Below are 70,645 nucleotides of genomic sequence, written 5' to 3'. Positions count from 1 at the left end.
GTGCTTTTTCCAATTTAAATGTGAGACTAAAGTCTGAACAGTTTGATACTTTTAAACTAGTGCGCAAGAACTTGTACTGGCACTGCTTTATTTTGACAAGCTTCTGCTGCACTCTGGCTCATCCACTATAACGTCTGAGAGAAACACAGCACAAAGCCAGGATCAGGTTTCTCATGACTCCTTCTATTGTGCCATTTTGCTGGGTCCACAAATAACACCTTTGCTTATATCTCCTCTGCTGCAACCTTTCTGCACCGCCATGCAAGTGTGCTGCATGAAAAGTGACCTAATGTTCTTATTTAAGCTACAAAAACTCTGATTTAAAAGTAGATACTGAAGTCTATATAAAACCCTTTGCTTTTAAAAATCAAAAAACTTTCCGTCCATATGGTAATGTTTGGATCAGCAAAAAGAACCTTGTTGCCTCTGGCAGTCCGCCACTACTGTTTGCTCCCTCCAAAAACACAAATCTTAGCCTTTTCATGCATATTACACCAGCTACATAGAAATTTATAATGTAGGTTAGGCCAAAGATGGGTTTGGAGTTGGCAACTTACACTCAATCTGCACTCAATTTAAGCATAAATTGAGTCCAACTGCGTTTACAAATCATCTTTTATGGAATCCACGTTTGACTTTGACTCGTGAACAATGAGCGTTTTTCCACGACTGCCACAGCAAAGTTCTTTTGATTGTTTGATGCATCACGGCGTGCACCTGGCAGTCCCACAGTTTGTGGGACACGAATGAATCAACGACATACATCCAAGATCGACACGCGGAGCACGCTGTGTTGGCCGATCCACTAGATCTGTAACATATGTAGCAGCCTTTGGATTGAGCGACATCAAAGCCCTGGAGGGTAAAGAAAACAGTGTTGTGAACACGTCCCGGCTCTTATACGTATGCTGCCTTTAAGTCGGCCTGCAGTTAGTGGACATATGAAGTGAGTAGAAGATTTCGTAATTGGACTTGTCGAGTTAATTTTGATTTTAGGTATGTATTTTATGTGCCCCATAGATCCATTAATTCCATATGATTTCTATTTCTTATCAGAGATGTTCCAATACCATTCTTTTCTTCCTTCCTTCCGATACCGACACCTACTTGAGTATTGGCCGATACCGAGTACCCGTCAGATAATATCGCAATAAAAAAAAATGTGCAACCTCCATGATCACCACACTGTTGTTGTTTGTAATTGTCAGTTGATTCTTTGGGGGGTAACTGGTTATGGTGTCTGATCGATGCATTGACTGGCATCGTCACCAAAACCTGGTTTGCATTTTAGGCAGTATCGGAGGCCGGTACCGATACTGGAACTCTTCTTCTTAATGCTTGGACTCATTAAAGAGTTGATTTTGACTTTATGTATGTATTTTGTGTGCACCATTAATTCCACATGATTTCTACTTCTTATCAGAGCTGTTCCAATACCATTCTTTTCCTCCTGATACCGATACCTACTTGAGTATCGGTCAATACCGAGTACCGGTCAGATGCTAGCGTGATAAACAAATTTGTTGTTGTTTGTTATTGTCAATTAATTTTGGGGGGGTAATTGGTTATGGTATTAGATCGATGTATTGATTGGCATCCTGGCTGAAGCCTAATTTGCATTTTAGGCAGTATCGGAGGCCGATACCGATACTGGTTTCTGTACTGGAACAGCTCTACTTCCTGCTAACTTCTTTTCTCTTTTTTTTTGATAATTTTTTTGGCCTTTAATGCTTTTATTAAGTGAGAGTTGGGGACAACACACGGCAAAGGGCTGAGGGTGGAAGTTGAACCCTGGGCTGCCGCATTGAGGACTATCGCGTCTGTACATGTGCCCTCGATTCAACCGGAGCCCAGGAACTCTACTTCTTTTGGGGCAGCAGGTTGAAGCTAGTCTAGATATCCCCACAATGTTTTTCACCCCTCCTAGGATGATATATAATATATATTCTCTTCAACATGTTTTGCGATTACCTAGGGCTCACAGCAGTTGGACATACCCAGAAATCCTCTAGAGAAAGTCACCTAGGAAACTGATCTGAAACTGATCTGACGGCCGAAAACCACCTAAACTTGTTCCTTTTGCCGCAAAAGAAAAGCAACTGAACTCTTCCAAAGGCCAAGCTCCTCACACTACACAGAAGGGTGTAATAAAGAGTTTACGTGACTGAAATCTTAGCCTTGCCTTTTTTGGCTTCTCTACCAAGGCGAGTCATCTTTCAGCTGATCAAACCGCAACTAGACAATATAGTGATTTTCTGCTGAACGACACATTCAGCTTAAAATCTTCATCTCGCAATTTCAGTAGATTCTTTCATTAATCAATCAAAACTGTGCGTTTCTGCTCAGAAAATTTAAATCATAAGCTTCCGAGCCGAGAAAAGAGCACAGTTTGAGAATTCCTCTCTCCCTTTTCTCTCTACAACTACTCGATAAAGTTCAAATCTTTGGTGTTCTCCAGTGATTTCAGTCCAGCCGTTCATTTATCGAGTAATTTATTCATACATTTATTTGAAGCATCGCTCAATAGCATCTGACCCCGGTGCCCCATCAGCCAACTCTCCCTTCCGAGACAGAGCGAAAAGTAGTCCCTCAAGAGTGAGGAAACGCAGGTCAGAGGCAGAGTTTACTTGGGGAGGAGGGAGGAGGGGGGGGGCATTTTGCACAATGCGGTAGCGCTAAGCGGGTAATCATAATGTGATAGTGCTCTAGCTGACGGGGTCATGTATGCTTATGAATGTTAAGGAGGGCTGTTTTAAAGGCCTTGGAAATTACCCCTGATATCAAACGCTGACCTTTCGCAGAGACTGCAACATGCTACGATGATTAGAATTACAATGTGTGCTGTTGCCAAATATCATACTAGGAACATGCTAACACGCTCAATCTGTCTTTAATGCATGTTCTGATAAAAGAAAATGTATGGAATATATACAGTGTGATCGTATACACGCCGTGTGTGTCACTGCTGTGTGTGTGCGAGAAGGAAGCACCCAATTAAATCCACAACTTTTGCTAATAATTGGATATATATGCCCTGTAAAACACCCTGAAACTACATATTCGCTGTCAACATGGGTGTTTACCAGAAGTCACTAAATCATCCATCATTTGACACGCAGAATCAATACTGTAGTGAGGTTACCAATTAAGCTGCATGTGTCTTTGAGGTCTGCTCCACAGATCAGAATCTTATGTTCCTATGTTGCACTTTAAATTAAAATACAAAAAGGTTTATAGATCTATTTATAATGTTCGGCATCAGCTAGTTGTCTTTTTTTTCCCTTCACAATCCTTCAAATGCGATGAATCTGGGACTTGGAAGTTAGAATACACACGACTTTGTCACCAATGAAAACTTTCAGTTAACTCGATGAAGCACACATCCAAGGAGTTCAGCTCTTATCAGAGAGCGGGATAATTGTTGAAACAGGTGTAACTGTCGAAGTGTCAGCGCGCCTCTCTCTGTGTTCTGGTCCCCCAACCAACCTCCGCCTATGACTCCATCTCATAAGTCTTTCAGACAACCTTGGTGTGATTTCTTGACAAAAGCGCACTCGCTCTCAAGGTGCACTCGAGCGCGATATAAAAAGGGACAAAGACAGAGCCTGAGAGAAGATAGGAGAAGAAATGGATTTCTTCTCTAATTATGCAAGAAAAAGAGACTTTGTGAAGATAAAGTTGGGTGACACAAGGGCATATTGAGGGACACGCTCACTTTAGGAAGATTTTTCAAAGTGGGAGGCACAAATGGATGTTTGTGCTATGAGCTATGGCAGCTAATTGGTGCAAACTTAATGAATGCGGGGTGCTGTTCGGAGACAGATGCTTTGTGCAATGTGGCAGATTTCAGTGGCTGCGCGTCTCTCTCCATTGCTGGAACATCAAGAAGAGGAGAACATTTGGCAGGTCACGAAATTATGCGAGGAAAAGGGGAAACCCGAGAAGAAAAAAAATGTAAACAGTTGTTTGTTTATTTTCTCGTTAATTTATGGGTGACTGTGTGTGTGCGTTAGCGGCGTGTGTGTGCGTGTGTGTGGAGTGTGAGAGCTAGCAGTTCTCAAGCGCTTGTCTGTTTGTTTGAGCCATCGCTTTTTGTTTTGGCTTTCTTGCCTCGCCAGCTCTGTGGCTCTCAATTAGCGTGTAAGCCTCAGGGACCTAATTAACCAGTTCAATTAATAAATAATTTTTCTTAAAAATCCCATACAAGCCATTCTGACATTTGTCAGCCACTCAGGAGCTGTGTGCATGTGTGTGTGTGCGTGTGTGAGGGAGAAAAAGGGAGAGAATGATTAGCTTGTTTGCAAGTTCTGCTTATCCCCCAGGTGGCTGATGCAGGGGACAGTGTGTGTGTGTGTGTGTTTGCATGTGTGTGTGGATGGAGAGAGGCTTACTCATAGCGCTGGACCCCACAGCAGAGGAGGGCCCCCGTGACCTTTTATCGAGTGTCCAATCAATAATGTGCGAGCGTCCATCTCTTTGAGTTTCAGCCCAGGCCCGGGCTTCTGAAGGCCTGTGGCCAGCAGCAAAGCAGGATGGGAACAGGCTACACAGTGGGGCAAAAGAGTCCTTGGGGGGCCCGGAGTGGAACAGAACCAACCGCCTCATGTCATTTACTCATAATGATGTCTTCCTTTAGTTGAAAAGGGAGTGTGGGGGGGGATAAGGGGGGAGTTTGGTTGTGTCCCCCTCCTCCACTAGCCACCGCAGATCCAGCCTCCCTTTGTCTGACGGTGAAAGCATCCTCTTTGGTCTGTCACCGGGCACTGTGATTAAGGAAGTGGAAGCAGACCCTGGCTTTTTCCGCATTAGAATCCCATTTAGTGCTTCTTATCATAGCTATCTATCTGGTCACATGTTGGGATGGAGTTGTATTTCATTGTTTCGTGAACTGTAACGTATATTCCCCTGTGGGCACAATGGGACAGATGTGCTTGTTTAATTTGTAGCGTTATCTCCAAACATCGACATTACAGGATCTGGTTGTCACCGCCAAAGAGCCGGCGCTGATGGATCTGACTGTGTACCAGTGTTCATTAAACACACTCCAAACAGCCTTCAAACCGACTCTATTAGCGGCTGCCTCCAGAACAAGAGGCGCCTGAACGCAATTTTTGACCATGAAATGCTCTTTAAGCAGATGAACGGGACTTGAAAGACAAACGGGACTTGAAGTTTCCTTTTTTTTTTCTTGAAAATGCCAGCGAGGAGTCAATCACTGGATATCAAAGCAGCCGGGACACACAAGAAGAAGACTCCAGTGATAATACATGTGCTGCCCACACTCGCTTAAGACTGTTAAAGATGGCCATCAGGAGTATCGGCGCCGACACAAAGAGCAGGCGCCGGCCTTTTTAGCGAGCAGCTAGCTGTCGCTCTGTATTAGCTGCGGGCGTGCGACGACACTTTGCGCTGAATTGAGATCCTGTTTGCTGCGTAGCTTTAGAGAGAGAGTCCAGAGACTTGCGCGAGACACTTGGCTGACCCTCGCTGCCTACAGCCGTCAACATATGGCTGCCTGGTCTGGCTTCGTTGTATACGTAAGCAGCAAATTATTTCTACTCCGTTCTGCTGAGAAAACCCACACAAAATGAAGCCGCTTGACGAAAGGAGGGAATATATTCTGGCAGCCAGATAAGACGAGTTAAATATACCAGCAGACAAATAACTATTTAAGTCTGCGTTCTCATATTAAGCATCATCTGTGGTAGTCATTCCTCATCACAACTGGGCTGCAGAGATTTCAGCCCATCGATCGGCAAAGTAAGTGTGCGAAAGAGAGTATGAGTCAAAAGGGGATCTGAAGGTGGGCTGACAGATGGAAGACACAAGGAGGACCTAAAGATGGAGAGATCACTTTTGTTCCCTGTCAGGTTTGACCGAGGCCTTCTCTGCACAGAGGTGACTGTTGCACTCTCTGGCGCCCTCTAACACCCTCCTGAGATCACTCCACTCAACTCCACTGCCTCCGCTTTGATGCGAAGGGGGGGTTATTGTGTAAATATTTTGCTTGAGCATTTGAGCATCTTAATCTTCCATAAGGTGATCTTTGGAGTGGAGCAACACGGGGTGCTGATGTTCAGAGGAGCTCCCAGTTGTCGAAAGAAAGAGGGAGCGAAAGGAGACAGAGGAGGGAGGGAGAGGAAAAAGAAAGAAGGTCTGTGTACTTGCTAGAGTGCTGGGAGCTAGAGTTCACTACGGGGGCGTAAGTGTGTCAAGAAGAGCGCTTTTCCCCCATCCGCAAGCCCCGGGCCCTCTCCACAACATTAAAAAGCATAAACAGTCAATACTGAATGTAACTCAGAGAAAGAGCAAGAGAGAGAGCGTGGAAAAAAAAAGAAACAAGTGCGAGAACGCAAGGGTTTTTCAAGCGTTACACAACATAGTGAGATCAGAGAAATGGAGGCTGGGCTGTAGTGTATGGTTGCAAAGCTTTCTGATGGAGGAAGGGAGCCTCTCCAAGTGAATCATTCATTGCGGGCGGCAGGGGTGTAAATATGAAGGGGAGGGTTGAAGGAGAGCGGGATCAAGGAAATGCACACCTGGTGCAAGACAGGGGTCAGATTGGCCCTGCACAAAAGGAAACGAAAGGGAAAAAGAGAATGAGTTGTTTGGCATACCTCCGTTTAGACAGCAGCAGCGCTTCTATCGGTGCAAACAGAGCGGAGTAGGTAGAAGGTGCATATGGTGCCGGGCTGTCTGTGCCGATACACATGCTGGAAACACATGCTTTCCATGCCGATGAGAGGGAGGCTCGTCTTATTTAAAAAAAAAAAAAAGGTTTCAAACGTTCAACATTTTAGACTTCCAGTTTGAGATGTGAGGCCTTGTTTATCTGTGGCACATTGTTCTTGCTCATAATCGCTCAAGAGTCTCCATCAGTCGCTGCCTCTCTCTCTCTCTCCCGTCTCTTTGCAAGTTTTTTTTTCAAACGATATCTCCCAAACACTCGACACCTGGCTGGCTGACTTCACAGCTGAAATCAGTGGCGAAGTCTGCGTGTCTCGCAGTCTTTTTTTTTTTAATCATCCTTTTCAGTCGCTCCTCACATGTTCAAGCCTATGCATTCGGAGGAGATCCGCCTCTATAGACGGATCATAAAGACGCTGAGATTACAACTGGAGAGCAGGTGTGGGCCGGCTGGTTTGTTTTGAGGACAAGTGCGAGACATTGTTTGAGCGAATTTATCGTAATGTGTCTTTAATTTATTGGTTATAGTTTTAGAAATAAATGTGGAACTCCAGGAGAAATGATGTACTCTAAGATTAAGAGTTTAAAATGAGTATCCTTGAAATGAAAGTAGAGAGAAAGAAAAAAAAGCATATGGCGCTACCTTTATTTTGAAGGTCTTCCAATTTATTTATAAGTTATAAGCAGAGTCTTCCCCAATAAACAACTCCCTCCTCCACCAAGGACACTCGGACCACTTAGTGTTTTCCTCCTTCAGAGAGTGTTCTCCTGGTTTCTGGCCAAACAAAAGTAACTTCAGTGCAAAGTCTCTTCCCTGCATGAGCGAGGCTCCATATTTTAAACATCGGGAGGAGGGAACAATATCTATGAAAAGTGTGAAATTTGATTTCTACCCCACGGAATAGGCCGTTTCCTTCTGTTGTCAAACAGAATGACTAAACACGCTCATTCACACGCTCCCATGGTAGGACGTTATTAATTTATCACTTCAGAGTTATCAGCGCTCAAGCACACACACACACATATATACACACCCGCACACACGTTTGCTTCTTGATGATTGACAATGTGATAAATTTTATTTGAATATGGCTGACATGAATTATGTAACCAGAGAGACTGGTGGCTTTGTTGCTTCCCTCCAGCTCTTCGCATTTCCTCCAAGATAACATACAGTTGATAATTTACAGTAGAACGCATTCTGAAACTATAAAGGAAGATATAGCGACAATGCCCCAAAGGAGGGAAGAAAAAACGAGTGCTTCAGTGCAGCCAGCTGAGCTGATTGTGAGAACTGCAGAGAAGTGGAGAGGAGAAGGTTCGCCATGTGGCAGAGCTGCAGCGAGGTGAGGTGGTTGACACTTTTGACACTGGAAAGTGATTTTTCTTGAGTTCAGCTCTGATGGTAGCGATGAGGTCTCGGCAGACTGGGTTAGTCCGAAAAGAGAGAAAAATAAACACGAATGAAAGGAAAAAGTGAGCACATCGATGTTGGTATCTGATGTTGATAGCTGAGGCCAAACACTGCCTTTGAAAGGCTTGAGGAAAATGACAATACAGTAGGTTTTTTCCTTGTTGCCGCTCCTCCAGACGGCAAACACAAAAAAATAAAAAAGCTTGTCTGATTGGTCTGAAAAGACTGTCAAATGTCAAGCAGTTATCAAACGGCAGACATGTTTTCTTTTAAAAAGATACCGGCAGAAGGAAAAGCCTAACCTTTCAGCGAGCGAGTGAAAGTCACTCATCCCATCATGTGCAGTACTCCACGCTCGCTCTTTACAAGGCTTACACTTTCCCCTCTGATTCAAATCTATAGTTGTTGACACAAGTTGTCTGCTGCTGAAATAGATGGAGCAGCACGCGGATAATTCAAGGGAATTATTTACTTGGCAGTTTGCAAGACAGAGACAAGAGGACAAACTACAAATCCCACAATACCTCACAAAGGAATTTAACGCAGGAAGTAGAAATTAAGTGGTTTCATAAGCAGGGTCACTTTTCGATCTAAAATTGCTCTTTCAGCAGCACCACTCGCTCTTTTTGCATCATGTTTACATCCGCACGCCGCCCGTGCTGATTTCATTTTCTGATCATGGACCCCGGTCAGACAGAAACAACTTGCTCAACACCGGGCATACACTTGTATCTCGCTGTTCCACTTCCTGTGGCTGATGTTGTTCAACTCCCTCCACGCCGAGCCGCTCTTGTACGGAGAGGGAGCCGGGACGACAATGTCCTTGATTTTCAAAGCGGCGAGACTTGTTAATGCCCTCATTTTCATGTACACCACTGAATCAATCATTACTGCTCTATTGCACTGTTCAAACAAACTTCGGCACAACTTTCACATGAACCTACATTTCTATTCTCATTATTTTTGATTTTATTCCGAAGAGTGTCTCTTTGTGCTTTGCGCTCGCTGCGCAGCGAGGTTAAAGATCAGGCTGGAGCTGGCAAGGATTCAGTGTCTTGCTCAAAGACACTTTAGCAGACTGGGTGCATGATATTGTGGGCCTCGCGCCCAGCTTATACTGCCCTGCAACCCCAACACTGACAGCTGATATGAATCTAAAAGAGTCCGTGTTACACTGAATATTTTTATCTTGCACTTTTGTTCTTCCGTTCTCTGAAACGGAAGCGAGTAATCAATGACTTTAATGTCCAAATAGGAAATTATAAGATCTCTGGCGAAGCTTAAGGTGACCTATGAATGAAGGGAAATAAGAGCCATATGACGTTTTCACAACCGAGTGAAAGGGTTAATTAATAAAGAGGTCCAATACACGATTTAAGTGGAATACATTGGAAATCTTTCATAATAAACAATAATACAGCTTTGTCTCTTGTAGTGTATTTCTTTGGCTTTAGAACAAAATGTATTGTTGGCGTTGAAGAAGGAGTTTTGTGTTGTCACACTCCTCCATCTATGAGTGTTTGAATCCCACCAGGGGGGCCGGAGAGAGAGAGAGCTTTCACAGCCAGATATCACTGAACCTGGCGTTGTTGCGTCTCCAGTATTGATCGAAAACACAGGAAAAAAATACGTTATTTTAATTCTCAGGCACACAAATCCTCATAAGTCCACCTTTAATGCTGAAAACTTGACTCATCTCTGTGTGTGTTTTTTTTGTCGTGTGCAGCCGGTTTCAAAGCGGTCAGCGCTTTTTATTTAAAGCGCAGCAGCTGACAAGGCCACAGACATCACATCTCCACGCACAAACGAAGGTGAGGCCAGGACAAACTCCGTACTTTGGAATTTCTCTGCATTGAAGGGAGGTGATAATGAACATTAATATGTACAGCTGGCTCTTTCTACAACTCTTGCTGTGCCGCCTTTGGTGTCCTGTTGAGAGGGTGTCTAAGCAGTGCACCATCAATAGCGGGGAACAAAGCCAGAGAGAAATATCAAGTCTTTTTCCACAACTGCCTGCTCGCCTTGCTCTGCCTTAAGATTAATCTAATTTGGTCTTTATTGAGAAATGGGTAAGAGCAGTTTTGTTTTATTTATGTGTGTTTTTTCCTCCTCTGCTCCTTTCTCTTTGTTGCTTCTCCTCGGCTGCCTCTGACAAAAGACAGCCAGCCTGCCAAGCCCGGTGTTGCTCTGGGACGGACCTGTCAATCACTCCTGACGGCACCCTGACAACATGTACGTTAAAATTTCAAACGGGACTCAAAGGCGGCGCATGACAGCGGAGCCTTTGAAAGTGGCTGTAGCGCTCGGCGACAGCCAGAGGAGTACGGGTGGAAAACAAACTAGAAAACAACAGTGCGGAGGGAAAAGAGAAAGAGAGAGAGTCAGAGACAGAGAGGGAAAGGAAAAAAAAAACAAAAGTTAAAAGCAAAACAATGAAGAATGTGGGTCTTGATGATGGGAATTGGCATTAGATTCTCCCTTGGTGTATCATTGTTTTTTAATTTGGTTGAAAGTCCCTTGAGTGGAGCTTTCGGTCTTCCAGGGAGGCTGCTGAGGGCCCGTTCTCGCCGCAGTCCAGGGACCAAAGCGCCTCCATCCTGCTCCTCCGAGGCCTCGCTCGGATCAAGTCAACCCCATCCTTCGACACAAAACAACTGAGCGCGAATCTTAATAACATTCTTGATTCCACCTCACATACCTTTGCTTCACGGTTGTGCAATTAATTCCCAGTAGGAAAATGGAAACCGGCGCTTGCCACCGAGATAAGCCTTTGCTGCAGAATTCATAAATCTAAGATCTGTGGCTTCCAATGCCTACAAAAGAAACGGACAACTCAATTTAGATTCTTACTCTGTGAGCCTGAAATCTTTTTTAAAACACTGTGTATCTGCAAGCCTTCCCACAAGCAAACAAACAGCATATGGCGTACAATGTGCAGGCTCGAGGATGTATTTTGCACAGCGGTACAGACAGCAGCACCTCTTGAACGCGGCTAAATGAACAGTGTAAATGGGGTACAAACAAAAAAAGGCCCGGGCTGTGCCAGACCCTATGGGAGAACTGCCATCTCCGCAGTCCTGCAGTTTGTGCACTGATCCTTCAGTCAGCATCCACATCTGCAGTTCAAAAACACACGCTGGCTTGAAACTGCTACAAAGCCAACAGTTCATTGTCCGCCGGAGACTTTGTTTGACCACGCTGCGCGCGCGTGTGTGTCGAGTCTAAGTTTGTTTGCGCTCTAGTGTGTGTGTGCAGAAACGTGTGGTCACTTCTACGAACAAGTGGACAAGCAGCATATGTGCTGGGACGCAGGTCATGTCAGCCTGCAAGTGATGTTTTTTTCACTCCTCCCTGGTTGAAACTATGTCCGAGCACCGATAGGCTTCAGTACAGACAGGAGCCGTGGCACACGCAGAGCTGCGCCACATGAATTAGTGCCATTGTCTAATTCATGTCTGTTTACGTGTGTGTCCAAGCTAAGACACAAATGTATTCCAGCATGCAGACAAACACACGCGCGCACAGGCTGCTCAGAGGTAGTGGTAGAAAGAAGTTAAACACAGGCGTTCTGCAGAGCAATGCTTTGGCTTCTAGTGCCCTCTAGTGCCTGGAGATACCTGGAGAATCAAGTGGAGAAGCTACTGAAACCTGGTCAACAGTGAAGACAAACAGGGTGCTGTGGAATTGTGCTCAAAGAACTTTAAAAAAAAACAGATAATTTTGATAAACTTTTGTCAATAATGTTTAGAAATTAGCTCACAGGAACATAAAAGTGGCTATTTCCTTTTAATCCTAAAGGAAGATCAGATAAAAAGCGTAGAATAAAAGGCTTTTATTTTGGAAAATAAGTCATAAATCTGATAGATTTGAGGCAGATTAAACATTAAAACACTCAATTCAATAGAAGCCATGTTGCCTCTTTAATTATAAATTCTCCTATGTTAATTTCTACAGTTCAAAAGAGCTAAAAGTCTTCTATTTAAGTAACAACTTTCAACATTTGTATGGCTTTAACTATAGGACTATACATTTTATTGGGTTTGTAAAAACATGTTCTCATCTACAAGGACGATAAAGTAAATTGTGCCAGTATTTAAAATGTAAAAAGTTTCTATGCAACACAAGACGTTCTTCTCTCAGAGCCACTGTACGAGGACAATCACATTTCAAATAACATCTCGAGCCCGTTTTATCTGCTGAGTCCCATCAAATTGCTTTATAATGAGATCAATCAGACTAATTTGCATAAATACATCGCTTTTATTTCATATTCAGCCCCTCAAAAAGGGGCCTCTGCTGCAGGGGGAAGTTTAGATTATCACAACATTTCCTTAATAATGTTTCTTTATTGTAAAGAACACAACAGCTGCACGATAAAACAATTAAAACACTTCCCTTGTGTGGTTTAGTTTATGACGAAGACAATAATATCTTTTAATCTGATGGAGTGGATCTTTTTGTGTTAAATGTTTCTACAATGTACAATAGTTAGTTTTATATTCATCTTATTGGAAAGTGATCTAAGACTTAAATTATTTTCTCTGTGTGCGTCCAAATATGCGTTCCGTTACCATGCTCACGTTTGTGTATTATTTATGTTGCTCACAGAAAAGGCTTTTAAAACACTGAGATCCAAGCAACATTATTAAGGTGTCATAAACTACCAACAATTTACATATTAAAGTGTGACTTGTTCCTTCGTGTAACATCACTTTTTTTTTGTCTTCAGTCCCTTCAGTCAGTTGTATTATATTGCACATCATTTTAAACAGAAGCATTTTGATTTCATCAAAATCATTGAGAATATTGTCAATTGTTAGATAAAACAATACTGACAATAATCACATGAAAATTAAGTTAAAATCATACGAGCAAACATATTTAGGGCAGACAGGTCATTGCCTTTAAGCAACTGCATATTCCACGTGAGGACATTAATGCAGTCTTAATTTAGTATAATAAGGAAGCTTTCTTCCCCAAATCATATGCGTATATTTTTTGCGCATGCATGACAGAGCCAGCAGAGGTGGGATTTGAGAGGCACCTCAAAGCTCTGATTATCCTGAGTGTCTCTGCCCAATAATGTTACCTGCTGGGACGGCAGCACTGCTCCTCTAAATAAATTGCAAGTGGCCTTGGGCAATAAGAGGAACCCGCCTTTGATCTGCCTGACTGCCAATGAGGAAAATGTGCAGGCAGTCAATCAAGCTCTTAAGGCTTTGCAACAATGGAGCCGACCCCGGTTTATTATTTATTTTTTAAATTGATGTATTTCATTATCACAAGGTGTCTACTTGCTGGGGTAGCGGGGGGTGGGGGCGCAACATGATCAATAATTGATATGCGGTGTGAAAAAAAAGCTGATTTGCTGCCTCTCCTCTGGTGCACTTGTCACTAGCTGTTGTCAGAACACATTTGCTTTGATGACAAATTTGAAGAAGTGAACAACAGCATCACATCTGATTACAAATTTAGCGAGTGGTGAAAGGCAGGGGCCCCTTTCTCTCGCAGAGGCTCTGTTTGTTCAGGGCGCTCTGGAGGAATGACTACCAGGCACTGAGGTGAGGTACAGTGTTGTAAGCAGAAGAGATGAGACGGGGGTTGAACTTTTTTGTCATGTGTCAGTAAACAGCGTGACTTGTTTGAAAGGCACCTGGATTACAGGGTGAAAAGTTGCTCTTTAAACCTTTAAAGCTTTGGGGCATGGGAGACACGCCACGTCAAAACAGAGAGAGGAGATGAGGAGTGAGAGCAACAAAAAGAAGCCATAACTCCCCCAGGTGCGTCTGCGGAGAGACGAAGGAGTTGTCCTGCTTTGCTCTGAGTTTGGGTCATGCTGTATGGTGGAGCATCTCAAATGGATTTAGTCAAATAAAGGAAGATGCTTGAGCGATTTGAGCAGTCCAGGTTTGCTGAAAGACAGCTTGAACTGACGTGAAGAAAATCCATCATGAAGCAGAGACGTTGTTGGGAATTACTTCTCGGCTGAACTTTTATTTCGGAACACGAGAAACAGGAAGAATTGTTAATTAAATGTGTGATGTTTTATAAGTTATGTCATGACACGTTAAATAATGAGCAGGTCTAGATTGTTGTATTAGTTTGAGAGACCATGAGCAAGCATTAGGCAACAGTAGCAAGGAGACACTTCCTCTTAACAGGCAGAAACCTCGAGCAGAAGCAGAGTTATTCGTAAGCAGCCGTCTGCTGGAACCGGATTGGAACCAAACGTTTGAGACGTTGCGAAATTTGCTCCAGTCCTATGCTGGATCTTCTAGTGATCGCATGCTTCCTTTAGAAGCACTGTTAAAGCTGATGGTATAGGAAGGTTATGACAAAGGTATAATCTTAGATGTACTTGTGTAGATGTTTGTAAGTTCTTCGCAAACGACCTGCAGGCCATCAAAATCAAGCTAAGAGAAAATCTTTATGGTGATTCCATTGCGAAGAGTACTTCTTAATTAGCCTAAATGTTTTTTTATCACATGTACGGAGTGGAGATTTACCGCAAACTTTAAAACTAAATCCTGATGGGGAAACAGTTCGACACAAATTCTCAAAGACAGCAAAACAAACAACATATCAACAACTCCACATAATTGACAGCTGCATCCATTTGCTGGGTCCAAGCCCCCTCCTCCTGCTTCTCCACTCTGTTCTTCCAACACCATTTCCTCTTTTAATTATCCCCCAGCAAAAAACGATGGAGCACATCAGACGCATCGCGGTAAATCCTGGCCCTGGCACAGGCTCATAGTGGCTCCTGCGTCTGGCAATCCCGATAGAGCCTGCGCGCTGGCAGTGACAAGACAGGGAGGATGCCTGGAGATTTTCCGACAGAAAGAATGGAGAGGATGATCTCTCAGCAAAAGAGAGGTCCTCATTCTACTCCCAGCGTGGGAGGCTTTTTTGGCGAGCGCTTTCCGATCATACCACATTTTCAGCACCAGATTAGCCAGTTCTCAGGAGCAAAACTCACATAGACCCCTTGTTTACACCTCAGTGTGACAGTGTTTTTGTAATGACTGTTCAGTAAAAGAGCACATTGGAGGCACTGCAAGCGCGCCTGCTCTCCTATCTCTGCCTACAACATTTTAGGGGTGAGACTTATTGTATGTAGCCGGGTCAGAGAGACCATGGTTTGGATTAGAGAATATGATTTGTTTTGAATTGAAAGAGGTCTCCTCTGACCTGAAATATGTTCTACTGAGTGAATTGCACATTCACATTCTAATGAGGTATCAGCTCCACGAATGAGTTTCTCTTTTGGAAGCCGGATAGATGAAAAAGGTTGCAAGTTAACTAGTGCTGGGGTTGCTATCTGTCAAAGTTTCTCCTGTCTCTGTGGGGTGCACATCAATCACAGAGGTCCCCAACTGACAGTCATTCTTCGGGCTAATGGTGTCGTCATCTCCCACGCGATTTACACGGATTGCACAATGAGATCCTCGGACACAATGGAGCGGCAAATGGAGCCCCCCACTCTGTTCCCTGCTCTCCTTTCCTTTTCTTCCATCATTCTGAGATGAAGAGTAGAATGCTCCACAGCGGGTAGCTTTCTTCTCCTCCAGGGGGAACTGAGAAAGCAGGCAAGGGGCCTCTGTGATGTTACTTTCCCTTCAGGGTGGGGAGGAGATGTCTTGTAGCACAGCTAAAGATGATCATTTGAGAGCCTGTGAAACAAGGTTCCCCTCTGAAAGCCGCAGAGATATGGAGGGAGCCAGGTCCCGACTAATGAGTTAGGGTTAGCTGATGTTCTTCGGTGATGAAAATGAGAACAATAAAGATGGTATTTTTTTTCTTCCTGATTAGACATCGGATTGCACCTCAGTTACATGCTTTTCTCAATGCAAAGGTCGTAGGTCAGGCTGGTAGGGTCCCATTCAAAGACGACTCAGAGACTTGACTGTTGCTCCGGTATCAAACAGACGCTTGAACAAGTGATTTCCAGCCAGAGTATGATTTCCCTGTCATTCTTCTGCCCTCTCGCATCAAGACCGACTACAAAGATTTTACATTTAATAGGCACGATGAAAGAAGTCATTAATCTATGAATGAACATATGAGGCAAACATAAACATTTGTTTCTTATAGGTTCTGATAAAAAACCTTTCCTCCCGGAGTAAACATTTGCTCAAGAAAGTCACAAAACAAAACAACATCCCGTCTGATAATCTGCTACAATTACGCTGCACACTGTGATGAAAGGATATCAATGATCTACTTATGTCATAGAAAAAGAGTGCAGCTTCAAACATGAAAGCTATTGAAGCCTAGGAGAGTTTCAAGTCAATGAATGATCAAAGGAGCGAAAGCTTATCAACGCTGTTCCTTAACACTGAAATAGTGTCATATGGCTCTGGGTGTACTACCGCAGTAGCAGTGTTTTTGCCCAGGAACACAATGGCTATTGTGCTTTGTGAAAACATTTGGCTTTTTACGCAGTTGAAGCTGCAAAAAAAGCACACAAAGTGGAGAGGGGTAACCGGCCCTTTATCCTGATGAAAGGCTAAAGGATGAGACTGACCTTTCTGGCATCATCTGGGCTTTGGGAACACAATATATGGCGGCAACGTTTTCTGGCCTTTTCCCCTTCAGCTCTGGGCTACGCTTACAAGCCAAAGACTCAAGTCCCAACATCTATCATTTCACACAAAGACTCAAACATACAGATGCCCCAAACCCCTACTTTTATATCACAACACACACTAAGCTGTTCTGTCTGTACAACTGCAAACAGACCATCGCGTCTGGCATCAGAGTACCACTGCAGGCCATGGAAGCAGAAACAGATCACTGTAGATTACATCAACACCAAAGCTTGACTCAGTCCACAGTATGAAGACCACTTTCCTTTAACAGGAATTCAAAACATCTTACATTGTGACCTGCACCACTTGGGAAACGCACCAGTCCAAACTTGGACTGAGTGGAAAGTAAATGTTGCAGCTTGCAATGCAAGAAAAACATGAGCTAAAACCATAACATGGTTAAGTATTAGTTTAAATAGTGCCCCCCAAAAATGACCTAACTCACTGTACAATTTACGCTTTGTTGTTCGAGGGGCCACATACCTAAAGGGCCTTTGTGTGACATTTCAAAAGGCTGCATCACAAGGTCATGGCGGAACAAGGGTCATACAAACACAGAATAGCACTTGTGTGGTGTTGGTTTTTTGGGAGGGGAGGGTGTCAATTCTATAGGTAAACTCTAGCAGACTGGAGATAAGTTCCCCGTGGGCCGTCAGACAAAGGGCATCTGAAAAGGTAAAGAGTAGTAGTCCCTGACGTGTCAGAGGCCTCATCATCAGTGGGAGAGTATAAAAGGACCTGTAAGTGTGTCCGAGCTACGGTGCGCTAAACATCCACAAGCCCTGCAACCATGGGAAAGGTATGAGCTCATGTGTAATATGGTGGCAGCTTTGACGGAGAGGTGGCAAAGGAACATGGCGTGGTTTGGAAATGTGTCAAATATTACGGGGCAAAATGAAACGGGACGGGAAGAGCAGAACGGACTGCTAACTCTTGAGGGGATAGTTGTTTAAAACACAAGCCTCAGTGGAGTTCAACATTTATGTTATCTGAATTTGACAGATTTGTTGTATTTGGACGGCAGCAACAATATCTGGCTACTGATATTTGAAAAGTTGTCAGTGTGCTTAGATTGGACAAGCCTAAGTTCAGTTGTTCTTTACATTTCTTAAAGCAATTACTTTGATTTTCATCTTCCAAGCTTTGAAATAACACACAAGTGTACAGAAGACTGTAGAGGCTTGTACACTCGAAGGACTCAAAAAGTAATGGAGTTTGTTCAAGGGAGAGCAGTGTCCCCTACAGTCCGTTCATGAGTATTACAATTTATAAATGTATAGAAGAAGCTGATGATATATGGTTCTGTCCCCCTGTCAAGATAATCTTCTACGAAGGCCGCAACTTCCAGGGCCGCCACTGGGAGTGCAGCAGCGACTGCATGGACACCTTCAGGCACTTCAACTGCTGCAACTCCATCCGTGTCAGCGGTGGTCACTGGGTGGCCTATGAGAAGCCTCACTACATGGGCTACCAGTACATCCTCGGCCCTGGCGAGTACCCTGACCACCACACCTGGATGGGCTTCAACAACTGCGTGCGCTCCTGCCAGATGTTCTCCCCCGTAAGTCAATCAAAAAGACGGATAGGATTTGTAGTCCTCCCCACCCCCCATCGCTAACCTTGTACTTCAAATGCCGCTTTGGAAATGGATGTCAATCATTGGCCTTTTGATGTCATTTACAGATACTCAGGCAGGTCATAGAATAAAAGTGTCTGTTGCAAGGCCCACAAGGAGACCCAGTCAGCCTTAAAAAGGAATATGAGACACTCCCCATAAGACTTGGTGCCTTCATTCTAATTCTGTTAGGTACATTGAGTGTTTCTGGCAGTTTAGGGAGGAAAAAAAATCACATTCTGTCATGCTTGAGAAGAGTTGTTGCTCATTCTCTGTTGTTACTGAAAGAAACCAAATCGTACAAGTACTACCTTGAATTAAAGTTCAGGTTAAAAACGTCTAGCAAAGTGCTCTCTAGGGTTTGCACCCAACAAAAAAGCAGAATAATTATGTTCTGATTTCCTCCACATACAGTATAGAGGATCCTACAGGATGAGGATCTACAACAGGCCCGACATGATGGGACACACCATGGAGTTCATGGATGACTGCCCCAACGTGCACGATCGTTTCCGCTTCCGTGACATTTATTCCTGCAACGTCATGGAGGGTTTCTGGATCTTCTACGAGCACCCCAACTACAGGGGACGTCAGTATTTCCTGCGCCCCGGAGAGTACAGGGCCTGTGGTGACTGGGGCTGCCATAACCCCATGGTGGGCTCATTCAGGAGGATGAGGACTCTCCCTATGTAAACTTCACCCTTGCGCATCTCAAGTGAACATTAAATATTTGACTTTCAAATAACAACGTTGTTTGTGAGCTTATTTGAACAAATCCATGCAACACTTTTGTACATTTGCTTCCTGCTTTTTGTACATCTTCAACTAATAAAAGCCAGCAGCTGCTGAATGATCTTTGTCACCATCAATACTTATCGAAACAAATCAAACCAAACTTATGCTGGCCTGACTATCCTCACAGTCTGCACGTAGGTTTCTGGCATTCATGCCAATAAAGGCAGATGTTGCAACTCTTATTGTAGCTCTTAGAGAAAGTGCAGTAGTACAGTATTTTCCATAGACAGCGAGAGCTTTGACAGAGACAAAGAGGCTGCCGCAGCTTACCAGTCCTATAGTGTTCTGCAGTCTATAGAGCGTGCAGTGCTGACACAACAAAGCTTTGTTTCACATTTGCAAAGCCCTGATCCCAGCAGGGTCTATAAAGAGGTCTGGTACAGCCTGGCATCTGGTCTGGTCTGAACTTAACACAGTTGCAATGGGCAAGGTAAGCGTGCAATTTCAAATCTATATAGACAAAGCAAATCAAATGTGTTTTTTATTGATTATTCGCATCTAAAGGGTGACTAACTCTAAAACGGTAGTTGGACTGAATATGACTAAAAAGACCCATTAAAAAGAATCTGTTCTTGTCACTTAAAAAGTCCTTCACTGACTTTTTACTCAACCTTTTGGGGGTAGAAACTCTTAAATTAAAAGTTACAAAATAGGATTAAGTATTTTTTTGGTTATCAGTTATCAGTTACTGACTGATCCAGGAACTTTAATTCCTATGGAATTAGGCAAAGACGTTTTTCTCTTTATTAAAAATACCACACGCCATACAGTATTTTATTAAACTCCACCTTTGGAACATCATTTGGGATTTTCTTTCATTTTCCCTTAAGCTTATCTATTCCAGAATTTTTCACTTGCAATTACTCTTTACAAGACCTGTGTTGGATAAAGTTAACTTGCATACCTGCCACTGAACACAAAATGGTATGGCTGGGAAAACTGTGCGGACAAAAATTCAAGTAGTTTTTGGTTTAAGGGTCTTCACCACTGGAGCACAGATAGTCATACATATAAGGTATGTTGTCTTTATCTTGGTGATTATGTCCACCCATCCATTATGTGCAGATAATCTTCTACGAAGACAGGAACTTCCAAGGTCGTCACTATGAGTGCAGTAGTGACTGCCCTGAGATGCAAAACCACTTCAGCCGCTGCAACTCGATAAGAGTGGAGAGCGGTTGTTGGGTGGCCTACGAGAAGCCCAATTACGGCGGCTACCAGTACATGCTGCACAAGGGCGAGTATCCCGACTACCAACGCTGGGCTGGCTTCAATGACTGCATCCGCTCCTGCCGTATGGTGCCTCCTGTGAGTTTTATCTGATGCCCTAACCTGTTTGCAACAATGTTTCTGTAGCAGAGCCAGTTTAGAATCATTTAGTTCTCAAGCCTAGTCCTACTGTTTTCAGCATTCAGTGCCAGTACCTGTGGCTATTTTAAAACATCTCTTTTTGACTTGATCTTTGCAAAAACTGTGTCAAAGGAAAGGAAAAGTATGGACTGGGTCACTGGATCAGGACAAGTTTAGTACAAGAAAAAGGGTTTGTCCAACAGTTTCTGTTAAATTGCGTAAGATGCTGCCAATATTTTCATCTATCATTATTTCTTCCCCAGTATAATGGGAACTACAGGATGAAGATCTTCGAGCGGTCTGACTTTGGAGGCCAGAATCTGGAGCTAATGGACGACTGTCCAGATCTGAACGAGCGTTTCCACACCCGTGACATCTCCTCTGTCAATGTCATGGAGGGCTACTGGATGCTGCATGAACACCCGAATTACAGGGGACGCCAGTACTTCTTGCGTCCTGGGGAGTACAGGAGGCACAGCGAGTGGGGAAGCACCAGCCCCACCATCGGATCCCTGAGACGTGTCACTGAGCTCAACTGATTCCCAACTTTTTTTTACCCTTCTTGAACCCCACTGTTAAGCTTTCCACCCTCTTGTTCTCTTAATGCCAGCACTGTTTGAGTTTGGTCTCAACACTGTGGTGTCCACACCTGAAATCATACATTTTAACGATGGGAGTTTTGGTGTGTCTAATGTTGGATTCTGGTTTTGTTGGGTTGCTTTGCATTGTTGGGGAAAGTTTAACCCCAACTCTGTGCTCAAGCAATGCTCACAGTATATAATGATGATCTCTTTTGCTTTGGTCGTCCCATAGCAAAATGGTTTGCCCCGCCGGTCCCCAACCTCCTGTCCTACTGGAATCACAATAAACGAAAACTTGATGAAAGTCAACTAAAGGGAGCCTTTGTTAATTTTCTATTGACTACTACAGCTGTCACTGTTAAAAGATCAGGGGGATATGGCTTTTCATAAATCTGAGGAATATTTTCTCTTTATTATGGTGATTTAACTTTAGATTCATCAGGCCACAGTGTTAGATGTAGAAGTGTAACCACTGAGGTCCTGGTAAGACCAAGAGTTTCTGCAGTTTGCCGGGATATTGTCATTCCACATACACAAAGAGAAATTATCAAGGAAACAGAAGCTTATGCTTTGAAGTTGAATATTAAAGAACAGAAAAAGGGGTATCTGAGGATGGGCATGTAGGAGTCTTTATGAGATCACATGGTTCAGAGTAAGCGCGTTGGGTCCATGAAAGATGCCCATATTAGATCCACATCACAGGGCCAGAGACAAGTCAAAGAGTTGGAGTCAAAGTGGCCTGGTATTAGCCCCAAGCATCAAGCTCTCTCAGAACAAAAAACAAAACCCAGTCCACATCCCTGCTCATGCATTTTTCATCAGCCCAAGATACTGAACCCTTTCAGAAATAAATATCAATTATTGAAATTGTTAATTAGACGCTGCGTAATTGGCGAAGATACACATGAATAAATAACTTTGACCATTAATTATTGATTCAAAAAAATTTGAAGCCCAGCAGGGAGTGCATTTGAGAGTCTCTTAAGATCAAGCGCAACAAGAAGTATGAGTTTTGGCCTTGAGTAATGTCCAATTAAAGGACTGTCAGCTTTGCTGTACAAGTCCAGCTATTTGCCCTCATCATCCTTTTTATATCTGTGGACAACAATACCCAGCAGACAGCACAACATCAACAGGGTGCAGCAAGGGATCTGATCAGCTGGGGTCCAGGGGCAGTGTCAGATAAGAGATGAGAGTAAATGTACAGGCTGACAGGCCGCAGACATAACTGGAAGTTAATGTGAGGTTGTGAAGGGGCATCTGCTTCAAATATTAACCAATTTCAGGAAGTTAGCACTTTGGACTGACATAGAACTACAGTAAAACCAGCCGCTGGTTGATTATGTTTCTAAGTTAATGGTTAGAATCTTGCAAATTTTAGACACAAAACAACAACGAAACAGCCTTACTCAAGGTTGCTGTATTTTCTAATCGTAACATCATTTAAAATCCATCAGTAGCCACAAAGCTGGTACTTAAGTGGTAGACAGAAGTGCGGTGATCATAGACAATATGACAAATTATATTTCTTATTGACATGGCTTTTCTCAACTTAGATCATCAGATTTTTTGATGTTTCGAGAGAAATTTATATTGACTCAGCTTGTTTCTTTTGATCGCTTGGATCATGAGACATTTCAGGAATTATTTAGCTGGGAATTTTAAGAATCTGATCGATCGGGTTGTACTTTCTTGCCAAGATATGATATCTTCAATGCAGAATCGGCCGCTTGACTTTAAAATAAAACAAAGGAATATCTGCCCATAATCTTGCAATGGAGCCCATTTCTACGTAAATAACTGTCGTTAATTCTGCAACCAAGCATTCATTCTGACAATTAAATAGGTTCTGTAACTGTAGCAAACAACTTTGACGCATATATTATTGAAAAATACAATTCCACGACTCTATAAAACACCGTGCATCAAACAGGCATACTCAATGTCCCTGGATTGTTCCTCCTTCTCTACCTCAAGTCATTTATATATTTTCAATCACTTCGCACATAAAAGGACAAAAGAGTGAGATCCGAGTTTTGTCTCCCGCTTCATCTCTGAACCCTTTGGACTTGGTGATGGGGAGCTGATTGAAGGGTAAGTAGTGCGTTTTGGAGAATGAATTCTTTAGATGCTAGAAAAGAGAAAGAAACAGAGAAACCCAGAACAGAAGCCTGTGATTCCATTATTAGTCTCAGTTCTCCTTCTCCCTCTTTTCATTTCTGATGGCTGGATAATTAAACCTCTATAGTATTGTCTTCCATCTTCCTTGCCCCACTTCCAGCAATGCGAATTCCCCTATGGGCAACTTTAAAAAGGCCCTTTTTAGACATCTGTTTTTCAGATCAGTGCGACTTTTTTCCCATTAATTTGTGTTCTTTGTGAAAGTAGAAAAGAAAGTGCCAGGACAGAGATGAAAATATGTGTAAAAATCCTCAACACTTCAACTGTAAAAATCAAAGAAGGTAAGAAAAATACCCAAAATATCTTTTTTTTTCTCCAACATTTTTTTATTCTACTGTAGAGCTATTAAACAACCCATACCAGTCCTTAAGTGTGCATTGCAAGACATCAGATGAGAGCTCAGAGGCTGGAATGTTACAGAGCTTAATTTAAAAGCAGTCGCGCTCTCCCCTCCAGCTTGAAGGAGGCAGCTTGTCAATTACTGTTCCTGCTCTGACAGAGGCTTTGGGCGTCACAGGGAACAAGCAGGAAAGCAGCAAAGCATGGAAAAATGAGCACAACTTGTAAGAATGATCAAATAAATACAATACGGTAAATAAAATGGATGCGTACAAGATGTAAAGTATCTCATCTTATATTGCTGTATAATAAACAGGCAAATTTCTGACACTGTTCTATATAAATGGTCGCCATAGTTTAAAGTTGTATGTAATTTAGTTCTATTACAGGACTTCTTCAAATCTGTAACACACCCAGATATAGTTGAACTAACATTTTTATTATGAAATGACAACCTATAATGATTTAAGTCCATGATTGAAATAACCTAGACCAGCACCTCATCTTTTCAAACTGTACATTCAGAAATAAAAAAGACTTTAACCTGGAAAAACAAAAGAAAATGATATTTCATGAACAAAGAAAGTACCTACAGAGGGTAATAAGTCATTGCAATCATCTTAAATTAATTTATATAATTATAGCTGAATTTTTTGGAGTGAAAAGAATATAATATACAAAACTTAAAGCTACTGTGCGGAACTTTCTGTTTGTGTTGCTTTTGGCGCCTCCTGTGGACAAAGCCGTACCTCGTCTCTTTTTGCTGATTTTGTCCCGTAACCAAAAATCCCATCCTGCTTTCTTTCAACAGTCATGGAAAATGTTATCATAATTAATTTCAGTCTGTTTCATAACCAGCGCAGAAAATCCTCACAGGAGCTTTAATAAATGAAAGACTCTTTAGATTAAGATAAAAATGCCCATCATCAAAGGTGTGTACTCACTTACCTGCTTGGTTATCTTTAAAGGGGCTTTACACAATGAAAGGTTAAAGTAAGCACATTTTGTTACTGGTGAGTGAGAATATTTTCTTCTTTCTCATTTACATTTTAAAAAGGTTTCTATCAATTATTGAAAAATCAAGTCCTGAGATTGCATTTTATATATCGCACTTCAGTGTTCATTTGCATGGTCTGAGCTAATGAGTAATGGTGGAGGTATAATGTGTTTTGATCCTCCTGAAGGAAGTGTAACTTACCTTACTTATATAAAAGTATCATAAGCTGAGGTAGAATTAAAAGACTGTAAACTCTTACTCCATGAATAACAGTTTAGTGTGAACCGGGAGAGCTTTCTGGTTGTGCTGATAAAATGGATCATCCGTGTGTTAAGCGTCTCTCTCCATGCTGTGTGCTCCAGAGGTTTGAAACAGCTACATGAGCCACTACCTCCAACCATAAGCCCAGGGGGGCTGCTGGTGGGCAATGCATTCATTTTGACCATTTTTAAGACCAAGTGAGTCTCTGGTCTAGTTGCTGTCCCTCTGCCCGGCAAGAGACTGTGTAACAGGCAGGTTTTCATGGAGGTACTTCATTGTGCCATGCTCAGAGAAGTCAGCTGCTGTGTGCCCATCACCTCTGAGAACCCACTTGGTGGTGAGCAGCCCCTCAAGGCCGACAGGGCCCCGGGCGTGGATACGAGCTGTGCTGATGCCTACTTCAGCCCCTAGAGACGAAGACAAAGACAGGAGAAGAAAGGCAAGTGAGGGCTTTATGTGCAGTTGTGAGAATAACTATCATATGAACATCAGTGTAGAGTATAAAGTCTTTTGACAATAAGAGCAGCACGTACCCAGTCCAAAGCGGTAGCCGTCAGCAAAGCGTGAGCTTGCGTTCCAGAAAACACAGGCGCTGTCCAGCTGCTGCAGGAACTGCTCTGCTGTTTCCTCTGCAAACGAAAGACAGCGTATTGATGCTACTAGCTCACACAACCATCATTTACATGAGGAATGAGATGCCAGAAAAATGGAGTTGAAATGATGCATTCATTTAGAGACAGAGAGAGAGGAACACCGAGAACTTCCCATAATTAGGGGTATTTGTTGCTGCCATCACAAGCTACCTATCAGTTCTTTCATCTTGGACAGAAGGTCTAAAGCTCCGAATGTCATCAGGAGAAATCCTCAGGAGAGTTTCCATTTGGCTTAAATACTGTATCCAGCTTGTGTACGTGTTTATACGTAGCAAATATGGCATTAGGTAAAAATAACAGCATGATTCACTTATATATTCTTTCTACCTTTAAATCTATCTATCTATCTATCTATCCATCTTTACATCCATCTATCTATCTTTACATCAATCTATCTTTACATCTATCTATCTATCTATCTATCTATCTATCTATCTATCTATCTATCTTTATATCAAGCTTTACATCTATTTTTACATCTGTCTATCTTTACATCTATCTATCGATCTATCGATCTATCGATCTATCGATCTATCTTTACCTCTAACTTTACATCTATCTACCTATCTACCCATCTATCTATCTTTACATCTATCTAACTGTCTATCGATCTATCTTTACATCTAACTTTACATCTATCTACCTATCTATACATCTATCTATCTATACATCTATCTATCTATCTTTACATCTATCGTTACATCTATCTATCTATCTATCTATCTAAACCACTGCGTACAAATCAATGCATTGTGGTACCTTCTGTGGCCACCAGATGGCAGCAGCTCATCCTCCACTGCAGGTGAAAATAATCCTCAATGTAGAGTACACTTTCCCTCGCTCACTCTTCTCTTTCAAAAGGTGATCACTGTTTCTTTGGTCACATAAAGACGTCAGGTGTACAAGCTGTTTGTACCTCTGTTTGTATTTTAATATGCTCGGGATTATTTCTAAGAAAGGTTTTTTTGTTTGTCCGTGTGTCCGTGTTACAAATGAGGCCATTTATGTGGGAAAAAAAGACTCTTAGATGTTTATGTTACACGCTTAGTTCAAAATGAGCTGATTAATTAATGTGTCCGGCAGTGTGTTCAGTCTTCAACACTGTCCACGTGCAATATAGTCACAGCCTTTAAAGCAGGAAATACTTTAGAGACTGTGCAGAATGTTTTCTATCAGCATTAGTAAGAGAGATGCAGCGAGATGGCTCACTTAAAAGACAAAAAAGTGTTTAAACGTGACCCAAAGTTATGACGCGGACAAGTCTTTTAAACTGGGTTTTAGCATCTGCTCTCCTTTTTAAATGGGCTCTGTCCCCCACATTAGAGTCGCACAGGGAGGCTGTGCACTCATCCTGACAACAAAGTGTCACTGCTCATTAGTCACTGCGGCAGGAAGTGAGATGGACGTGGAAACGGAATCAAGGGAGGAGGAGGCAGAACTTGATGAATATGAGACGCAGACATGAACAGGCATGATTGACCGTTGAGGCCGTGGTGTGGTAAGACTGCATCTTTTGGTTTTGTGAACTCTTCCCATTGAAATTGCAAACCCATTAAAAAATACTTGCGCTAAACTATTCGACCACCTACCGTTCTCTGTGACAACAACGTCCGTGTGGGAGCTGCCATACTTGTGAATATGATCCACAGCCTCCTGCATGCTGTCCACCACCTCCATGCAGCACTCCAGGTCCCCGTACTCGGTCCGCAGGGACTTCGCCTCTGACGGGCTGAAGGTCAGGTAGGAGGCAAACCGAGGGCCTGCGTGAATCTTTACCTAGAGACACCACACGTAAAAATACGGTTAATAAGTTGACATTTTTTACTACGTATTTTTATGTTGGATGATTATTGAATTATAACATTATTTCCCACTAAAAAGTAACTATTATACCCCTTTCCCGGCAAAATTAGTGTGTTGACACAGGTTTTTCAGACCCGGGGAGACCCGCTTATAGATGCTGATTGTCTCTTTTCCCATTGCCAGTGAGGTATAAACCTGTCGGTCTCTTTTCTGCTGCGTCACTGTCTGACGTCACAAACGCGCTGGAAACAGGGTTAGTAAACAGTGAAGATGTAACGGTGGTTAGGTCTTTTTTGTATCTATTACTCATTCAGTCTGTGTTTCAAACTCGACACATTTGGAACTATGTTCGAGCGCTGCTCGGACGGAGACGGGCAGAATTTGTAGCTGAGAAGACAAGGAGTCACAGAAGTTACCGACGGAGCATAGCATCGCGCCGGAAAGAGGGCGGAGATTAGCGTGTCGACCCGGGTTCCCATCAATGCCGACCGGAGCTGAGGCGATAATTACCCGGGTCTACTGCAGAGTCATTTGATCTGGGTCTGAATGCCGATTGTAGCCTTTCCCACTAAGCAAAAAAGCCGAGTGTTAGCGGTGTTAAATAAACCTTCTTAATGCATTTGGTGTTTACCCGCTCAGTGCGCAGCATGTCAATGATCTGGTCGAAGAGTGGAGTCCTGAGGATGTCCCTGTGAATCAGCAGGGTTTCCATGGCATTACATGCAGCTGGGTAGTCACACTTTGAGTCTCTGACTGGAACAGAAAAGATTCAGTCGGTTACTGACATATTCATAGTTTGTGGTAATCTTAAATACAAATCCACCAGAACTACAGCAGTCATTTTCTAACATTTGATAAATTAAGGTCTTGTGTTATTCGTAAATATGAACGTCAGCAGGGAGATGTAAATATGCTGACCAATTTTGATGACTTTGTCGATGCTGGCTTCAGCGTCGACATAGACGTGGCAGATTCCCTCGCTGTGACCCATCACCGGGATGCCCTTTGCCGCCCGCTGAATGTCCCGCACCAGCTGGGAGGAACCTCGAGGGATAATCAAGTCGATCATCTTGTCCAGTCGGCACAGATCCTCCACCTCCTCCCGAGTGCTCACCTTATGATAAATATAAGTATATATAAGTTTGTCAGTGGCAGCTAGGAATACATGTTGTTCAGGCTTGATTTTTAGCCAGATTTCTGTATTCCTAGTCTAGAAAATGTCCCATATAAAGGTTTTTGTTGCCTTGTCAGAAATATGCAGGGAGGGTATTTACCAGCTGAACAGCCTCTGTGACTCCGTGCAGGGAGAGGGCCTCCTGGGTGAGCTGGTGGAGGACACGGTTGGTGTTAGCTGCCTCCTTGCCTCCTTTCAGCAGGAGCGCGTTGCCACTTGCTATGGCCAACGCTGAAACCTGGAGAAAAACAAACAGGTCTTTTGACATCTCCATATGTTTGTTTCATTTCAAAATTCTCTAAATACCTTAAAAATACATATAAAAGAATAATTCAACATTAAATTGACAGATCAGTTTGTGTTACTGCTGCCCTGCCTGGATACCTGCGGCAGGCAGTCAGGTCGGGCCTCGAAGATGACCAGCAGGACTCCGATGGGCACAGTGATCTGCTCCAGCTCCAGGTTGTGAGCCACCCTGGTCCTGCGCAGCACGCGGCCCACGCTGTCCTGGGCGGCCACAGCGATCTGGCGCAGGCCTATGGCCAAGCTGTTGAGTTTGGATGGAGACAAGCTCAGACGCTTCAGCATGGCTTGTGGCAAATGGCCTGTAGAAAGAAATGAGGGAGAGGTGACACTCTTCAGATAGGTGATGGGGATTGAGCTCTTGATAGAGGGTTAGCCTGGGTCGCCCTCTGGTGGAGAGATAAGAAACAAGCTGCCCATTTTAAATGTTTTTAATGATCTCTTAGTAAAGTTCATGTTGCAGTATAAAGAGTACAATTAGATTTGACTGTTGATTTTCTCTTACCTGCATTAACAGCCAGGTCCATGTCCATCTTGTTGGCAGCCAGAATCTCCTCCTTCCTTTCAGTCAGCAGCTCTGCTAGACTGCAGATGATCTCACCCCTCTGCAAACACAGTCAATAAAATGCAGGCAGGATTAACTTGCAGCACAATGATCCACAAGGGGTCAGCGTTTCTCTATGTCTGAAATTTAAAACCGTTTATAATCAAACAGACACTTTTGTTACTGTTCAAAACAACATGTCACCTGCTCTGGGTGCAGAGATGCCAGGGTTCTTCCGGAGTTGCGTGCCATTTCTGTCTGCTGCTCCACAGTCGGTCCTGTTGGGGGGCGAGAGACAGGACAGACTTTAATACAACAGCAGTACCTGTTCTGTATTTGGTCGTATTAAGATTTGTTTCTAATAACGAGCATGCCTTCATGTTATAAATGTAGTTAACAAAAAATACAAACATGTCTTAGTGTTATTCTAAGAAACTCGACATCCCCTTAAACTCCTGCCCTCCTAAATGAGGGTAAGATGAAAACAAAACCTCTTTAAAACATTAAAACTAAATATTGTAAGATTCCTGAGGGGATTTAGTGCATGACTGTTCCATGTGTGTTCCTAATAAATAGGCATGTAATATAAAAACAAATATAAAACAAAAGAAGAAGAAGAAGATAAATGGAGCAAGCATTCAGCTCAAGTAAACTCACCAGCAGGTTTGATCTCAGAGAAGAAGGTCCCCACCTTCTTGCCCTCCACAATGTCAGTGATGACATGACCTGTTACTTTGGGGTTGGTGCCGTTTGCAATGACCACCGAGGTGCCGCCTTGCAGAGCCCAGAGCGCAGCCTTCACCTGTACAAAAGGTTCCTTTAAGGCTGTACTTGAAGTCAAGACTTGGCTACTGTATAGTTACATGAAAAGAATCAGAAGTCAACCAAATAAAACATGAAGTTACAAAAAGCGAAAGTTTTTCAAAAGAAAAATGCAAATTGGATAAACAAATCTCATTTATGTTGGGTTTTTTTAAAGAAGAGAAATCAAACAGACTTCACAGTGTCCAGCAGGTTTTCAGTGGTGCTAAGTAATTCTGACAATTTTGGAGTTGTAGGCAGTGGTGGGAGAAACACACATACAGCACACCTTTAATACATGTAAAGTAGCTGTAAAACAATGTTGAACTAAAAGGCATAATATAATACAATTATATAATAATATAATTACACACATCATTATCAAAATGGCCTCGCTAATAGCGCACAGTATGTCTCATATGTTATTGTCTCTAATGTGTTTTTAATTTTCTGTCCTTTTTTTGTTGTTTTATTTATTTTATTTTTTTCTGAAAACATTTATTTATTTTAAAGTTTCCTTCTTGTGGTTTTTGTTTTAGTATCATTTATACCTCTTTAAATAATTTCCTCATTCGACAGAATGTTTACTTTTATTTCATTTATTTGGTCGTACATGCTACTATCTGTGTATTACATTGTTGTCGTTTTTAGTGTTGAAAACTCCAAAATAAATCATATATTTAAGTATAAAAAGTTACAAGTACTTCTGCGGAAATATGGCCGATATAATCACTTATGATGTTAACAGATTGTTAATATTGCAGCATTTGTATTTAAAAGCATTTTACACTTGTAGCCTGGTGAGGGGAAGTTAGTTTTAGCTACTTAAAGCAAGAAGATTTGCACTTTGCACTCTGATAGATGTCTACTTAGGTAAGGTTTTAACTAGTTTGAACATAGTGACTGAAGAGTTTTAACATACCTTTGCTTCCATACCTCCAATCCCAACTCTGGACTTTGTACCATAGGTGATAGACTGCTGATCTCCCGGGTAAAAGATGTCAATAAGCTTTGCATCATCTGTCCCAGGGGGGCTGTTGTACAGTCCTAAGAAATAAACAATGTTTTCTTTTAATACTCACACCTACATGTGTCTCGAAATGGGCACTCTGCTACATGATCCTTAAAACATTGATATGATAGTGATTCTAAGCTCGCCTTCTGAATCTATTCAATCGATTGATATTGACACAATTATGTCCTCACACACATTGTGCAAAGCTATAAGCATCAATTTCAGAGGCAGAATGCTTGTGTTTGTCTCCCTCACATGACTCTCTACTGACCCTGAGAGAGCTGTTTTTTTCCCCCAGTGAGGAGCGCAGACAGATGGTGTTGTTACCTAACAGCTGACCCAGACTGTTGTTGTGGTAACGCACATACCTTCGACGTCAGACAGCGCGATGAGCAGGTCAGCCTTCATCTCTACGGCTAGCCGCGCCGCCAGACTGTCGTTGTCCTTAATGCTGATCACCTAAAGATGCAGAGAATTGCTGATGTGAGCTCCTCGAGACGTAAATGCAGGGGCAGGAAGTCAGCCATCTGCCCTTTAACTCACTGGAGCTTTTTCCTAAGGGCAAGCTGATAAACAGAACCAATATCTAATAGTGTTCTGTGCTACTGTGCTTTCTTCTATGACCACATTGTGACTCTAGGGCAAGTAAATAAAGACTGGCAGAGAGTGAAGTGAATTATCTTCAAGAATCAGAAGAGTTAGTTATTTGTGCAGGAGAGCAGGTGAAGGAGGCGTCTACCTACAGGAGTTAGTCCCGGCAATGCCACATGCCTTAACGGTCGAGGGCAGAGCTGATGAGGTAAGGCAGGGTGGCAGAGGTGTTTCAGCGTGTGTGTGGATTAAAGTAGCTAATTAACAGTGACTGTCTGTGATGTATGAACTCTGTCTCTCCCAGTCCGCTCAGCACCCCTGCTGCCACCGCTACCATCACCGCTACGAGCGTCGCCCCCCCTGCTGTCTGTACCCACATTTACCCCCTGCAGGTCGCTGTTGGGCTCCGGGGGGGGCACCACGGCGTCGTTGGTGTTGATGATGGGCACGATGTTCATGCGCATCAGCTCCTGCAGCGTGCTGTTCAGGTTCTGCCTCTTGTCATCATCGTGGAAATCTAGATTTGTCACGAGGACCTGACGGAGTAAGGAGGTAAGAGTAGAGTGACAGACAAAGACTGAAATAAATTACTCTGTGTAAACATTTCAAAGTGATTATTTTGCTACAAAGTATGTAGGTACCTGTGCAGTGCAGGTGCTGTATTGTGTAAACATGGCCTCATACAGGGCCATCAGGCCGCTTTGTCCAGCTGCAGCACAGGCCCGAGCCTCAAGCACTGGTATAGACTGCAACACAAATGAAATACACGTCTGGTTACATTTAATCTGGTAGCGATTGCATCAATCTTAAACCTCGCCCCAGTGAAACCTTCCTGTTTAATAATGTTTTTCAGTACGCTTTGAAATGTCAGATTGCAACTGCAGTGTATTGTATAATAAAAATAATAATTTATAAGAAAACAGTATCTAAAGTAGGTTGAGAAAGCAGTCAGACAGGGACACACAGGGATATCATGCACTCATGTGCAGCTATAAATGGGGCAAAAAGGTACCGGAGCTCTGCAAGGACGTTTTAGGAAATGTTCTTTAAAGTAATAATCTGAAAGATTTTCATTTAAATAAATGTCTGTTAAGTCTCTATCTATCGCCGAATGAGGTGACACAATGGTGATTGAGCCTATGGCCCACTGATGAAAGCCTTTGCATTTGCAGAATTACGGACAGAAAAATCACAAGCGGCGCCCAGTTGGTGACGCGTTTTCCATCACCCAGCAGTGGTTGGTCTGCCAGAGAGGGTAGGCGGAGCTAAGCGGCTGCTTTTCCGCTCTCTGTGAGTGTTGCGAGTAAACAGTAATCTACTATGGCTGAACAAACAACAAAAAGATCGATGACTACAGATACAACTTCAAAAACAAGTGAAAATCCAAAGAAGAAGAAACAAATTGGACGCTCAGATGAAGGCAAACAATGTAAAAAGGAAAGCGACCGTCAGCGAGGAAAATCAAGAGTTACAACCGGAGCCGACCATGAACGTCACACATGCAACACCGTCTGGATATCTGGGAAGTGTGTTCCCGCAATTACCGGTTATCACCATAGGTGCCGCCAAAGAGAACGAAACTGAGATCTTCGAGATCAGAACTTTAATTTCAATTGACAAAGTATTATTTGTGAATTTGAAGGCAATCTGAAAGAACGGCTGTCTAGCCACAATGGATGCTACTTCCACTATCATACTGAAAAATTACACCCATAATAATTTCTAGCTGAGGGCCCTCTTGAATAGAGAGTACAGGTTGTCATTAGAGTGAGACGAGGGCCACTGGGCTGTTAAAAAAAATTGGGAACATATATATCATCTATAACAAATGTGCCTGACAGACATTATAAAAGGACATTGCAGTGATTATAGCATGGCCTTAGCATAATGTTATGATCATGAAGATACAGTCCAGAGAAAAATACTGAACATTATTCTTCACGATTTAAGACAAAAATATTGGGTGTATGGTGTATTTGTTATGGTGCCACAGCACCGAGGTTGTCCCCAAACTGAATGACTGAAACTACACCTCCAGAACAGCGACAGCAACTTTTTGTTTGTGTCCGCGTGTTGGTTTATACTTTACCTGCACCTTTTCTTACCATGTCTTTGAGCTGATTGTGCCCCGAGTGCAGCGCCTGTCGGACACTTTGGGACAGCAGGATCTCGTGCCTTAATCTCTGCTTGCCAAAGGCCACAGCTCCACTGGTCACAATCATCATCTCCCTGCCTTGGTTCTGCAGCATGGCCACCTGGACGACAATCCACCCAATTAGGAATCGCACAGAGCTGGGCTCACAGATTATTGTTTGTTCTGCTTCCCTGACTTGTGAGTAACTCACTTACGGGTTAATTTATCACAGAACTTTAAACACATGGCATCAAAGCTTGTATTTCCTGCTGGTTTCCTTCTCCGGCAGGAATTTTCTACAAGACCCAAAAGTTATTCTGAAGAACAGTTTGTGCTGGGTTTTTTTGGAATCTCACCTGCTCCACAATGGAGGCCAGCCTCCCCAGAGCCAGGCCACATTCGTCGCCACGCGTGACCACGGCACTGCCGAGCTTCACCACGATCCTCTTGGCCTGACGCAGTTCCCCGCGGTGCGCAAAAGAGCTGCCATGGGCTCTACCCTGGGCGGCTATATAGAGGGAGAAGATGTAGTTTTGTAGTGAAAAAGGAACTGTTTTATCACTTACTCAACTGTGACTCTTTGGAAACACACAAGGACAAATACTGTAACTTTGAGCAACATTAAAATCTATGTGAATGTATCAATATATTGGTATATTTCCAGACAAAGCACAGCATTAACATTTGATAACTGTGCAAACAAGCATGTTTTGCTGGCTTGTTGGTTTCATTGATTACATGACCGGAACAAACAGAGTTCAGCCTTTGCCTACATCCATCTGTAACCTGGAAACAGATAATCACGGCCTTCAAAGTGCCACATCAGCAGGGCAAGCTGAAAGGCCTGTGCTGACATTACACATCTCTCTGGAGCAATGAGGCGCATGAGAGAGACAGACAGAAAGAGAGAGAAAAGAAGGAGAGGCTTATGAGTTCTCATACAGACGAGTGGGAAAGAAAACTTCCTGCAGGTGCAAAATTGAAGTCAAAGTTATGAGGGTTTGTTTCTACAGATGCCTATCACGTAATGCTCTGCCTGCAGATCCTGTATTGACTTTGTTTAAAACATTGACAAGATGCTGAAAGCATTTATAATATTTGAGTAGAACATCAAGACATTCTTAGATTTGAAGGTAAAGGCTATTTAAGGCTTGTTTTTTGAGAGGAATTTCTGTTATTTTTCTGTCAATGGATAAATCATACAGACTAGATCATACAATAAACGTTTAAATACCCATTAAAATATCACCAGAACCTTTGGTGACCTCTTCAAAAAACATTTCAAACCAAAAAGAAGATAAAACCTTGCAGAAAATTGTGTGAAAATGTGCATTTTTGCTTAATCTCACATCAGAACAGATAAGTGTTCTGTCAAACTTTTGCTAATTGTTGTAGAAACTAAGCATGCATATTACATCTGAATCATTTATTTTTCTGTAATCCAGGCAACTGAATGTCCTTGAAGGCTGCATAGTCTATACAGTGTTTACATAGAATATATGCAGTATTTACTGTAATACAATGTGGCACTACAGCATCGCTTGCCTTGTGTCAGTGGTCGGATGAGCAACCGGCATACGTGTCTCTGGAGATCCAAAGAGGTCCTTGAACATATTGCAAGCCTTTGCAGCAGCATGGTCAGTTAAATGCCTTTACAAAGAGACAATGAGTGGGAAACACACAATATTAGCATAAAAGATATTGAACCGTTGTTTCCACCAATACAATTAGAGTATAATGTTTCAATGGCGACAAAAAACTGAGACACAGTATCCCAATGTACAGTGAAAATATAATTATCCCACTGGTTCCATATGGGGAAAAGTAAATACAGTATACTGTACAGTTACGTCGTACTTACTGAGCCTCCTGAAGTTGCGGTTTAGCTTGTCCTGTGTTTGTACCTGTCCTGTAAAACTTATTTTATTGACTCTTGTTCATCTTCTTGAACCCGTAATTTTTTCATTTATCATCCAAACAGTTAAACAGAGGTGGTCTCTTCATGTGCGCGACTCCTCCCCTAACTGCACGAGCTGCTGATGAAACTGTCAGTGCTGTTTGCAACTACAGCTGTCGTTTCACCAACTTTACCACTGCGACCGTAATTTATTTTCTATTTACGTTAAACGTCTGATAATTAATTTCACACACTAAGTACATTTATTGTTGCTTTTCGACATGAAAGAGCACCGTAAATTGGCGGTGAAGTGGCAGGATATGGCGTCAAGCCGGCCGGCGAAATGCGGAAGAAGAACGGAAGTGACGTCTAAGTTCATAAACGTGACAAAAACTCCGCCTCTTGATTTAAATGAAATAAGGAGGCTTGATTTGCATTACGTTTTATGACAAACCATAACCAAAATAGCCAATTTTGAAAAAAATTTACACCTGAAAAGATGTATGAAGAAATCCAGTAAACACAGGCCTATTTTCCTTTGAACATGAAGGCTACTAGAATGTGAAATAATGTTTTACATGTTCAAACAGTGTTTTGGCTAACAACATAAGCTTCCAGAGGTGTATCCACTAGGTTATATTAGCGTTTAATAAGTTAAAAAGATTGTAAGAGAAACATGAGATTTTAGATTATTATGACAATGCTACTTTTTTCTGAAGAGAGGTCAGGTGGTGTTTTGCAGTAAGGTTAAATTTAAATACACAATGCCTGCACCATCCAAAAGGCACGAGGTATAATATTTTTTGGCATTTTGACTCTATTGAAGGTGCTCTGTGGAGTTTTCTAGTTGAGTTTATATTCAATTTTACTCACCCAAACATATTGTGTGTATCATTGAGCTTCGAGTGCTAAATGGATTAAATTCCTCATAAAAATTATTCTATAAATAAAAAATACATATTTGTCAAATTTTGTCTTCTGCATCGTTTACATCCTCCATATTGTGTAATAACACAATTTCATTAAAATATTACAGTGTATTACAAAATACAGAGCCTCAACTAACCAAATATGTTGCCTGAATTTCTTTTTTCAATCTAAAACTAATGGGATTACAAAGGGGTGTCATCTTTCCTAATTGACAATTCACCTGTGCAACTTTCATATGCACCATGTGGTGGACAAATCACAGGGCCACGGTAATGATGAAAGTCGTCTGTACCTGTGCCTTGCTGTGACTAAATAAAAAGTAACCCATTGCAGAGTTGACTGACACTGTTGGACTCCCGCTGCCCCTAGGACCAGAGATAACGAAATTGGCTCCTGTAGCTCTGGCTAAATGTGTATTATTTCATTATATCTGTCCTTTTGTTTACTCTGTTGTCCGCTTTTGTCCTTTATCTGTTCTCCTGTGTTCCTCCCCGCCCTCGCTCTTTTATCTGTCCATCTGACTCAGGGGAAGGAACTGACCTTACCTTTCTCCTGGCTCAACTAATCCACTAACTATATTTGTGAGTGTGTGTGTGTCTGTGTGTGTAACCTGCTGCAGGTCTGTTCATTTCAGTCCCTTTGAAGTGGACAAAATATAGATTTTCCATCTTAAACAAACATTGTCATGAAATAAAATGAGTCCATTATGGAATATCAGTAAATGTCCATAGGAAAGATAGATCACTTGGGACCTCACTAGACTGAAAATGAGAGTGTAAATGTAAAAGCCTGTTGATCCGTGGCAGTTCAACCATGTAATTCTTTGGATGAAACTCATGTGGTTAGCTTGAGGATTCTTTGGAGGACTTTAAAATGCCATGCAGTAATTGAGTTGTTTTGTGTTGGACTGTACACTACCAGTCAAAAGTTAACAATCTTCCTTTTACCCTGTACAGATCTCCCTTAAATTTTTCCAATCTTTGTCCAATGTCCGTGTTCTTTGCCCATTAATCTTTTCTTTTATTTGCCAGTGTCAGATATGTTTCCGTCTTTGCTACTCCTAGAAGGCCAGCTCCCCAGAGTTGCTTCTTCACTGTTGATATTGAGACCGGTGTTTCGCGGGTACCATAAACTGATGCTGCCTGTTTGATGACATTTGAGACATCTGTTGCAAACTAAAGTACCCTTCATTTCTCAAAAGAAGAATAGACTGACAATTTTTGGAGCGAATTTGACCTTTTTCGGCCTTTTTGAGGTTAGAAAGAAAATCGCTGATTGACCCGTAACTTTTGAGTTATAACGCAGCCTTTGTGTGCTTCATTCATTGCAGCTCAACTCATTATCTCCGTTTTAAAAATGGCAGCATGTGTATTGTTTCTAATATGAGCATGTGGTTTCGGAGCCACTCTAAAATAGCTCTAGATACGCAACTATGTGAACCCCCCCCATTCTCAGCATACATACACAGTCAAGCTGAACAGTTATTTGATGAAGAAGCGGAGAGAAGAACAGAGGAGCGGAACAGTCAACCGAAATTTATCAGTGGGAAAGTTCTGAAGAAGACAAATCATAAAGGGAGAGATTTCCAGGAAAAAACATTAGCAACATAAAGATCAAGAGGGGGAAGATCTTGAACAATCAGCGTGAAAAGTGAGTTGCACCAACTTTTTGTCATCCAAATGTTTTTGTGAATTCAAATTAATATATATCTTTCTTTAAATGCATATTTTAAAGCATGAAAACTATCAGCATAACGCTTTGCAGCCTGCATCATGTAATTATGGAACGAAATTAAGAGAAACTTACATTCTTGCAAAAGAACAAAATACAAGATCGCAGGAGGAAATTGCCAAAAATGGGAAGATCATGGCAAATTAATAGTCAATTTTACTGACCATGGACTTATGCAGTCATGAGCATTGTCTCAAAACTAATGATGCAAAATACAGCCAAATTACTGGTATCAATTAATGAGGCTGCAGTGACATGTTAATGGTGCAACATGCATCACCTTCCAGCTTCAGTCTATATTTTTCAGTTATTTTTGAACAATTCTGTTTGTACCGAAATGAAGTTAAAGCGCGTCTGTCTGACAGGACTGGTGTCTGTGTTCGGTGGAGGCCGCAGTGATGTGCAGTGTGGGTGCAGGGAGAGCCAAGCTGGACTGCAGCGTCCTGGAGGAGGACTGGCAAAGAGGACAGAGCTACGCGGCTCACTGGCACAGCCTCGACCATGTGCCGCCGCCGCATCAAAAGTATCCTCCACATTAACAGACTCACAAAATTAATTTCAAAATAAAGCAAGGGCTTAAAATAAGATGTTTGTGACCCTCTAACAGGCTGACAGAGACGGAGGCAGAGCGCTCAGAGAAACACAGAGAGGCCAGAAAGCTCCTCCAGAGATTCCTCTCGGGGGCCATCAGCAAGGATTACCCACAATCCACATCTCACTCAACCAGACGACCTCGTCAGCCTCTGGCTGACCCCTCTGCCAGGATGGGGCCGAAGGGGCAAGAAGGCCAGCATCACGTCCAGGAGGAAGTCTGCTGTGTGAGCGTGAGGCCGAGGAGTGTTGTGTTGGAGACGAGTGGGAGGAAGACGGTGGTGAAGATAACGACGCTGCCGAGGTTCCTGGGCTGAACGTTGGTTCTTGGTAAACATATGAAATATTTCATCGTGCAAATTGTGATATTAGCACAAAGACAACTGTGTTTTTGCTTGTAGCTTTATTCATTTTGTTTGTTTGTGTGTAATAAAATATGCTTGTTACGAAGTCATTTGTTTCATTGGTTTAAATTTAATACTTCCATCGACTGGCAGGATCCCACAACCCAAATACCTTTTCTCCCTTGGACGCTGCCATATTTTGGATGTCTGAAAGGGGTCAATATGTGCCTTGTGTGCGTGTGTGTGTGTGTGTGTTTGTGATTGTACTTCAGCTGCCAGGGATGAACGAGGTGTTAACAGACTCCCGGGGAGAGCACGTTTGATTACTACATGGCTGTGCTCCACATTGGTTCAGCTGCTGCTTTGAGCGATGCTGGGAATAGATGGAAATATAATTCAATCAGGGGGATGAAGCTCGCTGTTTTGTCAGCTGGCCACTGTTGTCGTTCGTTTCAAAATTTAGCAAACTACTTTAATGGAGCAATAAATAAAACTGGTGATATTTCCTTGCACAAAATAGCCAAAAAAAGGAAAAAATTGAGCAAAGGCCTTCCTCATTTTGTGGAGAAAGAAGTTTAGAAAAGCAGGTAGACTATAGACGACCTTCTTTGCAGGGACAGGTAAAAGCCTATTGACATATTTTTTCAAAAATCACCGAGTTAAAAATGTCCAACAGAGACAGATAAACCTGTTTTTTACTCAGAGATAGATCTGTGTGTTCCTCTCAAACACGGTTGCCTAGGACAAACCTGCTCTATTGTTTGCCTGAAAAAGCCCCTGTGGAATGATGGTGGAGATATGGAGGGCCTCTGAGAGGTGGGTGGAAGACCTGAGAGCCATGCGAGGAGTCCATTAGTGGGTCGAGTGTTGGAGGAAGCCCCCTGATCTGATGGTATCAGTGCCTCGGGGCAGGGAAGGCTAAAGGAACAAATGCTATCAGGCTGCAGCATGGGCCCAAAAACAGGGATTGCTATCTCTGCGCATGGAGCTCAGAGTAGCCCAAAGCACAGATGTAATGACACAGTTGCAAAGGTATATAAGGTGGTAGATGGTCCACCTGAAGGCTGACCGCCAGACGGATAGAGTTCCATAGAAAACAGGAGGATGGAAGAGAAGGTAACAGAGAAAGGAGTAGCAGCCATGGCGGCGTGCTACCAGAGGTTTGATCCTGCAGCGTATCTGCAGTATAACTACACTCCACCGCGGGCTGATTTTGAGAGGAAGGACAGCATCGTGCCGTGGAAGCTGGCGTGCCTGCATCGAGCTTTCACAGAAGGTAAGGAGATGCTGTGATGGATCATGTAAACTTAATTCCAAAACATTACATGCTAAATGTGTAGCTATAGAAACAGAGCTGAAATATGGCCTGATTAAATTCATTGTGCCCTCTCAAACACATCAAATGTTTGCATAAAACAATCTATTTGAATAGGATCTGCATTTAATTAACTTCGACACTTCCTCAACCTCTCCAGGCGATGTCAGTGGTGAGCTGCTGGTGGACATAGGTTCAGGTCCCACCCTGTACCAGGTGCTGAGCGGCTGTGAGGTTTTTAAGCAGGTCCTCCTCACAGACTTCCTGGAGGTCAACAGGCAGGAGCTGAGGCACTGGCTGCAGGACGAGGGAGGCTGCAGTCTGGACTGGACGCCCTACCTGCAGCACGTCTGCAAGCTGGAGGGACGACGGTAAGACCACATCTGTTAATGTCTGTTTGAAGATATCTTGTCATATCAGTAACGAAGAACAACTTAGGTATTACGATTCTGAATTTAAATGTACACTATGTCCTCCAGAGAAAAACAATTCCTCTTTCTAGTGAAAGACCTCTAAAGGATACTTTTAATAGCTTTGTAGAGTTCCTTTCTTCCCTTTCACTTTCCTTGAAGAGACACAATTTTCCTCCATAATTGGTTTCACAATCTCAAAAATGGATCAGTCATTTTCTCTTAAGGATGAAAATCTCATGTTTAATTCTGGCTCTCTCAGTGAACAATGAATACCCTGTGCCTAAGTTCCTTAATTTGGGTGTTCAATTTGATAAGAAGTGATACAAGGACATGTTCAGAAACCAACCTTGTGTGAAGATCCACATGTAGAGCTACACTCTAAGCTAAGCGCTAACATTTGGCATGCTAACATGCTAGCAGCGACAATGCAAACATGCTGATGTTAACCATGTGTACCATCTTATGTAAGCATATAAGTATTAGCTTATTAACGCTAAAAGTTGAACACTTTTGCTCAAACCAAAGTTTAAAAAACTCACCTGTTAGGGGGGCGAGATGAAAAGTCAGGGGATCGCCAAAATGATTCATCCTGAGGGGACAAACATCCATCCATCACCTGTTGAAATATTTTACTCAAAACCACATGCTTATTATGTTAGAACTACAAAAAAAGTCAGGGGATCACCAAAATCAGCACTATAGCATTCATCCACTGGGGACCATGAATATCTGCACAAAATGTAATTATTAGTCATCAGCTGCTCTCTGTGTTATTTCCATCTGGTCCAAAGCAATGAAACAACTGCACTATAGACCACCATATTCACACACTGGCCATTTTCCTCAGACCTCAAACTCAGAGTGGGTAACTCAAATGCTCCTATAACGTCAAACTGCTGTGTGAATATGACAAATAGTTATCTTTTTATAGCTTCCTAAACAATTAGCAACTGAAAAGACAAGTAGTGAAACTATGGAGGGACATCAAAGGAAAACAACATACTATATAACCTTTTAGCTTCCGCTAGACAACAGCTAATGTTTCTATTCAGCCACTTAGCTAACACTATGCTATCTAAGAAAAATCTCCTGGTTAACATTAACTAGATTCCTAGTTAACATTACATAGGCTAGGAACTTACTCCTTTCCTACGGTAACAGTAAAACTACAAAATGGTCATTTTAGCTTTCAGCTACTTCCATGCTAACAGCAATATTAGCTAGCAAGTGGCATAATGCTAAACTTAGCTGTTGTCTGATAATGGTAATTTTAACTGGTCATTGTCTGGTCAGTTTGTGATCAATTAAGAAGCAGTGAAATGAGGAAAATGGCCACTGTGTGAATAATCTTAGCCTCTAGCATACAGCTAATTAACACCGAAATCATAATCAAGCAATGCATGTTGCTTCTGTGTCAAAACACAGAAGGAATTGTATTGAAAATGATGCAGAGCTACATCAGAATAATATTATTTATTGGATTTACAATTTTTGTTTTTATGTAACATGTGATTCATCGACATGTCTCTGCCAGGCCCTCAGCATGGACAGAGAAAGCTGCCAAGCTCCGCCAAGTCATCACAGACATCCTCCCCATCGACGTGCACCGCCCTCAGCCTCTGGCCCATGATGTCCTCCCTTCTGCGGGGGCTGACTGTCTCGTGTCCTGCTTCTGCCTGGAGAGCGTCAGCCCAGACCTGGCTGCCTTCACCCGGGCCCTGGGCCACATCGGGAGGCTCCTGAGGCCTGGAGGCCACCTCCTACTCATCGGAGCCCTGGGAGAGAGTTACTACTTTGGGGGGCCTGGGGTAAAGATCCCAGTGGTGCCACTGAATGAAGCTCAGGTCTGTGCTAGTTTGAGCGCGAGTGGTTTCACTCTGATCCGGCTGGAGGTTTACACACTGCCTCAGGACATGAGGGTGGGGGTGGATGATGTCAGCGGGGTGTTTTTTGTGAAGGCAAGAAAGGATTAAAATGTAAAATGGGAGAAAGGGAAAGATGATAGATAAAGGCTCAGAATTAAAAGTGATAAACTAAATCCCCGGATTAAAATATTAGTGATTAAACTGAGGTAAATTCATGGTTCAGCATGACAAAAATTGGATTGCTGAAGCTAAATCCCACATATTTGTATTTCTATGTTGATGTTTTAAGCTATTATCGTTATCTGCATTTTTACCACAAATATTTCAATGGATTCTTGAGGGAAACATTGTAAAGACTCAAACATACTGATGATATATATATACTTTAATTTGGGTCCAGCAAATATCTCTTGTGAGGGTGAAGAGGAAGATGACCTCATTTTTTTTGCCATCAGAGGTTCTCAGTATTGGAAATGTAATCACACATTGCCTCCTGCAGTTCAAACACAGCAACTACAGCATCAAGAATGTAACGCTTTTGTCAGCATATCTTATATCACAAAATAGCAAACTGTTTATAAACAGTATATTTTGGTACTCTACATATACTGCTTTTCAATAAACTGCAATCCATGAGGAGGTCGAGGATTTACCTGTTGTGTTTTGTAATTTGTAATAATGTGAATAAAGAACAGATGAAAGAACCATGCTTATTTTAAGTTTGTTTTCTATCTCAGGTTGAGAACACCTTGTTGATTTCAACTTCAACACTGAAATAGATGGAGAAAGAGATCTATGGAAACAATGTCAATTTCATAGTTATGTGTGAAACAATGCTTTAAAAATCAATTCAATTTGCATTAGAGATACTAAGATATGACTACTGGAATATGTAATTTTAGGAATTGAACACTGGGTGTCAGTATTTGGCCATTTTTTTCATCAGCCATGGTGATTTTGAAACACATCTGAGTTGTCGCCAAGACTTTATTTGACTTAATTCAGGTTTGTACTGTAGGTAGGATCCCAATGGTTAAAGATAAAGGTATAACCTGAAGTGGTTCTAGAATGTATTCAGATTTGGCTTTTCTTCAACAATAATAATGTGTTTTAGTGGGTTGGTGAAGTGGTTAGCGCTGTCACCCCACAGCTAGAAGGTTCCTGGTTCTGATCCAGGATGAAGTGGGCCTTTCTGTGTGGACACTGCATGTTCTCCTCTTGCATGCGTGCGTTCCCTCCGGGTACTCCGGCTTCCTCCCACAGTCCAAAGACATACTCCTTAGGTGCAATGGTGACTCTAAATTGCCCGTAGGTGTGAGAGTGAGTGTGAAAGGTTGTCTGTCGCTATGTGTCAGCCCTGTGATTGATGTGAAGATGTACCCTACCTCTCGCCCAATGACAGATGGCTCCAGCCCCCGCGACCCTCAACAGGATAAGTGGCATAGATAATGGATGGATGGATGTAAAATCCAACCATATAATCAAGTCAGTTCACAAATGGACAGAATCATATTTAGGGTCCCCATTTAATAAAACTCTGCTGTCATTTGTCAACATATGTCTAAAGTACATGTTGACTCTCTGTGGGAAATTAAATACCAATTAAAGTAATAATTTTCATGGAAAATGCATATCAGTGCAGTATTGTGCATTCCTATGTTTATACATAAATTCACTCAAACACTGACAACCCATTATAACAGTTTTATTAGCAACCATCACAAAACATGTTTTATATACAAGGTCAAGAATGAACATTCACGCTCATCATATATAAGTACTGTTTCTGAAAAAATAGGTCGTCTCTCAGTTTCTCTCTACTATCATCCCTGCCATCACAAACAGATCATGCGCGCTAATCACCATGTTACAAAAGGCTGTTCACAATATAAACCAGAGAAACTGTGCTGCATCATCGTGATTAGTTGGATTAGTCTGTTATGATTTAATCTGCTCTGCTGTTGCTGTGACTGCGCTCAATCATCTGTAATCCACCCTCCTTTGGTTTCCTTGACCTTGCATGCAAACATCTACAGTACAAGATTGAGGAAAGCATACTGGAAGAGTTGAAAACTTTATGGGTAAAATAACAATGTGTATATTTCATATTGCAGTATATGTAAGGGATAATCTAAAGTGAGCAGGTTGCTACAGCGCTTACAACCTGCTCACAGTACATTATCCTGTTTATTACACGGCTACCTACCTACGAAATGTATTATTTGACAACAAATATTAATTTGGAAATTATTTCATTAATTTAAACATGATTATATTTCCGTTTTTCCGTTTAAAAATAGTCTGTTACACTCACAGTGAGAGCTGCGTCCAAAGCAACGCTTCACTCTGTAGCCTTCTTAAAATGAGCTAACCGATCTAATATTACATGAAAATGAGCTAACCTAGCTGTTTTTACCCACATAAAAATGAGCTAAACTAGCTGTTTTTATTCACATTAAGATGAGCTAACCTAGCTGTTATTACTTACATTAAAATGAGCTAAGCTAGCCGTTTTTATTCACATTAAAATGAGCTAAGCTAGCTGTTATTCCTCACATTAAAATGAACTAAGCTAGCTGTTTTTACTCTCATTAAAACAAGCTAACCTAGCCGTTATTACTCACATTAATGAAAACATTTCCACTGATGGTGTAAGACACGTTGAACGGGAATCAGCGCAGCACCTGATTGAGGTTTTCTGTCTTGTCACTGTCAGAGTTTGTTGACATTACCTTCTCCACTCACCATCTCTAAACACCCCCGTATCCCATACTGTGTACTGTTTAATGTTTACTTCATGTGTCGTCTTTAGTTTTGTAGATCTCTCTGTTGTAGCCTACAGTTTTTGCATTGTTTAACCTGTTTTGTCTCTTTTCTTTTTTTCCCTCTGTAAACAGGCTGACATGACGTCAAATTTACCGGACTTCTTTCAGCGGATTGATATGATTACAGTCTTTCCTCCGGATTGTGTGATTAGAGCTGCATCCCTAGCAACGGTTTGTTCTTCATAGCAACGGTCTATCGAGAAATAGCAGACCTCGGAATGCTGTTGTTAGCCAATCAGAATCAAGTATTTAACACAGCTGTGTAATAACGTGTAATATAGTCTATAATATCTGTGCCATATACTACAATAACCAAAAGTCTCTAACTGAACTGTAGAAGACTAACATTTAATGACCTCCTCAGGGTCTTCAAACACTTTCAATTTGACCATCACAGATAAACAGATAAAATGAATCTTACATGTTTATAAAACATGCATAGGATGGCGGAAAAACTATGTTCTCTATCTCTTGTAACAACAGGAGGTCTTATCTTGGGCTGTCCGTTCTAAGTGTGTTCCTTTAAGCACCGGTATCAGTTGACAAGCCCTTTATATGACGTGAAAAAAGGTGATGTAATCAACAATTCTGTTAAAACTTCAAAAAAAAAAATCACCTTTATTTGCTTGAAAAAAACTCCACAGTTCTTATATAACTTGTGCAGTGTCCTTGGCTGATTGTAATGTATTTAGCCTTGTCTTCCTTGGCTCACCGAGACGTCATTTCCTCTACAAGTCTCAGGTTAAACTTCTCCTTGCACCTGCTCATTAAGATTCTGACCTTCCTAAATACCCATCTGTTTTTCCCCCCTCTCTCCTTCTCACAGTCCACTCTTTTGTTGCATGCATGCACACACTCACATACCCAAATAACACACATTCATATGTACACCCATGCACGCACACGCATGGCCCATACGTGTGTTATGCAGGTATTTTCCTCACTATAACCCTGTCTCCACCTGAGCATTGTTCTTTCGTCATTCTCCCTTTCCTTCCTCTCTTTCTTTGGCCTCCTCTTCGTCTCTGCCGTGAGGGCTGAGATCAGCACTTCCTGTCAAACTGTCCGGTTGAGAACACTGACCTCTGAGTGGTTTGCGTTCTTCTCTTAGATCTGATGAGACAGGGATTTTTTTTACAGGTGTAAGTAAGGTCTGTTAGCTATAAATGCCAATATACGATGGAAATAAAGTGCAATACCAATCCACCTGACCAACCTGTGTCTGAAGCTGTCTGCTTCTCATGTTCCTCCTCTTCCTCCCCAGAAGAAGGCTCGTCTTTGTCCACTGAAGACATGTCTAAGGAGGACAGGTGGGCTAGGGCCATCCTCTGCACAGCTGAAAAGAGAGAAAATAGAATAAAAGATGCCAGATCTCTCTGCCAGATGCCAGAAGGTACAGTTCTGTTTATTTCTTTAATGAAAAGATGATAGATTGATGAATGTATGAACAGGTAGACTGAAGAGAGTATTTTTGGTTATATCTTGTTTTGGTTTTTTTGCTATTAAAGACACATCAGCAATTCGGAGGCTGCATCCTTTCGAAGGATGTATTTAAAGCCGATTGTGTCACAGCGATGCGTTGAAGGCTGTCCCATTTCGAAAGACTCCTTCAGATGTGGCCAACAAATGCCTTCTCCTTTTCGTATTACACTTTTACATAAATATTTTTTTGGTTTTAACGCCATTAAATAGCTCGAGATACAAAAATATGAATTATCTTTAAAATAATAGGTTATGTTAGGCGACGTTAGTTATGATAGCTAGTTAGCCCGCTAGCTACCTGTTGCTAGGCGACAGGAGCCACGTTTGGTGATGCAATGGTAAGGATGAGAACAGCTGGTGACGCAAACAGGAAATCCTCCATAGACCAGACCGTCTCATTTCAGTTTGGCCATAGCGCTCTACACAGGCTACGAGTGACTCATCCTCATTAGGCCGCGTCCTTTCGAAGGATGCAGCCCCTGAATTGAGACACAGCTAATAGTAGAGCAACATTATGATTTATTTGTGCTATATATTGTTTCTTTTTTATTCTCTAGCCAGTCCTGAGGGTCTGTCTCTTTAGCTTCTTTATGATCCAATGTGTTCACTAGCTAACAACAGCCTGCAGCAGCTAAAAGCAACCCTCAGAGTGGACAAAAAAAGTAAAGTTGAAGCCACACAGCTAAACAATTAGCTGAACCTCGCTATGAAGCTAAGGTAAGTCTGCAGATCGGTGGATTCTCTTGAGGTTCATCATAAGTGACACCTATCATGTTTTTATATTGTTTTCTCTTGGTTTCACTGCGAGGAACTTTCATTTTGGGTCGATCTTGGCGAATGTAAACAAAGGCTCTTTTGGTGGTTAAAGCCTGCTTCACATTAAACCACACTCGGCATTACTCTTTCAGACTAAGATAAATACATTTAATTTTGCATAGCTGACTTTGTAACAAGAAAATGATCGAGTAATTTATTATGTGCAGGAAAGGACACTGACAACTTCTTTTAAAAATAGCACGGTGTCATCTGCATATAGATTGATATTCAGAGCAGAGACCATTGTTACACCTGTAAATAAAGGATGTCCTCTGACGGGTTTGTGGTTCAACAAAAAATAGTGCCTCTTGTAAACATGCCTAAATCTATATGATTTGTTATTGCCTCGGCCATTGTTTTTTTGAACAGGAAAGAAAACGGTAAATGGTAAATGGACTGTACTATAAGCGCTTTTCTAGTCTTTGTGACCACTTAAAGCTGTTCATACCCATTGGCTATGCCACCAGGAGCAATTTAGGGTTCAGTGTCTTGCCCAAGGACACTTCGACATGTAGACTGTGGGAGCTGGGGATCGAACCTCTTACCTTCTGATTGAAAGACGACCAGCTCTACCAATGAGCCCCAGCCAAGGCCTGACTCAGGGCTTTTTGCCCGAATAATACAGACCTTCTTTGGCCTCTTTTGGCTAGTCTACCTGTTGAGAGCGCCATTAATGGATGTTGTTGGGTGTATATGTATGCCTGTATGATATAATAATGAGGTAAAAATACAATTTAAAATACAATTTACTATCCAAATATTTTTAGGAAAACTATGCCGACATTTTAAGATGCAATTTTGATGGCGAGAGTCAAATTAACAATTTAAAATAAATCTGAATAATATAAATATCTATATCAAATAAGTATTTGTTTTTGTATGCATTTATATTTGTGGGACTCCCTGCATATCTGTGTGTGTACGAGTGTGTGTGTGAGACCATGTTGCAGCTGTTTGCCTATCGTATAATCCAGGATGATCCAGAACAGACCCACAGCTGTCTCTGCTCCTAATCTCACATAACACACACATTTGTACACACACATTCACACAGAAACACACACCTCTCACTGTGTTTTTGGGAAAGGCACATATTCCAAACAGATAAAGACCACATGGCAGTTGCCACAGCGAAATCAGGTCGCCCAAATTGCTTTCATTTTGTACCATTTGGTGCAAAAGATAATTGTGACGTATAAAGACTTAAAAGATTTACCTTTAAGAGAGGGCGGCTGGTAGGTGGATGCATGGACCAGTTTGGCTTTCAAGGCTCCATTTTCCCCCAGAACCCACTGCAAGTAAAGCATTAAAAGCATGGTTTACAGATGACAGATGCACAGTATGGTTTAGTGTTGTAAAAATTAATGATAAACAAGCCTAGAGTGCTATACTGTAGCTTCAGATACATTTAAATAAAGTAACTTACTTAGCATTGTTAGTAACTGCAAATATTATCATAGTACGGCTGCAAAAATGAGGCATGCATCCAACATAAAACTCTTGCACAAGAGAGATAAAGAGGAATTTAAAGCTCCTGTGAGGAACTTTTGGTTTGTGTTGATTTTGGCACCCCCTGTGGACAAAGACTCTTCTATCTCTTTGCTGATTTTGTCCTGTACATGCTTAAGTGGTGGTTTTTAACAAAAAATCTCCTCCTGCTTTCTTTAACAGTCATATGTATCACTCACTTTTAATTTCTGCCCTGGAAAATGTAAACACACAGCGTGCAGTTAATCGCTTCGTCTAAATCCTACCCCACGCCAGCGGTTTCTGGCATTAAAAATAACTATATAGAAACAATCAATCTTGTTGCTGATGGTCTGGTTTGCTTTTGTAGAGTAATCAGAATTAATTCTAGTGTGTTTCATAACCAGTTAAAAACTCCTCACAGGAGCTTTAATTTAACCATCAGTTTTATTCAAAGGCCTTTTTTCATCAGGGTAAACTACAATACACAGCTACTTAACGACATGCCTACCCTTGAAGTTTTAATCCTAAAACTCATTAAGTAGTTTTGGTGCCAGAACCTAAAGGGGCGTGTCTTTTGGTACTGTGAACTGCTGTGCATCTGCAGATAGACCCATTTGTCTAACTCTCTAACTGCTAAGGTAATGGTGCTAAAATGCTTTCTTTCTTATGTCCTTAACCCGAGGGTACGGTTGATCATTCTTCAGGAAAGTAAACCTTGGCAGACTCATGTCCACAACATGAGCCCATGCAAAATTTGGTAGCCCATTTTGCAGTTGGATTCTCTCAGCATCACCGTTGTCTTAATCCAGATAATTTATTAAGTATTTTCTGACCTCATGACATTTTTCATCAAGATCAAGGGAAAGTGTTTCGGAAAAGACATACGATTTAATTTTTATTACTACCTACAGTCCTGGCCGCCTGACTCCCACATCCATCTGCTCACAAGTGTAGCTTCCTGCACCATCCCCACCTACCTCTCAGCCATCTGTACCTGTTCCTGTGTTTTAACCTGTTGTCTTTTCCTCACCAGTCATGGCCTCTTAAATCTCTTTTAATGCCATTATATTTTCAATTTGGAAGGCCTGTTCATCCCCATTGCCTTTAGTATATTTTCTGTCGTCTTTCCTGTTCGCCATATAAGAGTGCTTGTCTGCATTTTCTTTGTGTGTGTGTATCTGTGTATTCAACAACTCACTCTCTAATCCCACCTACATGTTCCTGCCTACAAAGCCAATTTGCAACATTTCCCAGAATGCCTTATAGCAGCCCCCAGAGAATAAGCCTGGTGGAGCTGAATTTCTTTTGTGTACATATAGAGTGATGGTTTAAAAGTCGTGAGTTGTGCAAATTTGTATTGACACTACTGACAGTGATATAATCAGTATCTCTGATCTTGTTCAATCTAAAATAGTGCACAACAGCATATTTACCGGGTGATTGCCAATGTCTTCCTCTGGTGATGGAGGGTCTGTCAATCTGAAGAGTGTGGCTGGTGTCGGCCTCCGACGTCGAATCTTAGCAAAGAGAGACAGAAAGTGTAAGCTTGTGTCAAACATGCTTTGTGTGAATGTTGGCATGTCTGCATGTGTGTGAAATATGCAACACCCTGACACAAACACCTCCATCCATAAAACATGGAGCAAGGTGTGGTGAATTTCTAATAGATATCTCTTATTTATTCATTTAGGCATTTGCTTTCTGACATTCTGTCTGCAGAGGATTTTCTTCTGTGACAACTATCCAATGAGAAAATGCACATCATTACATAACAACATCCAAAAGATTGTTGTCCAGATTATTCCTGAATGAGGATTAAATCTTGTCATAGATGGCAGATGGATAACTTAAAATTGCTTGCTATCTTACTGCATGTTCTCATCACTTGTTGGTAATCGTTTAGGTTCCAGTGTGTTATTTATCATAAGAAGCATGTACACTCCTACTTAAACCCTCTCAAACAATGTTACTGCCAAATATTAGCCTTCTTGTATTGAATTTGGATGGTGCTCTGTTTTTTTTTAGGTTTTAAGTCTTTCATCATCACTTCATGATAGAGGAATTGTTTTCTGTCCAACTTATTGTGCAATCTTTTAGTTCCTTTCAGGGCAGGACCTAGCATATTTGGTGCCCTACGGCATTTGTCAGATAAATGCTAGAGGGCACCAAATGAGGGACCACTTGCATTAGATATTTAAATAATTATTCCCTTATGTAAAATTGAAAAAAAGGAAGCAAATCCTGCACACTATATAACCCCCTCAGCGTCACAATTTATAAATCATATTAAGGTTTTAGTCCCTCTGCATCTTTGCCAAGAGTGTTTCAACTACACTTGCAACTATTGACCCTAAATAGATAATGCAAAGACAATTATGGGATTGTGTCTTGGTAATCCACTGCAGCTTTTGTACAATACATTACATGATGTCCCAAATATAAAAACAAGACCAGGAAAAAACACAAACAAGACAACAAAAGGTGGGACAACAACTCCAACTGTACTGTGGCTAGGACGGCCATTTTGTCTCATCTTGCCCAGTAAAAGATATGGCTCCCCAATTAAACAGAGGATGTTAGTGAGCTTAACCCATAACTTTGAAATACCCTCTTGCCCTTGATTTATGCTCAGTGACACTGTTGTGGATTTTTGAAATTTTTTTGGCCCCTTTATTGAAAGAGAAAGGACAGTGGATGGTGTCGGAAACAGGGGAAGAAAGACTGGGAATGAAACGCGGCCAGGGGCCAAGGGTGGGAGTGGAACCTGGGGCCACAACATCGAAGACTGTAGCCTCTGTATACGGGACGCGCTATTTAACCGCTGAGCTAGACCGGCAGTCTGGCACCCCTCGATGTTGTAGAAGTAATCACATCCTCTTAGTCCTAACTTACTCTGGTGCCAATGCCAACCATTTGGACCCGACCCTTGGCCTCCAAGCTGGGAATCGGTTGGGTAGTTCTTGAAAAGCCAATCAATGTCACTGCTTTAGACAGACTGTAATCTTGGGGTATCCCTGGCTCAGAAGACATGACTGGATACATAGACTGGGATTCTGTAACAATTATGTTGTGATGTGCTCATATGTCACACTCTGTTTTGTACCCATAACTTCAGTTTGGCGGCTGTCATCAACTCTGTGAAGGTGCTCTTCTGGAAGTTCTCTGTGGCTAAAGGGGCTTCTCGTTTCTCCAGACCCCATTCCTCAGTTTTTTTTAGGAAGGTGGATGCCCTAGACTCGGGGTTGCCTCAGCCACTGGGTTTCTCAGCTGAGGATCAGAAGGTTTACCATGTGCCTTCTTCTCCCAGAAGCTGTCTCCCTTAGAGGGTGGTGTGGTAACTTGGGAGATGGAAGACAAGGTAGATTGCTTCCACACTTATCACTCAGCTCTCAGTGCTTGTCCAGATGACCGTCTGTTTGTCCCTGCCAGTCTCCAGCCTGGCTTGACATTCTGGGGTTGTGACTTTAACACAGTCAATGGAAGGGGATACCCAACAATTCATAGTTGTTTATCACATCTGCTGTCAACAAAGAGAACTTCAAGCTGCCTCAGGCCTTATTCATCACCTGCCAGTCCCTCGTCGCCCTAACGCCCATCTCTTTGGACTCCTTGACCGGCCTACCATCCTTCCAAGACACCAAGCCCAACTCATCTCATTACCCAAATTACTACGCCAAAGCCGTGATGAACTCAGGGTACAGTATGTGTTCTATGTACAAAGTCTCCCCAGTGATGTGGTCTCTGACTGAGCGCCACAATTTACTTCTCAGTTTTGGTATGAGTTTTGCAGTGTACTAGGGTCCAATGTCAATCTAACTTCAGGTTTTCATCCAAAATCCAATGTTCAGGCCAAGCGCATAAACACAGAGATGGACACGTTATTTGTGTTATCTCACTTATTGCAACCCCTCCAAACAAGTCCTATGGATTGAGTACGCTTCTAACACCCTTTCTACATCTGCCATCCTTCTGTAACCTTTTCAGTGCTTCCTGGGTTACCAACCACTGCTCTGTCCTGAGCAGAAATATGAGGCCAGTGTCCATTCTTTCCAGGCTGTCATCCGGTGGTGCCAACGCACTTAGACGAAGCCTATTCCACCATCCAAATACACTGCCCTGGTGTATAACTCTACACGCTTCCTTCCCCAATGAGTGGAGTCTGAGAAGCTGGCTCCCAGTTGCGTGGGCCAATTCCCCATCTCTAGGGTCATAAATCCTGCAGCCATCAATTAAAGCCTGCTTCAGCACTTCCCCTAGACTCCCTCCACTCCCTTAAACTGTCTTGCCTAATAAAATCGATTTGGTAAGGGGGTGCAGTACCTGGTGGACTGGTATGGTTGTGGTCCCTAAGATCACTTATTTTTGCCCACAGTATTCATCATTAACTTCCAGTGGGCTTGTCCTGACCAACTTGATGGTATGTCATGAGTCATCCCTTTGAAGGGTGGATATGTGTCTTGTATACATGCCTGCCTCTTTGCCTGATTTGTTTACCTGTTTAATTGACCTCCTGGTTTTTACCACCACCTTTTAGGTAACCTCAACTATTTTAGCATCTTTGACTGTCTAATTGGACTTCTTCACTGGCCTACTACCCTCAATGGTTTTCCAAGACGCCAATCCCAACTCAATCCATTACCCAATTACTCCGCCACGAAATACTAATGTCGTAGTAGAACATGTGTTCTGTCTCCTATGTCTCACCAATGATGTGGTTTCTGACTGAACCCCACAATTTACTCCACTTTTGGTCTGAATTCTTTTCAGTCTTTCAGTTCTCTGGTTTATAACCCCAGTTTATTCCCATATCAATGGGAGCGCATGAACACACTTAATGCGACCCATTCTTCTGGTCCAAACATCTGGTTTTGACCGCTACCTTCTAACTAACATAAACTGTTATTGCTTTTGGGTTCCAATCTGCCAACACCAGAAAACTTTACAACATCAGCATTCTTGATGATTTCTTGCCTTTGTGTGTTTTATGTGAAGCAGAGTGAGCCTAAATGAGCTCTACCTCGACCAGGTAACAGATCAAAGTACTCCCTCTATGTTAAAGCATGGAAATAATGATCAAATATAATACTTCAGGGACCGAGATGCATTCTAAGTACTTTTACTATTTATACCAAAAGTACACTTTGCTGCCAATACAGTTTTTTGGACAACATGTTCACCTTTGATTCAATCCAAGAACAGCGAACCATTGCTAATTCAAAAATAATACAACACCTTCTTCTGGCTAACAATAACCAAGAGTGTTATGAAATATATAATATCTTCATCGCTCTCTCTATTTTGTTATGTGTTATGGTAATAAGATTGTTGTGAGATATAAGTGGCTGCCAATAGTGTAGGCACGAAACATGTGGGCGGTATTCACTCTGGAGTAACTCTTACTGCTTCTGCTTCGCTGTGCATGCTGGACTCATACATATTCATCAATCAGGCACTAGAAATAAATATGCCGCCTCTGTTGGGGGAACACATTTAAATATGAATTACAAGACATCCGATTAGAGGTTAAAAAATGTATCAACATGGACATTTATGTGCGGTAATCTAAGAATTTCACACACGTTGACTGACATACATGCACGCCTCTCAGACGAGAGGATATGCATTCAAACACCCAAGTGCAGGTAAAGACACAGTGACCTTTTATGGGTGCTTTGTTAACATGGTAGCGAGAAGGTCAAGCACCTAGAGAGAACATTTTTCATCAGGTCCTTGTTGGGCATGTCTGAGAGGCCTGTAAATGCCTGTGTTGGCTCAGGGATGTTGCAGACTGATTTGATTTGCAACTGATTTGCTTCACATTTCTCAGCATATGCAACAACAGAAGCTACAAGAAGATTGATTTTCCTTGTTATATAAGGTACATTGTGTTACTTTCAGGACGTCTGATTTATTAACCTCTTGATTTGCCTAATGAGAGGAAATAACTTGAGCTGCTATTGGGAGTTTGTTTTGCATTTTGATTTATCGTTGTGAGTTGTGAGACCAGTCCCTCTGATTATTTGGGACAATTATTTTGTACCAGCCAAAAAAATGTTACATTCAGTTTTGGGATGATAGCACATGAAGATTGAAATAGACTAGTCTCTGAGTCATCTTGTAGAAACAAACAATATTGAGACCGCTGCCCCAAAAATAAACTAGTGTCGGCTATTTTTACAAGTTAAGGGACATTTTTAGGTATCTGAGTCTCTATGTCAAAACTGGCCTCGACTCAGATGGCAAACTCTGTATGAAAGCAAGAAAGGTCAAATAACTGCTCTTCCTGATTGGCAGTTTGGTGAGTTGAATACTAATTTTAACACTCAAACTCACTTAAAACATCAAAAACGTTCTGCACAAGCCTATTTATACATCTTAAAAAGGCTGAACTTTAAAATAGAAGGCTTTATGTTGTAAAGGCTGTATATCTGTGCAGCTCGGATGACCTTCATTGTTCCCTAACATTCTACTTCAGTGCATTATTATGGGTGCTTGTGATAAAATAACAGCTTATGCAAGTGATACAGTATCCTGAAGTAACCTTAACAATTAATGCAGTCAGTGAAAGCATACTGGAAATCCCAGCTGTGTCCATTCAATGCTTTCAATTTACTCTGAATAATGAAGCCTGAAACCCACTATTTCCATTGACCTTTTTGTGTTCCAGTGAGCAATTTCTGGAAATAGATGAGAGTTGATTAAGGACCATCAAATCGGATATTAAACCTTTAATAAGCACTAGAGTGGAAATACAATCTTGTTGCAGTAACCGCTTGAACAGTCATTGTAGGGATGTGTGGGAGGGTGAAACCCAGACATTTACAACTGGGAAACATGATGTGTCATAGGCGTAGTTTCGTTATTTATTTATTTTTTTGCGGGTGGTTCAGGGAACACGGCCCTCTTGATATTTAGAACATGTGCTTTTGAAACCACTAATAAAAATATTAATTGGTAGAGTCTGTTTATACTGATGAGCTGCCTGAATGCCACTTATTGTTGCAACCTTCGGTTAGGTAGGTGGTGGCGATGCGCAACCTCAGAAGTGCACCACAAAACAGAGAGAAGAAGAATCACACATGCACGGTTCTTAACCACGGAGGAGGGGGAAAGATTATGCTGTCTGTTGGAAGCACATTTTTCCTTAAAAAAAGGGGTAGTGTGCTGTTTCACATTTTTATATATATAATGTTGCAATGTTGGACGTCCACACTAAACCTGGGTGAATTATCAAGTCTGTAGGTAAAAGTATGTTGGAGTAATCCCCAGGCTTCTCAGCTCAGTCTGCTGTTCACACAGGTTTTTCTACACGCCGCACTTTGTGACATCACAAGGTGCAGCCTCAGCAGGCTTCGGAGAGCTGGCCAATCAGAAGAAAGTGGGGCGGGGTTTCTTAAAGGGATAGAGCTGAGTTGTTTCAGGCAGAGGCTGTATGAGGGCCTGCACAGAGCACCAGTGTGAGAAAGAAAACATTTTTTAACTGTAAATTATGCTGAGTGAGTGAAATATGAAGCTTGAAATTAGCATAATACCCCACCTTTAAAAAGAAGGACGTTCCAATACTATTGTTTTTTCTTCCCGATACCGATGTCTTAAGTTTCAGCTGTTCCCGAGTACCCCTCAGATTCTAGTCTGATTGCTGACATTTGTTACCTTTGACCAACATCACACTTTCTGCTCCCACCTCACTGTTCTATGTTATTCTAACAAGATAATTCACCTTAAAAGCGTTGATTTTTGGGTGGGTAATTGGTTCCGATATCCGCTCTGCGCTTTGACCGGCGTATTCAGCGATACAGATACTTTTACTGAAACAATTCTAGTAGCAGCAGTCGCACAAATTGATGCATAAACATTCCCCACAAGTAAGGAAATTAAATATTTGACACTCATAATTTCCTGGTAAGGACCCCGGCATTACGAGAAAACTACATCCTTGTAATTTGATAGCAGTCAAGAGCAGACCACATATGCTGGCTTTTGGGAATAAGACCTTGCTGGACTTTAGAGCTCTTGGCTTTGCTGCAGTGGAAATTTGTTCTTCGCATTAGCTGGCCTTGCCCTTGATTCAGGCCTCAGTCATCCACAGCTAATCTCTTTGGTTTTAATCAGTCCTCTCCTTGGCTGATGATGTTTTTTCTTACATGCCTTCTGTCAGTTACTCTTTTTTTCCTCCCTCTTGTCCTTGTCAACTCAACACTTTGTTTTATGCATTCCCTTCGTCCCACTCTTTTTCTTATCTCTCCACCTGCATCTTTTTTTCTCCACTGCTTTCCAACTTAATGCTAATTTTATGGCTCCTGTACACAAGAACTTGGTTGACCTTCACTTGTACTGATCCTCTTGAAACTTTCCGTCACATTCACTGGGAACGGAACGCAATCTCCGCTTTTCACGAAGGCCACAAAAGGATGAGATGCCCTTGACCAAATCTCATCATTACTGTGACGAAGGCCTTGAGCTAAAGAAACTTTGCAGACTCTTGAGCAGCCGTGCTTGAATGAAACATCCATTAACCTGATCTGCAGATTATAATAAGAGAGTGGCAGATTATAGGAGAAGTGGAAAGTGACTTGGCCTTTTTGATGGTCAGGGAAAAGTGAAAAAATTCTCCTCGTCAAATTCCTTTGAATGAGGATTATAATCGAGAACCAACGCGCTGCGGTCAGCAGTGTTGGGTAACGTTACTTTTGAAAGTAACTTGTTACATTACTGCGTTAGCTTCTGAGAAAAGTGACGTGTTAGATTCCTTTTGTGTTACCAAAAATAAAAACCCCTTTGTGACATATTGTCTACCTTTGAATGTATTGACTCTACTGTCATGCAGCCTAGTTTACGGTCCATAGTCTGAAGCTTCGCAGCCTAATAACAGGAATGACAGACGCAATATAACCGTTACAGCTCTTTATTATGCTAACAATCTGATAGTGAACTGGACAGAGGCATACAATATAAGACACAGCAACTAAAGCTCTTAGGCCCTGTGTCCACAAAGCGCCTTTTTCTGAGCGCCAGCGTCTTTTTCAGTTCTTCCCAATGAGGACAGATACACGTCTTTATTCAGAGCGCTCCGCTCCTCTCCGAGTTGAAAATCTGGGAACTTTTCAGAAAGGCGCTAGTGTCGTCACGGCCGCTTTTTTCAGGCAACCAATCAGATGGGGTGCCACTCGTCACCCTGGTTACCACCAAACATGGATGAGCAACTTGTTTTGGCCGTTTCGGTCTACCTGGCTCTGTACATATGACCAACAAACGGTATCACAATAGAGACCAAAAAGCCCATTTGTGGGAGCAGATTGGCCGGACACTAAATGTTGCTGCTAAGTGTTGTGCTTTTATCTCCCTACGTGTTGTAATCATGTTGTTGTCATAGAAACAAAACCCACGTGCAGTGTTTTTTCCCTCCTCCCGGTGCTAATCTGCCAGAAAAAGGCAATATGTAGACACGGGGCCTTAGTTGCCACCAGTGTCGCTGAGCTGTGTTTAAGCTAGCAGATAATTCTTCAATTTGAAGTAGGGCTGTTCTCAGCTGACAAACACTTATCCTCCAGGCACCGTCATGTTCTTGTCCCTGGCGCCCAAATATACAAAACAATGGGGATATTTCCACGAAATAAATGTTGTCCTCTCTGCCATCTTGTTAGTTGAATTAGCTAGCTAAGCATGCGCACTGACACAGTTTACCACTAAATAACGTTTTACTTGAATTGCAGAAGTAATACGTTACGATACTTGTCACAACAAGAAAGTAATCTAACAGGTTACTTTGTAACGCGTTACCCCCCCAACACTGGCGGTTACTTCCCCATCAGAGACGTATTTAGATGCATTCAGACCCGTCTCTGCTACAGCTAATATGACATGACCATTGGTTTTCTAATCACCAGTGTTGCAGGCAGCCTGTAGTACAATGCAGAGCAGGAAAATAAGGAAGAGGAAGACAAAGACGGGATGCTCGTGCCAGCTGTCTAAACTATGGAGGGTAAAAAATATTCTGCAGCTGAGCGACTGTTTATCCCCTCAGCTGGATAGCTGGCATGTTAAGCATGGAAGAAATTCCTCAAATCTCCAGCTGATTGTTCTCCACTACGATTTTCCGCAACAGGTGACCCCATAAGGGTTTTACTCGTACACTGCAACAGCAGAGCGAGGGTTGCTTTGGCGACTATAGGAGGACCTATCCTAAGACGTCTTATGCAAAAGAACCTTGTAACCTTTTGCGTGCTTCACCAGGGTGTCCCGCTGCTCTGATTCCCATTAGATCCATGCTGGAAGATTTGCAGTAATCTTACTTGGTCCTGAGCTGGAAAATTGTCAGAGCTTCTTATAAGGACTCAGTTTTCGCTCAAATAATGCTGTCAGAGTTTACAGGTCGCAATCTAAAAATGATGGGGTCTAAATAATTGAGGACCGTGGAAGTAATTAGCAGCAGTTGTAACATGAGCCTGTCCCGGATAGTTTGTGTCAAAACAGAGACGAATAAATAACCCAACAGATCCTGGGGAGTTTGTTTAACCTAAATAGTGTTTTAGAAGGAATACATCGAGTCGACACATGGGGTTGCTTAAAAAAGCAAATGAAGGAATGAAAGGGTAGAGGCAGCCTGAGAGACTGCAAGTTGGGCTGTAAACAACAGATGTGTGGGGAATAGTTGAGTTATTGGTTTATTTTTACATTCCGGGCTGAAACAAGCTGTCCAAGCAGATGCCCCGTGAAATCTCAAAATCTTCCACTCTGCGAGGAAACGAGGGTTTTTGGAAGTTGCACCTGGCTTCAAATGGGATGTCACTCTAGGGAGCAGCCTGCGATATAAAGACACCAACAAGCGGAAAGCCCGAAAGCAGGATGCGCCGAGGGAATCGCAGCCAAAAGTTATGTCAGTGTTACGACCTCTTTGAAGCCGCTGTTGCCAGACTTAAAGCTGGTCCGCATCCAGGCCGGCATTGTTTCTGTTCACACTGCACTATTTCACCGCCAGGTCAGCATGTTTCACCTGCTTTCGCTTTGAGTGCTTTAGCAAAAGCTACATATAACTGTATTTTACATAACGCACCGCCTCCTTCTCACACATGACTAACGATTTGACCTTCTATGTTTTGTTTCATCCCTGTGTGGTGAGGGCATTATTACTCAGGCACATAATCTCATTTTCAATATTACTTTATCCCTCACTTCCACCACCTCCTCCTCCTCCTCTTCCTGCACTTCTTTTGAAGGGCAGAGATGCCTCATCGCTTTTATTAAGGGCTCCAAAAAAGCGAGGCTGCACAGCTCAGCTTAATCCCAGCGCTGCCCACAGAGAAATAACCCAACATCAAAAAACAGAGTTGTGCAAAGTCGTGCTAGACTGCTTATGTAACTGTCTGTCAACCTTGGTGACAACGCCTGATGCTTCAGATGCCACAGAAAAAGGCGATGCGAACTTTGAGCGTACTTTAAAGACAGGATGAAAGTTGTAAGCAAATAGCAAATTGCACTTCTTGTTATTTCTATCATTACTTTTATTACCCCCCCCCCCCCCCCCCCCCCCAGCTAAGGTATGTTACTTCTAGGGGTGTTTTCAGACGGTGGCCTGGCCCGGCTTGGCCCATTAAGAGGCGGGGCTTATGCTCAAATCAACTTATTTGGCTGTGTTGCAACATGCTGCTAGTAGCTTTTGTGGCATTACAATGTAGCACAGCATGCAAGCACACATGAAAGATTTTGATGTTTCCACACTTTGCGTTATTTTTTAAATTGAACAAATATATATAAACAGGAGTATTACATCTGTACGAAAAAGTTGAGATGATTCATGGAGAAATAAACTCACATACTTCATGCCCCCCTTGGCCCGAGTTGGGGCACCCCTGTCTAACATGTCTGGACACGCCCCTGCTTAATCCCACTGAACACGTCTGTGAAACAAAGCTGACGCTGAGTCGAAAAGTAGTCTTTTTTGATAGAGGTTTGGTTTAAGGCTGCACAAATATGACACAAAGTACTATGATCCTGAGACAGGTTCTGCTATATGACCCAAGTTTGACCTCATTCTTCCACACACATAGGCTACACGCTCGCACACCACAACCACTTTCATTATCCACCCTCCCCAGGCTCACACTCACCATCTCCACCTGTCGCGGGTCCAGCTGGGTGGGCACGGCGGAGGGAACCGAGAACTGGATCTTCCTCCTCGCATCCTTATCCGCCTCCCGGTCCATCAGCTCCGTGTCTGCGGGCAGCAGCGGGTCCATGACACCCAGCCTGTCACCTCCGCAGCCAAAGCGGGCAGATGCTCACAAAATAAAAGTCCTGTTCCGGTTTAACTGCGTGTATAAGCTGTATGACTTTGCAATTTTTTTTTTTGTTTAATTTAGCTGTTAGTGACCAGCGGCATTCCTCTGCTGTCTTTGCACTCTTGAGTTGCGTTTGACAGCTTTGCTTGTTTCCTCCTCTCTTACACGCCTCTCTCCCTTTCTCTCTCTCTCTCTCTCTCTCTCTGACTTGATACGGACCTGTGCTGTTTATTTTTTTTTGACGGAAGAGGAGAGGAGTGAAGGTGGGGGAGATCGTGCCGGAGCTTTATGATGCTTTCAGTTGCCGTCGGAAATTTGGTGCACCTGCAATTCACAAAAGTGTCCGAGAATGACAGCAATGAATTTCCCATGAGAGGGGGCTGGAAATAGGCTGTATATACCATGTTGAGACACCTTCACTGTCACACATGTCCGAAGCCTTTTCTTTTAATAATATAAATATTAATAAATACAATATAGCCTAAATATTTACAACCTTCACAAGGGTATAGTTTGGAAATAGAGAGATTAATACTTTAAATAAAATGTGGATCAAACTGTCAGTCATACGGTCTCTTTGTGACTTTTATCCAGCTTTAAAAGGAGAAGAAATATCTATAACGCTTCTTTTTTTATTTTAAATCATGAGATCCAAGCCTGTCTCCAAATCTCTATTTTTTTTAACACGATTTTTATTATATATATGATCCTGATGGTGCAGTCAAGAATAAATCTGCTCCGTCTCCTATATGTCTACCTTGGACATATCATATATTCTGTAAATATAGAAGAGGTATTCAGTTGGGGAATTCATTACCATGGCAACAGGTTCGCTCGCTGTGTTGGTAGCAGTGTGTATGAATGTAATGTGTGTGTGTGTGTGTGTGTGTGTGTGTGTGTGTGCTGAAAGGTGAGTTGAGGAGAGGTAAGAGAGCACAAATTCATATGCAAATGTGTTAAAAAAGAAGAGAGAAATTGTGTTGCTGTGACATGGGCTATCAAATGCTTATTATTTTGTTGAAATATATCAACAGAGAATATACGATGGAGGATCTTGGTCATATTTACACACAAATAACTTCTATATTAACGTGAATTAATGCTGCATTTAAGGAACTGAGAGAAAAGCGAAGGGCTGAAAAAGGAAAAAGACGGGGTGGCTAGACTGGAGTGGCCCAACTAGGGCACCGACTTATGCAGAGGGTGGGGCAAGCAATGTGCGCACCAGTGCTGTTGTTGAGTCACCAAACCTCTAGTTCGAGTCGAGTCTCGTGTCCACAGTGTTCAAGTCCGAGTCCGGATTACCAAAGAAGAACTTGAGTCGAGTCAAGTTTGAATTACCCGAGGCCGACTCCAAATTAGCTAGCACCTAGCTAACGGTAACGTTATCAACAGTCCAAGTAGCGTCTCACTATACTTTTCTGGTTGAAGTTTGAGGTTGTCGCCATCTTCGTGTGTTGCAATGCTCTTGCTTGCATTTGCTGTGAAGTCGTCGTGGCACCTTTTAAGGCATCCTGACAGGAACTGTTGCTGAACAAAAACGACACGTGAGCATGCGTGCAGGTGCACACACGTGCCAGGCCTTGCTAGAAACTGAATAAATTGTTAGGGCCTTATAAACAATTAAACAGCCCGTATCAATAAATAGGTCAGAGTCCTCCTCTCCATTTTCCAAGCCTGAATGCAGTCAGTGCTCGAGACCAAGTCTGAGTCATCAGTGCCTGAGTCCAAGTCGAGTCACAAGTCTCAAGTACAACACTGGCTCACACGTTTTACTAATCGTATCTATTTCTATCATTAAGGTATTACGCAGGGTTTATTTTGTTTTTCTACAGGCACGTACACGAGAAAAGAAGATGCAAATCCGAAAGTCACACTAAAAAGTACAAAAAAAGAAAATGTGCTACCCTGAAATGCTACAAAATCTGCTCCCTGTTGGAACGAAGGCCTTAAGTAGGAAGCCGCCAGATAGTCAACACTAGAAGGGGCTGAGGGGTGGCACCTGCAGCTCTTCTGCAGTTAGACTGGAGATGAAGCAGACCATCACAAAAGGGTCCAACGTTTGATCCCAGCTCTCCCGAGACACCAAAAGGTTCATCCTGTACTGAGGTGAACTTGAGAGCAGCTCTGGGTCTCTGCCAGCTCCCTGCAGGAGAGCAAACTCAGACGTGCTGAGGGAGGGCTGTGGAGTTACATTTTCCACCTCGGAAATTTAAAACAGCCGTTCTGTGATTCAGTTAAAAAATATGTAACATAACAGCTGTTAATGAGCCTCCGCAACACTATATGACACCTTAAAAAGTGTGTCATCGAAAACAGAAGGGATATTTCCCATGGTTTGTATGTTGCACAACATACTGTTACATCCAATCACTCAGATTGCATTAAGATGCACTGAGCTGCAGAGGAATTATCTATAGGATTACAGTATTATGAGCACAAAAGATAAAGTGTGATCCATCAGTGTCATATCAATAATGGAGTGAGGGTCTGCCACAGTGTATTTCTTCATTTCCCCACTAAGAGGCGCCAAACTTCTTGTAATAAAGCCTGACAAAAACCTGCTGTTAAAGGGGTGAAATCAATGAAATGACTGTATATTTTAATCGTGAATTTCAGAGTTCATCAAGACACCAGAGGATATTCTGGAGGATAATATGTCATAAGCGAGATTCTTTTCTCATTTTGGAGCAACAACAAATCAGAAAACTAAACTCTTTTAAATTCAGACATGCTGGAAAACCGTTTTGCATATGATTAAGATGTGCTTTACGTTTAAAAATAACAATATAAATATGGTTAAAAAGGTCTAATAATGTCTTACAATTTTGACAAACAATGGAACAGATACAGACATGATGTTAAAACACCTTCAGAAGACGCACAAGTACGCACACTGTCGTCACAGAAAGACTAATAAAAAGTTATAACTTATTATTAGCAAAGCTACGGAAGCCCTAAACGGACATGCATCCATACATTTCATTTGCTCCATTTTCTGTTTTCTCGTTATCTCGAGATAACAGTGCTGTACCACCGTCACGTCAGGTGATCTGAACTCTTATCCCCAGAGTTGCAAAAGTACAAAACAAACATAGAAGCAGGCTTAACTTGCCTCATTAGTGTGGGCAATGGCAGCTTGGCATGTGGTGGTCTGTAATATCACAGTGACCAGCCTGTTGTTGTGTTTTCTAGATCGCCAGAAAAATCACAATATCAGGAGAAAACAAGCTTTGTTATCTGGAGATAACAGGAAATATAACTCGAGAGCTCGAGAAAACAACTGGAAATAACTCGGTATCACGGGAAAACGTGAGTAAATAAAATCTATGGACTCATGTCCGCTTCGGGCTTCCGTAAAAACAACGCCTATGACACATTACAACACAATAAAAGCCGCACTCAGTATATTATTACTTCAATTTAAGCCAAATGAGTGACATCACTTTCAGTTTTTCCACTCACATGCACTAGCTTTTCATCACCACTAGATGTCACCAACATGTCGCTTAAAGAATGTGAGAATTTGCTACTGCCGGGCAGTTGAATGATCATGTTTAGAGCAGCATTATTTTACAGCATTATTTACAGGTTATACCCAATAAGTGCTGACAGAAAGAGCAATGTTCACATTTCTTTTTAACCTTAAAACTTATTTTGGACTATTTTAATTCGAACGCTCAAAACGACCCAGAACATTACTACACGTTAAGCAGAGCATTATCAGGGTTTGCACTGTTGAACCTTATTGTACAATTATTTTAAAACTACATTTTTGCCTCTCATAGTTGTGACAAAGGATTTAGTGTTTATAGTTTTGAGCTTTGTAGGAATTTGCATGATTGTAACGTAGCAGATAATGATAAAGAAACACATCATAATGAAGCTATCATAATTTAAATGGGAAACATGAATGCATCTTTTGCTCCCCATTAGTCTATATAATATTATCTATGATGGAGTGTAAGATGGAACTAAATACATTTCTGTCTGTGTTTTCTATATATTGTGACTTGGAAATATATCGTGAATTTATTCGCAACAAGAAATTGAATTTGTCAACATAATTACGCACTTATTACTTGGGTGTGACCCTGGCTTTACAGAGGAAGGGACTGCACCGTTACGACCGCAAAGACTTTTATTTTGAAACTGCACTCTTCTACCAACCTTTTCTATTTCATCATTTTCTTCCTCTCCTTCTCTTCCTCCCTCCTTCTCTACTGTCCTGTCCCCATCTCCTGGCCCCTTCTCCGCAATCTGTGCCTCTGCCACCTTTGGCACGAGCCCGCCCACGTGCACCTGTGCCAAGCCTGGCAACCCGGACCAAGACGCTCTGCTTGGCTCAGTTCAATTGACTCGTTTAGGCAATTGCACCCTGACTCTGATCTTTATGGAGGGTCCTTTATTTATCCCGGCCTATTGTGTTACTACAGTAGTGTATAAATGTTCTGTCTGTGCCTCATAATACTTCTATAGGTGTTAAATGTTCTTATCATTGTATAAAACATTTAATAAATTACTTCCTGTTTGGATTATTTGTATTCATGAGATTTTCCTGATCCACCAAATGATGAGTCTGTGCGTAATCCTCTAACAATCCAGTATTTTCACTGATATCTTTCGAAAATTGATAATTAAAGGATTGTGATAATTATTTCTCGTAAGGGGATTGTTTGCCTAAACCTTCCATATGAGATTAACCCCGTTTCTCCCAAAGATGGAGGCTCACAGAAGCTTTTTCTCAATCCAGTGTGCGGTGTTTTTTGTGCCATTCACTCCTTATTCCATTTTCTCTTTCAGCTCGGTGACAGATGGCGCGTCCCTCTCCCCCGGGGGGAAGCCAGTCTCTGTGAATGCGGCCGCATGTCAATCACCGGCTCTCATGTGATGGCTCTTGCCAATGACGTGCCAGCCATATGGGCCTGGCATCAGAGCTGGTATGTAACCCACCCAGTCCTGCCTCTGAGGTGCCACATGCACGGATCCCCTCCGCGCGTTTGGGGGGCTCGGGAAAGCAGCAGCAGCAGCAGAAGAAGAAGAAGAGAGAGAGAGAGAGCAAGGAGGAGAGGAGAGAGAGAGGTGTGTGTGTGTGTGAGAGAGAGAGAGAGAGAGCAGAAACATAGATCGTCTCCTCCTGCAAAAGCATCCGCGCATGCAGGGCGTGTGGATGTGATGCCCACCCGGAGAGAGATGGTGTAAACAAACCCGCTTTGCCCCGTCACTGAGCTCCACCACGGAGGTAGGTTCAACATTTCCAATCAATACTTCATAATCAGATATGGATTGATTGTTTTTCTCTTTGTTTTAACGCACGATGGATTAGAGGCAGAGACAATCATCAAAATGAGGGACTTCTTTCTCATTTTTTATCGCCTTTTTTTTTTTTTTGCATGACGCGACGTGATCAGACAGATTTTTAGCTCTTCTTCTGGTTATTATTTTTTAATCGCTGGTTTTATCGAATAGATTGATCGTTTATTGGAAGATTTTGGCTCATTAGTGCGTTTAATTTAATAGATTTTGTTGCAATAAATCTAGAGAGAGTAACGGAGGCTGCTCGGGCACATGTTCATCTTTTGCATTGTAGATAATCAGCACTAGAGAGTTTATTGTTTTATAAATAATAAGGAAAAAAACGTGTAATAGGATGCCTAAAGACGTCTGCGTGTGTTGGTGTGTGCGTGTGTGTGTGTGTGTGTGTGTGTGTGTGTGTGTGCGTCTCACAGCACTGTGGGGGTTGAATTCTCCACAGACACACAGGCTAATTGACAAGGTATTGGTTGGCATTAATTACATTGTGCTTACAAGATTAGGAAAAAAAGAAGACGTCCTTGGACTCCACCTGCACAGCTGAGCTCGGAATACTCTGGAAAAACTCAAGATTACGGGATATTAAGAGCTTTTATTTTACGTTAAATAACTTGTCTGTTTGTGTGACTGATTACTGGTCAATCTGATACCAAGTCCAACGAACGTAAGGCTTCAAACTAATTATTAAAAACTGGCCTCGTGACCGTTTAAATGCAATTTTGATTTTTTTTTAAATGCAGATTTTAAGGTTAAAAAACAAAATAAAGACGTCAAAGAAAATAAAAAAAAGAGAGCAAATAAACAATATCTTCATCTCTTTCTTTCAGCAGCGAAAACGTCAAATTACGTTTTTTCCTGTGGCCTACGTGATCTCGCGAGGTGTCCAAAATTGGCTTAATGAACCTGCGCTGGCTTCAAAATCATGACTATTATTTTTCCTTCATGCAATTTTCAAGACGATTCGAACTTGTGCACTTTTAATAACAGAAATCTTCTCGAGTATATTCAGAATAAATCATTCAGTCTGATCATTCAGAGGTATCAAAGTGGACCCTGAGGTCCAGTGTGCGGCCTGTCTGTGCTGGAATTCCTCCAGGTCTGTAATTTATAGGACGGAGGAGGGACCCGCACCTTTAATGCGTCCCTAGGGGGACGCACTGATGCAGGCAGGCAGGCCGGCAGCACCGCTCCCTGCGCCGGGCTGCAGGAGGGCAGAGACCGAGGCTCGCGTGGAGGCCGAGGGCTGGTCCAGAGACTGTTGCTTAAATAATCTGATTGTAATAGAAGAAATTAAAAGACACTTTTCACTTCATTTTTTAAAGATATCTTTCTTGTAGTGAAATTAAAAATAATTCTACATCATACACAGGCTGCTTTAAGGCCTCACATTCCAGCTCCTGTTTAACCTTTTATCCTTTAGCTTTATTTCTGAGTGAAGCCGAGGTTTTCATTTAACAAGCAAGGTGACAAAATTAAGTATTTCCCATAAACATACTTCAGACATCCTTGTATTCCTTGGCTGATGTCTGGATTCTGGGCTTATTAAATCTGCGTCATTTCCTCAAAGATACAGGAAACATCGCTTACGTGATGTAATAATGTAAAAACATAAAATTCCTTCAACTATAAAAGCACGGAAATACTTAAAACAGCTACAGACGTGTATAAATGATTAGTTCCCCTGTGTGAGGGACACATAAAGCCTCCGGCCCTGTTGGAGCTCACTGAGGCAGGCTCTCGTGCTCTGACAGCGCACCTGTGGGTGCGTGAACAGCAGCAGGGTGGCAAACAGTCCAGCTAAAGCTCCGCCTGTGTTTCTTGCAGGTTGCTTGCCACGATGTTGAGCCGTCTGTTCAGCGAGGTGCTGCCGGACGTCCAGAGGCTCGCGGCCGACTGGGTGGAGGACAACGAGAGCGAGGACTGCAAGACCAAGGACGACGAGCACGAGCGCTGCGGCCTCGGGGATGACGATCTGGACGAGCCTCAGGAAGGCAGCAGCCGAGCCGAGTCCGAGATGGCCGGCGACGACGACGACGACGATGATGACGATGAGGCCGAGGAAGAGGAGTGCGAGGACGAGAACGGCGGAGACAAACCCAAGAAGCGCGGCCCAAAGAAGCGCAAGATGACGGCGGCGCGCGTGGAGCGCTCCAAGGTGCGCCGCATGAAGGCGAACGCGAGGGAGCGCACGCGCATGCACGACTTGAATTCTGCGCTGGACAACCTGCGCAAAGTGGTGCCATGCTACTCCAAAACGCAGAAACTCTCCAAGATAGAGACTCTGAGGCTGGCCAAGAATTACATCTTAGCGCTTGGGGAGATTTTACGCAACGGGAAGCGTCCAGATGTGGTGGCCTACGTGCAGATGTTGTGTAAAGGCCTGTCCCAGCCCACCACCAACCTGGTGGCGGGATGTCTGCAGCTCAACACCAGGAACTTCCTGACTGAGCCGTGCTCAGAGGGAGCCCGCTTCCACATGCCCAGCTCTCCTTTCTCCGTCCATCCCTACTCCTACCGGTGCTCGCGCATCTCCAGTCCGCACTACCAGCCCGGGTCCGGTGCGATTAACCTGCGGAGCCATTCCTACGGACCCGGGTACGAGGGCGTGTACCCCCCGGGCGGGACGTCCCCTGACTATAACAGCCCGGACTACGAGGGCCAGCACAGCCCTCCCGTGTGCCTGAACGGAGGACTGCCCGGGAGGCAACAGGAGTCCTCCGAGACGGACAGGAACTATCATTACTCTATGCATTACTCCGGACTGACCACGTCCCGGCCCGGCCACAGCATCCCGTTTGGGCCCTCAGGCGCGCGCAGTGGAGCTGCGCACTCCGAGAACATTCCACCTTTCCACGACGTACACTTGCACCACGACAGGGCGCCTCCGTATGAGGACCTCAATGCTTTTTTCCATAACTGAGCCCCTTTCAATCAGACCTGAAACTGACAATCCTATCATGTGTAATATTGTTTGGGAAACAAGAGAAGCTTCTGGAAGGATGCGGCAGAAAGAGTCCCCTGATTACCTTCTGTATTCTACTGATGTCATCCCTATACTGTTGTACATCCTGTCAGTGTGTCCAGTAATCTCCTGTATGCAGGCTGACTTCAACCAATGTACAGGCCGAAACATGTTATGACACAAGCAACAGAATAAAAAGTGTTTTATAATTGTCTGATATGATTGAACACATCTCTTTGTGAGCATCAGGAGGGGGGGCAGTGTGGGCCCCTAAGTGTGGCCCGTTCAATAATGTTAGGTCAAAAATGTGTTTAAAAAGCTTAATAGCAAACAAATATGAATAATAGACTCAACAGGCGTTTCAGTCAGTCTGTTTTCCCCCTCTAGGGATCGTGCAGTGTTTGTTAAAATTAGATTACAATAATATGATAAAAGCTATTATGTCAGCTGTTTTATTCTAAATTTAATAAAACGTCGCCTTTTGTTGATGTGTTTAAAAGCTTAAAGTTTAAAGAGTATAAGAAATAAAACGACTTTTACGGATGGCAGGAGGTGCATTGCACTAAAAATGGATTTTAGGAATA

General features: G+C 42.5%; 6 protein-coding genes across 6 annotated transcripts; 4 read left to right on the top strand and 2 right to left on the bottom strand.

Moving 5' to 3' along the window:
• The first annotated feature begins 17,476 nt into the window (after window positions 1–17,476).
• crygmxl2 (crystallin, gamma MX, like 2) lies at window positions 17,477–19,000 on the top strand. The gene is made up of 3 exons (XM_069663950.1): window positions 17,477–17,491; window positions 18,011–18,253; window positions 18,722–19,000. The coding sequence occupies exons 1-3, from the start codon at window positions 17,483–17,485 to the stop codon at window positions 18,998–19,000; spliced, it is 531 nt and encodes a 176-aa protein (XP_069520051.1). The 5' UTR covers window positions 17,477–17,482.
• A 523-nt stretch (window positions 19,001–19,523) lies between these two features.
• On the top strand, window positions 19,524–20,991 carry crygmx (crystallin, gamma MX). The gene is made up of 3 exons (XM_069663902.1): window positions 19,524–19,532; window positions 20,159–20,410; window positions 20,716–20,991. Exons 1-3 carry the CDS (start codon window positions 19,524–19,526, stop codon window positions 20,989–20,991), a joined length of 537 nt encoding a protein of 178 aa, XP_069520003.1.
• A 4,030-nt stretch (window positions 20,992–25,021) lies between these two features.
• aldh18a1 (aldehyde dehydrogenase 18 family, member A1) lies at window positions 25,022–33,935 on the bottom strand. Its single transcript, XM_069664891.1, has 15 exons — window positions 33,801–33,935; window positions 32,337–32,441; window positions 32,073–32,231; window positions 31,473–31,563; window positions 31,012–31,136; window positions 29,946–30,090; window positions 29,493–29,566; window positions 29,250–29,349; window positions 28,826–29,046; window positions 28,542–28,679; window positions 28,186–28,381; window positions 27,899–28,020; window positions 27,054–27,240; window positions 25,345–25,440; window positions 25,022–25,218 (listed from the first exon to the last, which is right to left on the bottom strand). The coding sequence occupies exons 1-15, from the start codon at window positions 33,918–33,920 to the stop codon at window positions 25,022–25,024; spliced, it is 2,076 nt and encodes a 691-aa protein (XP_069520992.1). The 5' UTR covers window positions 33,921–33,935.
• A 6,491-nt stretch (window positions 33,936–40,426) lies between these two features.
• Window positions 40,427–43,023, top strand: LOC138593994 (phenylethanolamine N-methyltransferase). The gene is made up of 3 exons (XM_069665083.1): window positions 40,427–40,598; window positions 40,798–41,008; window positions 42,585–43,023. The coding sequence occupies exons 1-3, from the start codon at window positions 40,427–40,429 to the stop codon at window positions 43,021–43,023; spliced, it is 822 nt and encodes a 273-aa protein (XP_069521184.1).
• A 1,581-nt stretch (window positions 43,024–44,604) lies between these two features.
• On the bottom strand, window positions 44,605–61,985 carry LOC138593036 (protein phosphatase 1 regulatory subunit 1B-like). Its single transcript, XM_069663860.1, has 5 exons — window positions 61,616–61,985; window positions 50,942–51,025; window positions 49,255–49,330; window positions 46,957–47,076; window positions 44,605–46,853 (listed from the first exon to the last, which is right to left on the bottom strand). Exons 1-5 carry the CDS (start codon window positions 61,742–61,744, stop codon window positions 46,720–46,722), a joined length of 543 nt encoding a protein of 180 aa, XP_069519961.1. The 5' UTR covers window positions 61,745–61,985; the 3' UTR covers window positions 44,605–46,719.
• Window positions 61,986–66,765: 4,780 nt separating this feature from the next.
• Window positions 66,766–70,278, top strand: LOC138593023 (neurogenic differentiation factor 2-like). The gene is made up of 2 exons (XM_069663845.1): window positions 66,766–67,028; window positions 68,924–70,278. Exon 2 carries the CDS (start codon window positions 68,937–68,939, stop codon window positions 70,017–70,019), a length of 1,083 nt encoding a protein of 360 aa, XP_069519946.1. The 5' UTR covers window positions 66,766–67,028; window positions 68,924–68,936; the 3' UTR covers window positions 70,020–70,278.
• The last annotated feature ends 367 nt before the right edge of the window (window positions 70,279–70,645 follow it).

This window comes from Semicossyphus pulcher, unplaced genomic scaffold (assembly GCF_022749685.1).
Source record: "Semicossyphus pulcher isolate SPU_LCO1_2020_fin unplaced genomic scaffold, fSemPul1.0.p SCAF_16, whole genome shotgun sequence".
Taxonomy (NCBI): Eukaryota; Metazoa; Chordata; class Actinopteri; order Labriformes; family Labridae; genus Semicossyphus; species Semicossyphus pulcher.
The sequence above is the reverse complement of the archived record's forward strand: the minus strand, read 5'-3'. Positions and strand labels throughout refer to the sequence as shown.

Bases quoted from the DNA above. Each gene is read 5' to 3' on its own strand.
- LOC138593036 (XM_069663860.1), bottom strand. From the start codon at position 61,744: ATGGACCCGCTGCTGCCCGCAGACACGGAGCTGATGGACCGGGAGGCG. The intron at 51,026-61,615 runs GTGAGTGTGAGC...CTCTTTGCTAAG, and splicing joins ACCCGCGACAGGTGGAGATG to ATTCGACGTCGGAGGCCGAC. The intron at 49,331-50,941 runs GTAAATATGCTG...CTTTACTTGCAG, and splicing joins AAGACATTGGCAATCACCCG to TGGGTTCTGGGGGAAAATGG.
- crygmx (XM_069663902.1), top strand. The intron at 20,411-20,715 runs GTGAGTTTTATC...TTTCTTCCCCAG, and splicing joins CCTGCCGTATGGTGCCTCCT to TATAATGGGAACTACAGGAT.
- crygmxl2 (XM_069663950.1), top strand. The intron at 18,254-18,721 runs GTAAGTCAATCA...CTCCACATACAG, and splicing joins CCTGCCAGATGTTCTCCCCC to TATAGAGGATCCTACAGGAT.
- LOC138593994 (XM_069665083.1), top strand. From the start codon at position 40,427: ATGGAAGAGAAGGTAACAGAGAAAGGAGTAGCAGCCATGGCGGCGTGC. The intron at 40,599-40,797 runs GTAAGGAGATGC...CAACCTCTCCAG, and splicing joins GCATCGAGCTTTCACAGAAG to GCGATGTCAGTGGTGAGCTG. The intron at 41,009-42,584 runs GTAAGACCACAT...TGTCTCTGCCAG, and splicing joins TGCAAGCTGGAGGGACGACG to GCCCTCAGCATGGACAGAGA.
- aldh18a1 (XM_069664891.1), bottom strand. From the start codon at position 33,920: ATGATGATTGTGACCAGTGGAGCTGTGGCCTTTGGCAAGCAGAGATTA. The intron at 29,567-29,945 runs GTGAGTTTACTT...GCCCCCCAACAG, and splicing joins CTCTGAGATCAAACCTGCTG to GACCGACTGTGGAGCAGCAG. The intron at 28,382-28,541 runs GTAAATACCCTC...ATTTATCATAAG, and splicing joins TCACAGAGGCTGTTCAGCTG to GTGAGCACTCGGGAGGAGGT.
- LOC138593023 (XM_069663845.1), top strand. From the start codon at position 68,937: ATGTTGAGCCGTCTGTTCAGCGAGGTGCTGCCGGACGTCCAGAGGCTC.